The sequence below is a fragment of the Eleutherodactylus coqui genome, chromosome 7, assembly GCF_035609145.1.
Source record: "Eleutherodactylus coqui strain aEleCoq1 chromosome 7, aEleCoq1.hap1, whole genome shotgun sequence".
Taxonomy (NCBI): Eukaryota; Metazoa; Chordata; class Amphibia; order Anura; family Eleutherodactylidae; genus Eleutherodactylus; species Eleutherodactylus coqui.
This window is the reverse complement of record NC_089843.1, coordinates 54822622-54894710: the sequence shown is the minus strand read 5'-3', so window position 1 is coordinate 54894710 and position 72089 is coordinate 54822622. Positions and strand designations below refer to the sequence as shown.

Below are 72089 nucleotides of genomic sequence, written 5' to 3'. Positions count from 1 at the left end.
AGAGACAATGAGAGAGACAGACAAACAGAGAGAAAGAGACAGACAGAGCGATACCGAGACAGAAAGAGAGATTGACAGAAACAGAGAGAGACAGGGACAGACAATGAGAGAGACAGACAGACAAACAGAGAGACCTGTAGGCTTTTTTATATTAGATATCTGCTCCAAATACAAAGTGACACTCTGAATAATCACCTAACCAAGCAGATTTAGGAGTTCACAACCACCACTTTTGAAACATTTTATATTCGCGTAGCGAACATCCGGTCAATCTAATTCACTGAAATAAGCCTACAAGCTATATGAGCAGGACAAGTTGTTAACCCATTCAATGTAAGTCAGTTCTCAGACAGTAATCCAATCTTTATGTTTCTATTCCTCACTGTTTTAACCCCTTAGTGACCAAGCCTGTTTGCGCCTTAATGACCAGGCCAAATTTTGCAAATCTGACATGTGTCACTTTAGCATGGAAAAACACCAGAAAGGTTTTGCATATCCAAGCGATTCTGACATTGTTTTTTCGCCACATGTTGTACTTCATTTAGGCGGAAAAATTAGACCGATAGAATTTGTGTTTATTTATTAAAAGCGCCAAAATTGGGAACATTTTGAAAAAAAATCGTCATTTTTTCACATTTCCAACTGCAATATCTTAAATATGTGCAAACATAATATAGAAATTTTTGCTAAGATTTATATTTCCACCCGTTTACTTTATTTTGGGTGCACATTGGAAAAACTTTCTTTTTTTTTTTAACCATTTAGGAGACGTACAAATTTAACATTACTTTTTAGCATTTTGAGGAACACTTTGTTTTCCTACACCAAGCCAAGATTGGAAAGGCTCATGAGTGTCAGAATAATAGATACACCCACACATGACCCCATTTTAAAAACTACACCCCTTAGTATTTTGACCCCACAGTTTTTTTTCAGGAATTAATTCAATTTAGAGGAGAAAAAGTAAAATTTCATATTTTTGCAAATCTATCATTTTAAAGACATATTTTTTTCCTATAGTTTACATAAAAATGAGGATTTACACCCCAAAATGGATACCCCTGTTTCTCCCGTGTTCAGAAATATACCCATTGTGGCCCTAATGTTATATCTGAGTCCACAACGGGGGCCCAAAATGAAAGGAGTAGTCAGTGTCTTTCAAAACAGAAGTTTTGCTTGAAGTCCTTTTAGACCCCATAGCACACATGTAGAGTTCTTGAGCGCCCCAAACCATAGAAAACCCCCACAAATGACAGCATTTTGAAAACTAGACCCCTTAAGGAATTTATCTAGGGGTGTACTGCATATTTTGACCCCACAACTCCACAGTTTTTGAATGAATTCAAGCCAATCAGAAGGAAAAAATTGTGATTTTCGTTTTTTTGGCAATTCTGTCATTTTAAAAACAGCTTTTTTTTGTACAGCACACATATGAATGAAAACTTGCACCCAAAAATGGATCCCCCTGTTTGTCCCGTGTTCAGAGACATACCCATTGTGGCCCTAATCTTATATCTGGATGCACAACAGGGACCCAAAATGAAAGGAGTAGTCAGTGGCTTTCAGAACATAGATTTTGCTTGAAGTCCTTTTAGGCCCCATTGCCCAATTGTAGAGTTCTTGAGCACCCAAAACCATAGAGAACCCCCACAAATGACCCCATTTTGAAAACTAGACTCCTTATCGAATTTATCTAGGGGTGTACTGTGTATTTTGACCCCACAGTTTTTGAATAAATTCAAGCAAAGCAAAAGGAATAAATCAGGATTTTTGTTTTTTTGGCAATTCTGTCATTTTAAAAACAGCTTTTTTTGTACAGCACACATATGAAGGAAGACTTGCACCCCAAAATGGATACCCCTATTTGTGCTGTTTTCAGAGACATACCCATTGTGGCCCTAATCTTATATCTGGATGCACAACAGGGCCCAAAATGAAAGGAGTAGTCAGTGGCTTTCAGAACATACACTAGATTTTGCTTGAAGTCCTTTTAGGCCCCATTGCCCACTTGTAGAGTTCTTGAGCGCCCAAAACCATAGAGAACCCCCACAAATTACCCCATTTTCAAAACTAGACCCCTTAACGAATTTATCTAGGGGTGTACTGTGTATTTTAATCGTACAATTTTTGAATAGATGTAAGCGAAGCAGTAAGAAAAAATTACGATTTTCATTTTTTGGGCTAGTGCGTCAATTTAAAAACTGGTTTTTTTTGTACAGCACACATATAAATGAAGCATTTCACCCCAAAATGGATACCCCTGTTTGTCCCGTGTTCAGAAACATACCCATTGTGGCCCTAATAGACTTACAGGACACATGGCTAGGCCTACAATGAAAGGAATACCCGTTGGATTTCAGGGTACAACTGAATAAATTCCAGGCCCCATTGCCCACTTATAGAGCCATTGAGCGGCCAAAACTATAAAGAACCCCCTCAAATGACCCCATTTTGAAAACTAGACCCCTTAACAAATTCATCTAGGGGTGTACTGCGTATTTTGACCCCACAGTATTTGAATGAATCTAAGCAAAGCAGAAGGAAAAAGTTACGATTTTCAATTTTTTTGGCAATTTTTTAAATTTAAAAACAGTTTTTTTGTACAGTTTACATAGGAATGAAGACGTTCACCCCAAAATGGATCCCCCCATTTGTCCCGAGTTCAGAAACATACCCATTGTGGCCCTAATTTACTTACAGGACCCATGGCAAGGCCTATAAACGAGGGAACAACCGTTGGATTTCAGGGCACAACTGAATAAATTCCAGGCCCCATTGCTTATTTGTACGGAATAAAAATTGACTCCCTAAAAATCCCCCCCCCCCCACACACACACTCCGCGCCCTTTTTGGCGTTCGCAAATCTTAGATAAAAGTAATAATGGGAACTGTGTGGTATTTCCGAAGACAGGGGTAATTACGGAGGCTGGTTGGAATGGGCCCATGGGGCAATAAAACCGGTATCCCCCGCCTCCTCTCATGCTTTTTGGGGGTATTTCGTGACCTTAGTGGCGGGTATGGGGTGTGAAAAGTGGCGTTCCGTGAGTCTCCGTAAGCTTGATGAGGTGCGGCGGTCTCGCACAGAAGGCGCTCAACAAACTGCTCCTGGAACTGCGTGAAGGCGAACGTTCCCGGGGCTTCTTGTAAAATACGTATTACAGGTAGCGGTCTGAATAATGCCGGGCTCACGCAGCCGTAGGCGGAATCTGCTTGCGGAGGCCCGCAGCGGATCCCAGCTGTGAGCCCGGCTGTGACCCTGCATACAGTCATGTAATGTACTGCGCATAACTGCGTACTTACACGGGCGGTCATGCACAGTACACCTTTTTTTTGTTTGTATTTCCCGCACCGTCGCTTAGCGATGACGCGGATACCCGCAGCCCGTATACAACGTAGTTGCGTATGGGCAGCGGGTATATCCACGACCATGGAGCACAATGGGCTCTATGTTGCGGATATCCGCGGTAAAATAGAACCTGCTGCGTTCTCTTTTCTGCAAGTGGATTACACAATTCCGACCCGCTAATGTGAGCGGAATTGTGTAATCCAATGCGATTGATCTGCGTATTACCGCGGATCAGACGCATGCGGAATCCGTAATTCCTATCCAGTCATATGAGACCGACCTAAGGTAGATCGCTACCTTTTTATCACGTGACCAGCGACCGCTCAACGAGGCCACCTGTCACTGCTCCAGGCTCTCGGCAACCGTTGGTCGCTGGGAGCAAGGAGATTTTAAATTTCCTGAGCTCCCCGACTCCTGCGCATGTGTCCGGTATTTTGCCGGCGGTCACATATGCAGAATCCGGGTAAGTTCATGGATGAGGATCGCGTCGGGGTGCAAATACGGAGGCCTCTGGTAAAAAGTTTCATCTCCTCTCACCGATCGCATCGGTGAGGGGATATGCAACTTCAATTTTTTTTCAAACTTTTTTACGTGATCGCCATTATCCATTGTATAACGGTGAACACGTGATCAGGAACCGCTCACCGCGGCCCCCCATGAAATCTCCAGGCTCTTGGCTACGTTTTGTAGCCAGGAGCAGGGAGAATTTCAATTATCCTGGCAATCCACAGCTTTTGCGCATGCGTCCGCCATTTTGTTGACGGGCGTGTGCGCAGAAGCTGGGGTAAGGTCTGCGGATAAATCTGGGGGCCTTATGTGTGTACTTTCATCCTCCCTTATGGATATGATCCGTGAGGGAAGATGAAACGTACGCTTTTTAAACTTTTTAAGAACTTTTTTACACTTTTTTTTTAAACTTTACATGATCACTGTCATCCATTGGATGACAGTGATCATGTCCCCAGTGACATCCCTCTGCTCTTGGCTACACATGGCAGCCAGTAGCAAAGGGATTTTGAATTTCCCGGGGTTCGAGCCCCTCTGTGCGGTCCCCGGTAACACCTCCTGGTTCCCGGCTACCTTCAGGAGCCGGGAGCCAGGAGATTTTGAATTTGCCGGGGGCTCCCGGGCTTCTGTGCGTGCGCGTGACGTCATCGTCTGGCGCGCATGCACAGAAGAGTGGCGGTGGGTCCGGGAGGACCAGATCTCCGGGGGACACCGCCGACAAGCCAGGTAAGAATTTTCAGCTGCCCTGGTGGATCCGATCCATCAGAGCAGCTGAAACTTTAACTTTTTGGGCACTTTTATTTACTTTTTTGCGATCGGCGCTAGCCATTGGATAGCGCCGATCGCAATGCTGGGGGGGACTGCCCGCAGCCCGGGATGACAGCTCCATGCTGTCGGCAACCTGCGGACACCGACAGCATGGAGCTGTCACGTCCAGAGCCCGAGGGGCTTTATTCTCTGCAGGACACATGTTTTTACGTCCTCAGAGAATAAAGCCCACTTCGGGAGGACGTAAAAACACTATGGGCTGGTCGTTAAGGGGTTAAAGTATAAAAAAAATCATGCCCCTAGAAGTTGTTGTTTTGCTGCAAACTCGGCATGCAATAACATCTCAGGCAGATATACAAATGACGAGGGTTGTGGTGTGATTAGATGAACGGTCTTGTCACCTGAGAGCCTGGAAGTCCCCCCCCTTCCTCCCCCTGGCCTATAAAAGGCTTCCAGAGGCTCCTTGTGTGTAGTGGCCTCTTCTTCTGCTTATGTGGAGCTTGTTGACCACTAGACGCCTCTACGGCGCAGAGAAGAGATGTCACCCCGTTACCAGAGTCTTAGAGGGGCGCATTATTGGGATGTGAGAAGCTGGATGGTCGTATCAATGAATTGCCCCCGACCTGGGCCATTCTGATCAGACTGTTAGGGAGTGTTGGGAACAGTGGATGGTTGAGGGCACACAAGGCAACCGGGCTCAGGATGCCCTCAAAAGACCACCAGTAAAGAGGATCATCTGATCGTCCGCTATGTATGAGCATCTCCAGCTGTTTAGTAGTCTCCCATCGTTACAGGCCCCTGTGTCTGTTAGAACCATTTCCAGGTGCTTGGATGAAGGACATTTGATCTCATGGCACCCATTACGTGTACTGCCTTTCACACCCACTAACCATCGCCTCTATTTGCAGGGGTATCGTGAATATCGAGACTGGACTGCTACCAAGTGGAACCGGGTTGTTTTTAGGAACGAATCCTGGTTTGGTTTTGGCATGGACGACGGCCATGTTCATGTCTGGACACCTAGGGATGAGCGAGTCATTCCTGCCTTTGCTGTATAGCAGCACACTTCCCCTTGCTTGTGTGATGGTCTGGGGGCATCGTATACAACAGTTCGTCATCCCTAGCAGTGGTACGATGGACAATGACAGCTCAGTGATATGTTCAGGACATCCTGCAGCCACGTGTTCCTCTCATGGCGGCTTCCAAGAGGCATTTTCCAGCAGGATAATGCTCTGCCGCACACACAAGGGGGTCATAGTAATGTCTCCACAATATTGCCACACTTCCAAAGCTGCCCGGTCGCCAGATTTATCGCTAATAGAACATGTATGGGACCATCTAGGACACCAACTTTGACAGCCTACGAATTTTCATGATCTAGAGGCTCAGTTACAGTAAATGTGAACCAATATGCCGCAGGACAACATACAGAACCTGTATGCCTCCATGCTCCCCCCGTATCATATCTTGTATCCAAGCTAAAGGCTGTACAACAGGGTACTAGAGCCTTCATGCCCGCCCGTATCACATCTTGTATCCGAGCTAGAGGCGGTACAACAGGGTAATGCAGTCTCCATGCCAGCTCGTATCACATCTTGTATCCAAGCTAGAGGCGGTACAACAGGGTCCTAGAGCCTCCATGCTGGCAATTGTGGGCATGCGCTGCATTTAGCCTTAACTGAATGGACTTCTGACACATTTTTTAATGAAATTTAGATTGGATTTTTCCAACACGGATTTCTGACCTATATTCAATGGGAATTCTGTGTTGCTCTTTATACTATATTTATTTTTATGCTGTGGATTTGTAATCCACATTACAGAAAAAAAAAGAGGTGGCTTCTCCCTTCTTGATGAAGAGGCCATGCTTAATTTTCTCATTGAAGTCAATAAAAATCTAAAGACAAGTGCCAAATACATATCAAAATCTGTGAATACGTCATGAAAAACCCATCAGTTGACATGCAAATTCCTCCTCTGATTTTCCACCTTTTTAGACCAACATGTCAATGTACCCTAATTACTATTCCCCATATCAAGGGGGAGGCAACGCATTTCTGGAAATAAAGTGTTGCATAACAGTTACTTATCTCTCTTTTCTCTCATTCGAGCATATCTACTTGTTAGTATTTGTAATAAAAACCTATATTTTTGTAGTTCGATGTCCCCCTCGTATTTTGATCCTGGTTGCAACACCACCAACCGCGACACTTCAGCCATCTCTTCTCTGGCAAAGAACCAAGAGCACATCCCCCTCCATCTAGAAATGTCTTCCCGCTCCAGCGTAGCAGCCTGACATGTTTACTGCTTGTGTCAGTTGGAGTGCAGCGTATATAGGACATCAATACCGGCATGTGGATATATTATGGGTTAGATACTGGGAGAGATGCTGCGTCAGGTACAACGCAAAGAATTTGCATCGATTCAACTGCAAGTCTACTGGTTCTAAGAACGATCCTGTTAATGCAAAGTGATTTTCCTCATAAGCTATTTCACATTACAGAGTTCCCAGCCCCAGATACGAGGCAATCTTCCAACAAATCTGCAATAGACCGAAAGCTCTCCTATTATGGAGTAGTTATTGCTCTAACAAGCATCACCCACAAGTGTTCAGCCAACCCTAGAAACATCAATGTCTTCAAATGAATTGTTAATGGCCTCTGAAGATCTGAAGCAATGAGTTTTGAGGGGGTGTATGTGGCGAGGGAGGATTGGGGGTAAGACCAATATTGCTGATCAGAAGAAAACATGAATCGTCCTTTGTTCTCAGCCCTTTGGAACTGTGAAATGTTCGCAGTCAATTCTCTTTATACTGACTGAGTCTTATTAATGAATTACTGGGATGCAGAATACTGGGGTACACTAATGGCGTATCTACCATAGAGGTGGTCCAAGTGGCTACTATGTGAACCTTGGAAAGGGGTGGCAAAGCCAAGCCCAGCAATGTTAACTAAGCTTTACCTCTTTCCCCCTTGGCAAACAATGAAGAAAACTAAAAACTTCTGTTCTCTTTGCAAATTTTTTTCTGTTTCTTCGAATGTAAGACATCATTCCGCCCAAGTAAGGAAAGCAGAGAGGGGAACCAGTTAAGTGGAAAACCCCAAACTCCTTGTCATATTGTCACATACATGTACATAAAAGAAAGCTGTATATTACGGCACCACTGTGTATGTAATGGTGGATAAGAGGGCACAGAGGCTATGACCACCCCCTATCCTCAGGACATTCGATTGATTCACATCATTAACACCCCAATCACTAGGAAGTGGGGTTCTTTTGAACAGTAAGTGCCGCATCAGCATTCTGTTTGCTGATGGCAGAATTGTTCTTCTAAGCCATTATAAAATAATATGTTTATTTCTCACTGCGCATTACCACTGCCCACCTCGCTCACCTTTTTCTAGGGCCGTAAGCAGTCTTGTCCATGTGGCCACATGTGTGGTTTTAAATGTTTTTAAGGTTTCTTGTAAGGTGATGTGTTTTTGTACTACGTTTAATAAAGGTGGAATTATTATCATTTGAGTGCTGGCATGTATTTGCTTGCTTCCTACTCTCTCTGTGTTTACAGTCTTGTCCATGTGTTGCACATTAGGTCCTTTCTTCTGGCCTCAGCCCATAGGGTTGTTCTGTGCTTAAACCCTTGACTTAAAGGCCAGCGGGCACTCCACTAATCATTTCCCACCAACCATATAGCTGTATTAGGCATCCACACCCAAGGGTGGATGGCTAAGCAATTTGCTTCCACTCCTATTGTGACAAAGCCCCAGTTTGTGTGTTCTCCAGTTTAGATATTTGCTTCTTCCTGATTATGCTTGACTTCTTCTTCCTGATATCGGCTAAGTTGCTGCCTGCCATGACCTCTGGTAGTCTTCTGGATACGTCTGTGTTCACATCCTCCGCTTCCACACCATACCCCTTGTTGTAGCATCAGAAGCAACACCACTCAGTCTATTTCTACAAGTAACAGTTTAGCGAAGACCTGCTTGGAGGCGTCAAGAGTGAAAAAGGGGTTTCCCAACTGGTGCCTCCAATTATAGCCCAAAGCCCAATCAGTGTTTAGCAAGACTGATCAACATTTGTCTGCTTTACATAATTACCAACTTATAATTAGCCCAAATTCTAGTAATGCTTGAACTCTCCACAAGATAGAGTAGGCTTATTAGATGCCAATCTCTGGCTGGTAGACCTTCAATCCACCATAGAATGCAATGAAGGGAAGAAGGGTCAGAACTTCTTCTTCTGTAACACAAAAGACACAACTTTGATCATTTAATAGTAGTAGCAACACACTTCAGGCATAGGGCTAATATACTTATTAGAGGCCAGTGGCCAGCATTAGATATCCAGAAAGCCACTCTCAGCAATGAAAGACTGCAGGCGCACTGTGGATACCAAATTTACACCCTCCCCAATCATATTGGGGTTAGGCAGGGACAGTTTTAAATGGGTTACAAACTGGGTTATGACCCAGGGCTGTTGTTTCCCAGAGGGTCCTTGAACTTAGGAACCCCAGGAGCAAATTAAAACTACACTACATTATTTATTACTATACTGTGCTATTATTTGGGAATTGAATGTGGGAACTGTATGGCAGTATTATATGTGCTCCCTTCATTCTGATGTCACATGGGGGGGGGGGGGTGAAGCAACCCCTGCAATGACAGTCAGAGGGGGAAATGGGATCCCCGTTCTTGAGATCAGTAGGCATCTTAGTGGTGAGACCCCAACTGATCAGCAAGTTATTCCCTATCTGGTAGATAGAGAATAACTTGTGATCCTGGTACAACCCCTTTAAAGCAACATCAGGGTATATGCACACGGATGAGTTTCCTGCCCGATTTTTGGGTTGAAAAATTGGTCCAAGCATTGGACAGAAATAGCTCCCATTTGTTTGAATGGGTGTATGCACACAAACGTTTTTGGTTTTTTTGTTTGTTTTTTTTTTTTTAAATCGCAGCATGTCCTTTTCTTGTCCGATGTTTGGATGAGAATAGCACATGTCAATGTGCTGTGTTCAGCACATTGAACAGCACACAGCCGGCTGATGCGAGTTGCACCTGAGAATTTCAGACGCAACTTTTTTCTCGCCCGTGTGCATGTATCCTTATTTGCATATTGTATCCCTTATTAATGGGATATAATCAATAGATTAGCATGGGATGTCCATCACTGCCACATATTTGGAAACACGGACTGTATATGGCATTATTTTTACACTACCATACATGGTGGTATGATGCAGACTGAGATTATGAGAAAATCTGTGGGGCTCATTTTCTTGTTACATAGGGTCTCATTTGCTATAAAAATGGCCCTGGGAGGAGGCCCAAAGTGTGATCATGAGTTACCCCAACTGCCCATTCTCTTTATTATAGTATTCAATGTTTTTCCCTGCATTTTTGAATGAGACTTATATTTTATTTTCTCTTTCTGGATCAATTAAAGGCTGATCTGCAAAAGGAGAATCTAAACCCTCTGCCTTTTAAGACATTACGGCACCAGGATGATGAGTCTTATGGCTCGGTTTGCTGTGGATGGTTGTACATATGTTTGTGTTACATTCCCAGGACAAGTTCTGGGCTGTTGCGGTCACTGGAGTAACCATGTAATTTAACACTGCTGACAAGAAATGGCTCATGGGCCAAATAAAGCAGCCAGTGGACCCATTTATCAGCCTTGTCTATTATTTAAGATGCATTAAAGCTAAACTCAGGAACCAAAGCTGTTGTTATCCAGATAAAAGAGCCACAGACTGGGAAAAGAAATAAATCCATGCTGTGAACTAGATTTAACGCATGGATTAGTTTGGAAGACCAAAAATAATAATAGTATTGTTATCAACTGAACTTTCTTAAGATGTAGGTGCGATGGCAAGGGCTTGATCTACTTTGACTCCCTCAATCCTGCACTCATTGCAAGATGAAGCATAAATCACACCATAACATACCACAACATGCCCAAAAATACCCGCTGTCACCACTGACCGTATTATTGTAAGGCAGGTCAGATACTTACGTTTCAGTAATGTACTGAGGTACACAGGAATTCACTGTCCTCCAACAGTCAAAGTTAACAATCAGAGAGTATTTGCTCAATATACTAAGCAGGACTGAACTTATTCACGTTTTAAGCTTTAAAATAAATGGTACAATGCTTTATAAAAAGTTACAAAAAATATATGAAACGTATACCTGTTACATCCAAACTGGACGCGCAGAACAAACACAATGAAGCACGATCGTGCAAGTAATGAAACAAAACCAAAGCTCAAATATAAATGCTGTAGAGGCGACACAGTAGAGAAAAGAAAAGGAAACTAAAAGGGAAAAATCTATCCCTAAACAAAACCCATTGCCCAGAAGAAAGCAATACCCAGTCAGCAGGCCGATCACCCTGATAACAAGCAGACCCACACACGAACCTCGGCCACTACGAAGTCCCTACCAAGAAAACACAGAAAGAAAATAAGAACAGTGGCAAAGAATAACAACAATGGTACTTAGCTCCGCAGCAGTCCACAGAAAGGAACAGGAGCTCCAGCAACCGGCTGTACATCTCAGCCATCCCAGAGGGTACTAAAATTGACCAGCACTGCCGACAAGCCAGAGCCAGACTATAAAGGGCCAGACAACCAGAACCAGGTGAGACCTGTCATCACTCACCTGACACCCCACCCCTCAGAACCAGGAAAAGCAAAGACACAGCTAAAACCTGTCCCGGACTGAATGCAAGGGGGCAATACCAGAACAGCTGCAACAATACCAGACCTTTCAGTAATTAGATCAGGTAAGATCTTGGTGCAAGGAGACATGCTGAAGTACCTAGACAGTCCTGAAAAGTTTGATTGCACTCCTGTAGATAATGACAATGATCTTTTGTTAACGCCACACTTTTAACATATTCTAGCTATACCTCCATAACCCTCCTCAGGATCATGTGATAGGGGTGTGCTGATTAAATGCCCGATCACACAGTCTTGAAGTCAGATTTCTTATTTAGGTCATATTCTCCTGTAGGAAGCTACTAGGAAAAAATCCTGACCATTATTTCCAGAGCATATCTATCAGTATCAAACATGGAAGAAAAATTGTCACATACTACACCAATCATATGGCTGTTCATTGCTCTCCTCTTTGGCGCCATCTGTCTGCATCTCTGTAGAGGTTGTGTCATTTTGCTAGACTCTCTGCACTTTCTGCTGGATTCTTCGTCAGGACAAGCAAGTTTGGACAGCATGGTCTACTGTGGCAATATACTGGTTAACTCTCCTTGGTCATTGGTTTGTGTAGCCACAGTTGTTCCTAATGAACTCATTAACTACTTTATTTATGTCTTGGGACTTAAGTCAGGTCTTGCCTAAGTATCAATGCAGTTCTTCTTTGGTCTGATCACAACTCTACTACATTGGTTGCTACTGACACAGCTCTGCTACATTAAAAGTTACCAACCTTGCTCTGCTGCTTACTAGCCCAGCTCTCCAACATCAACCAGTTACCAGTTCGATTCTGCTATGTCATCCTATTCCCAACTCAGCTCCACTACTTACCAGCCAGGCTCTACTACATCAGCCAGTTACCTGTCCGGCTCTGCTATATCATCTTGTTATCAGCCTGACTATGCTACACCATCAAGCCTTGTCTAACTGTCTGTGCTGCTAGCAATACAGTGATCACCCATCTGATCGCGGTTCCAAGGATCCACAAAACAGCACCTGAGGTAGGTGTCGTTACAACATAACAGAAATACTAATAACTGGACCTGTTATTGAGTTCTGTGGTTCACTGAGATCCTTGCTCCTGGTACTCGGAGAACAAAAATAGGATTGGGGTTACTACACCTGAATGCTCCAGACCAGCAAACTGCCAAATGTTTTACTTTTATAGAGGTTGTCATACTTGCTAATGATCAATTCATACTTGATGATGATCAATTAATCAAGGGCATTTGATTAGCAGCATCTGGCTATTACTTAGCCTCTTAATTGCTGTGAAAGCAGTAAGGGTGAAGTCACACGAACGTATATCGGCTCGGTTTTCACGCCGAGCCCATATACGTTGTCCTCGTGTGCAGGGGGGGAGGATGGAAGAACCAGGAGCAGGAACTGAGCTCCCACCCCCCTCTCTGCCTTCTCTCCGCCCCTCTGCACTATTTGCAATGGGGAGAGGTGGGACAGGGGCGGGGCTAATTCTCGGAATTTAGCCCCGCCCGACTCCGCCTCTTCCCATTGCAAATAGTGCAGAGGAGTGGAAAGGAGGCGGAGAGGGGGGGCGGGAGCTTAGTTCCTGCTCCTGGCTCTTCCATCCTTCCTCCCCTGCACACGAGGACAACGTATATCGGCTCGGCGTAAAAAACCGAGCCGATATACGTTCGTGTGACTTCACCCTAAGGGTGTGCTTAAAATTTCACACACTGCTTCTGCATTCTGTTTTTGTTAAATAATTACACTGTACAATTTGTCATATTTGGTTGTTCATCTGAGGTTATACTTACCTAATTTTTAGACCTTATAACAGCTAGATATTTATGATGTCCTGATATGTAAAACCATAGAATTCAAAGACAGTGTACCTAATTTTTCTCATGACTGTAGATAGATGGATAGACAGACAGATAGAGAGGGCCTCGCTACCTACAGACAGTATTAATTCTCAGATATTATTTTCTTCAGATTAGAAATTTGTGTTGGTATGAAAAACAACTCAATTTCACGGATGGTGTAAAAACCATTTATCGTCTAATCCATTAAATCTGCTCTAATAAACTAGACAGAGTGGGTGCTCTATCATCAGTTTACAGCTATCAGTACACGGCGGAGTATTTCTGCAGCTCGCGGTTTCTAACGCAGTTCCTTATTTATTAGTGTTTTGCATTACAGGTTTATTTTGCTCTTGCCTATGGCCATTGTTATATTTCGAGTGGAAATTTTGTGTATTTTTGCTCTAGAGACCTATTTCTGAACATGTATGAGATCTACGATAAGTGTACTCCATCTACATTAAAGTTAATGTCCACCGTTAATTTGTTAGACATTTTTATACGGATTGGTGCTTTACTTTTCATATGTAGAGCCCCAAATCGCCTTCACACAGATAAAACTCCAGAGTGCTGCAGAATATAACAGTTTCAATACTTTTGTCGTATGATGTGGAGATGAGTTCTCGCTGAAGCATGCAAAGATGGATGTATTGAAAGATGGAATTGACAGAAAACCTTGCGCATGTTGCTCACGGACGAGACTCAGGTAATGAATTCTAAGTGCTATTACATTATCAAGCTGTGGAGCAGAATACATTCATTCATCTTCTACAGGAGACATGGGGACCATTCGGCGAGCTCCATCAATGAACTTTCTTCTGGTGGGAAGGAGCGAGAAACATCAATAGAATATGTCTTCTAGAGAAGTTGTCGGGTTTTGTACATTATCATCATAATAAATATACTGTCCCCCATTATTCACGCTTCGTCACCACTGACACCAAGTGGGACTTTGATAATTCATTAATACATAATCGCTTTCCTGCTTGCGCTCTGTGGAATGGAATTCTATGTGCTGAATGTAGACGTTTATTGTTCCCTGATACCTTATTCTGATAAAATAGCATTAAGTTTCCTCCTAAAACAATACAGTGGTCCCTCAACACGCGATATTAATTGGTTCTGGGACGATTAATGTATGTTGAAACTATTATATGTTAACTCTATGGAAAACTGGTAATTGGTTCCAAAGTCTCCAAAATGTCAACCAAAAGTACTACCAAAAGAAGACTAAGGAAAACTAAGCAAATATCTAATAGAGATAAAGCAAGTTCTTACATATAAAGGTCAGAAGGATCTGCTTGTAGATGTAAATCACTTTCTGTGGTGAGGACTGCAGCTTCTTCAGGGTCTTGTACACAGGGTACCCAAAATATAACATGGAGCCTCCCTTGTGTGGTGTACCTCAAGATGCAATATTCATTGGTTCTGGAATGACTAATGTATGTTGAAACTATTATATGTTAAGTAGTGATGAGCGAGCATACTCGCTAAGGGCAATTGCTCGAGCGAGCATTGCCCTTAGCGAGTACCTGCCCGCTCGAGAGAAAAGCTTTGGCTGCCGGCGCGGGTGACAGGTGAGTTGCGGCAGTGAGCAGGGGGAGCGGGGAGGGGAGAGAGGGAGAGATCTCCCCGCTCCCCCACTGCTCCCTGCCTGCCGCCGGCACCCAAACCTTTTCTCTCGAGCGGGCAGGTACTCGCTAAGGGCAATGCTCGCTCATCACTAATGTTAAAGGGGTTGTCCCGCGCCGAAACGGGTTTTTTTTTTTTTCAACCCCCCCCCCCCCCGTTCGGCGCGAGACAACCCCGATGCAGGGACGTACAGAAAGCTCACCGGAGCGCTTACCTTAATCCCCGCGCTCCGGTGACTTCTATACTTACCTGTGAAGATGGCCGCCGGGATCCTCTGCCTCCGTGGACCGCAGCTCTTCTGTGCGGTCCACTGCCGATTCCAGCCTCCTGATTGGCTGGAATCGGCACGTGACGGGGCGGAGCTACACGGAGCTACACGGAGCCCCATAGAGAACAGGAGAAGACCTGGACTGCGCAAGCGCGGCTAATTTGGCCATCGGAGGGCGAAAATTAGTCGGCACCATGGAGACGAGGACGCTAGCAACGGAGCAGGTAAGTATAAAACTTTTTATAACTTCTGTATGGCTCATAATTAATGCACAATGTATATTACAAAGTGCATTAATATGGCCATACAGAAGTGTATAGACCCACTTGCTGCCGCGGGACAACCCCTTTAAGTCTATAGAAAACTGGTAATTGGTTCCAAAGTCTCCAAAATGTCAAAAGTGCTTCCAAAATAAGACCAAGGAAAACTAAGCAAACAGCTAATATAGAGAATGCACATATATATATATATATATATATATATATATATATATATATACACACACATACAGTCAGAAAGAGCTACTGGAAGACGTAAATCACTTTCTGTGGTGAGGACAGCAGCTTCTTCAGGGTCATGTACACAGAGTACCAGAAATGGAACATGGAGCAGCTCATCCTGGTTCAGGTAAAGGACACTGCAGAACATGTGGTACCACACTCTACTGTAGCGAGGCGCTACTGGACAGCTAATCCATGCATGCCCTTCTATAATACAGGTTTTTTTTCAGATAAATAATTGTTTGGGTCTGTAACAGGGGTGCTGGGTATTGATGTTTTACTGATTTGGAAGTAATTTTTCTTGTTTTACTAGTAATGTTTTTCTATTAAAACAGGGCCAGTACTCTTGTGCAGAGGCACAGAATGCTGTAGATATGTGGAGCATTAACCCTTTCCAATCCACTGTCTGACATCTGAAGACATTATGATTTAATGCTGTGCAGCTCCGATGTTGGAAGACGTCCGTCGGGGTTCTCTTACTGTATATTGCCAGCCTCTCTGCTGTCGGAGTCTATCCAACGTGTCACCTCATGCAGTACTGGCTTTTGCCAACATATAGTGCCGTTGTATAACGGCAGAAAAAGAGTAAGCCCCCTAGGAAAACCAGGATACAAATTGGGTTGGAAAGGGTTAATATGTGGGCGTTGTTAGAGTATTTAGTTCAATTTGGATAATACTCAAAGTGCATCATAGCATTATCAATCAGGTTTGTCTAATTCTGTACGATGCACTGGAGAAGAACTAAGACACAACTCACAAGTGGTTGAGTCGCAGCTCAGAGCTCTTCTGAACTAACTTCCATTTTTTTATTATTTATAGACAAATGAAGAATAACAATAACCAATCAGTGTCTGACAACGCCCTATAAGTATCCAGTCATTAATTGGCAACATGGAGAGCATTTTTGTCAACGAATCCTCTTATAGGATAATATATGATGCATGCCTTTATTAATCTTATGAGCAAGTGAATATCTATAACCATATATAGTAGTGCCTTAACCCTGAAGATTTTCTACCCAGCAATTAGCCTCAGACGGGTCAAATATAGTTCTGTCTAGAGACTGTTCCTTTTTTTTCGACTGCTTTTATTCATAACGATTAACGTTTTAAAAAAAATTGCTGAAACGAACAAAAGTGAACGATAATCATTCGGTTTAAACAAGAACGAACGACTCAACGACGAATGAGAATTGTCCACTTTTTGTTCGTCATTCAGTTTCAGCCGTCATAAAAATCATCATTGGTTCGTTCACTTCTCGTTGCGCCTAAACACACCCCGCTCAGTGTATAACATAGGGAAGTGAAACCGTTAATGAGAAATGAACGATTCTCAACAATGATCTGCCTGTCTAAGCAGGCTGCACAATCGTGAATGGGCTGGTGGTGACGTCACCAACTCGTTCACTCGGGCAAATGAGAATCGTGCATTTCTCTTGTGTAAAAGGGCCATTAGTAAAATTGCAATAACCCAGAGGAATAATGTGTAAAACAATTTAGATAGATTACTTTTACAATGTGCATCCAAGAGAAGTAGTCAGCGAAGTGTGCAGAGTTGACAAGGAGAGAAGAATGAGCTCTTGTTATCCCACTAAGGTTGTGGCAGAGAACACTTTTTGCATTAGAAGCCATGTTGTACCATGAGGTCATTGCATCTTGAGGGATCAGTGTATTCTGATACTAATGAACCTCAGAATGAAGCAAAAGTTTGAATAATTCCCATTTATTCCAATAAAGAGTGATCATACAGGGGTCCCAAGGCAGAAGCTCAGAATGCACCATGCCAGATGTATTACACTACACTATTATTGAAGTTAATACCCAACATTCCAAAATACACATGTGTAGATGAAGAGCAGTTGCTGGGAATAGATGGTGGGGTTTCTCTAGACTTCAGAGGAGTGGAAATGGCTTGAGCAGGGACCAGCAGAGCTAGGCCCAGGTCTTTCAGAGTTACCAGAGTTTCCCAAATATTTAGGCGGTGGCACCAGTAAGCTGTCAGGGATCAAACCTGGGATCTCCTGTACTTTAGCCGGCAGCTCTCCCTGTTGAGCTATCCAGCCTTTGGGCAGTTCCCCTGCATACCTTTTGCCTTGTTCCCAGATCCTGCAAAACCAGTCCCTGTCAGAGACACTATATAAACGTGGTCCTGTCTATCTTCCAGTGCATGATTATTCTGCTCCACAACATTGATTGTTTAAGCTCCCTTCTGCCTGCTATTGTTACAAGACCTCCTGATACCGACTTCTGGCTTCCCATCTGACTACATTACCCGCCTCATCCATTAGTAGTGAAAACTGAGACTAGTCTCCAGACCTGCGGCTATTATACCTAAGGCTCCAACCCAGTGCCTGAAACCGCTACACGGGCCTTCATGGCTGGGATCAGGCTACGCCGAGTTGGGTTGAGTCCCTGCAGCAAATGTCCTTGCTCCTATTTCCAAATGCACAATGGTTTTTATGTACAATTATTTCAGCTCCTTATTTAGTGAGTTTCTGCCTCGTTCGAGCTATTGTGTTACGATGACATACAATTACACTTTACATTGCTGACATATAAACACAGCTGCTGTTTATCTCATCACATGCTATTCTCTGCATTTCAAGGAAAATCAAATGCAAATGGATAACAATTTTTATCCTTGTCTTTCAGTCTGACAGGCTGAGCCTTTTTCTATATCATTTCATTTTAAGGCTTTATTGAGTTTATAATGGAATAGAAATGGAAATGGAATGAGCAAAAACCAGACATCATTAGTGTAAATCCACACAGAGCAGATAGACTGCAGAAATTCTAAACCGCAAATCCAATGAAATCTGACAAATCCAATGACAAATTTGTAGCAAATGGTGCAAACTTTGGTGCAGATATTCGTTTGAAGACTAAAAATCAATCATTTAGAGTCCATAATTTCGAGCTTTTCTGCAAGTAATCTGCAGTAAAATCTATGACAATACATTATAGTGAGGGTTTTTTGCAGATTTTTACTTCTGCAATGTTGAAAATGCCTAGCAAATCAACATACTGTGGATTTAAAAGAAAATAGTTGATTGGCTGGGGTCTGCCACTTGGAACCCCAGTTGATCCGCTGATGGGGCGCCTGCTATCAGCACCACAATACACAGAGGTTGAGGCAAAAGCTGCTGTTCCGTAACCCTGTGTAAGGGCCGGCACTTGTAATTGCAGGCTGAGATCTCATTAAAATCAGTGGGAGCTGAGCCTGCAATTAGAAGTGCCGGCCACTACACAGGGTTCGGAACAGCAGCTTCTTCTCTGACCCCTGACAGCAGGCGCCAGATCATCTGATCAGCTGGGATTCTAAGTGGCAGATCCCAGCTGATCGACTATTGATGACCTGAGAATAGGTCATCAGTAGTACTTCCCTGGAAAAGCCCTTTAAAAATGTCCATGTGGAAAAACTCTGCAGCATGTTTTGTTAGAATTTTTAGCCACTTGCCTTGTACTGTATCTTGCTACCAGCTTCTCCAGTGCAGATCTAGTAGAAAAGCCCCAGTATTTCTGCCCGGTGTGAATTAACTGTTACGGAGAAATCCCATCATGACACATTGCGGCCACATTGTAACCTAGCCCACATTATAATCCTGTTCTACTATTCTCCCTCATGCCGTTTCTAATCCAGTTTATGTCCACCATCTAAGGCCTTATTTAGATTTGTGAAGTGAACAACGTTGATGACGTAGATTTGCATGCGGCTCTACACACAGTGTTCTAATGGGCCATCGGTTTGCAAATATGCTAGAAAATAGATCAGGTCCTATGTTTTTTACATCAATGGGTTGTATTCTCAGCGGATTGCGTGCATATATTTTACGCGCGTGAGAGCATTCGCAAATACGGTTGTGTGAAGAAGCACTGTAGCTAATCATTAGGACTAGCAAAGGAAATACTTTACCTGCCCTGCGTAGCTCAGGTTCGGACGCCGCTAATTATCACAGGCTCTGACCTCTGGCACTTCCTCCTGGCGTCTGCGCTGCATGTACAGAAAGTGCAGTAATACAGACATCAGGGGGAAGTGTCAGAGATCAGAGCCTGTGATACTCAGTGGTGTCCGAACCGGAGCTACGCAGGGCAGGTAAAGTATTTTATAGTGGGGTTGCTGCCTCATCGGAGGTATTGGGTACTGGGGACACTGTTACTACTGGGGGTCACTATTACTCCTAAAACCACTTGCGGGCACCCTTACCACTGGGGGCCACTATTACTACTGGGATCACTGGGGGCCACTATTACTACTGGGCACACTAAGAGGGGGGCCACTGCAGCTATCCATGTCCACTCTCCACTTCTTTATCTCGCCAAGGAAGTTTTAATTAGTATGAAATATTTTTATCCTAATTTCTATTGTCTAAAACTACGTGCATCTTATAGTCAGGTGCGTCCCATACTCTCAAAAATATGGTATAATGTTTTTAACTTGTGACAGGGGGTGCCACAAAAAGTTCCATACAGGGTGCCAACTAACTTATGGCCAGCACTGTCTGCAAAGCTCTATTGACTGTTATGGGTCGGTGTGCTAACCGCATGCAATCAGTTGCAAATACAGACAGCACATTAACATGAAAATTCCCTGTGTGAATAAGCTCTAAACTGTACATATCATTGTTTGCAAGCAACAGCTCCGCTAACTACATGTCTCATGATATGTAGTCCAAGTATCATATAGGTTATGTGGCCTGATCACAGCTAGCCATAACCTTTCCATGGGCCACTGTTTGTATCTCTCCTCCCTGAACGCCATATTTTCTCCTTAGGGAGAGCACCTAGAAAGTGATTGAGGAGACTTATAAGGCCATTCATGCTCCCCTGGGAAATATGCAAATAAGATGTTCCATCTCCCTTATTTGCTGATCTCCTCTCTGACTCACAGACTTGTTTAGCATTCTGTAGCTATGGGCCAATAACTTATATGGCAAGGCATTGATTCCTTTAACAGAACCTCATTAGGATGACATGAAGAAGACTTAAAAACTTTCATGTACTGGCAAATGCCCATATAAATAAAGAGATAGGACAGTTGTGTTGAGTCATTCTCCCAATGGCTGTAGGAAAATAAATTTATTTAGATATGGATAGACAGACACAGCGCAAAAGTTTAAAAAGGTAATACGCAAAAAATGCAAAAATGAATACAGTAAAAAAATCCTGTGAACTTTATTGAGAATTTCTCCCAGCCATAATGTCTCCTCGCACACATGCATGGTTCAGTGTCAGGATAGAGTTGTCACGTGTATTCGGAATTCATGAGATGAGCTGTGTGTTTAACACTTAGATTGCCAGAGAGAGCTGGCCTACACTGCGAAGCAATGCATTGCCAGACCCAAACCAGCATCAGAAGAGTTAAAAGGGTATCCCCCATCATAGTCAATCATGGCTGAAATGGGAATACCCATCTGCATGCCAGTGGCCGGGTTTTACGGAATCAGCCAAGTGTACCGCTTTACGCTGTTTCCATCCCTTTCATAGAAGTGAATGGGATTTGTGTAAACAGCATAGCATAACTAGTTACACTGTTTTCGTAACTCCTGATATGCGGAAACAGTGTAGCTCGCTGAGCTATGCTGTTTACGTAACTGCCATTTACTCCTATGGGAGTTACAGAAATAGCATAGAACAGGCTGTTTCCGTAAAACTGAGCCACCTCAGGCAGCAGAGAGCAGGAAGAGGTGATCTGAGATGGGTCGGGGTTGAGTTTTCAAGATAGGTGCGGGTCTCAGAGGTGGGACCTGCATCTATCAAACATTTATAGAATATCCTGTGGATATGCCATAAATGTCTGATATGGGAATATCCCCTTAAGTGGGATGTCCTGGTGAAATGTCGTTCATCTTCAGCTCAGCCCGTCCAGAGATATGCAGTCACACAGGGTTCTCCGCTCCACCTTGAGAAGAAGTGTCTCCGTCTAAATAAGAGAGTTAGAAGAAAGACGTCATGAGTTAGTGATCACTAGCTAGTATGGCAGGAATGAAACAAAATAATATTTCGCAATGTTCATGCTGGTTTTAGGGGTGGCAAACAGATGAATTGCTTGGGTTTCCATGTCTCAGGGAGTCCCTAAGGACAGGCACCCCAGGAAAAACATTCGACTCCACTGCCGGTTCCAGTAGTTGGGCAGGGTGAAAAATCCACCGAGTATTATTTATCACAGCATGGCGGTGTCATTTAGGGAATTCAGTATGACGTAGTAGTTTTATAACATTATTATATGACTGCTTTAAGGGAATATTATTTGGAACTATTATTATGGCTATATATGGAGGTATTACGTGGACACACCTAGAAAAAGTTGTCGTTTTGCTACAAATATACAAATCATGACAGTTGTGGGGTGATTGGATGAAAGGTCTTTCTACCTGGGAGCCTAAAAGTGGTTCTACCCTTGGCCTATGAAAAGGCTCTCGGAGGCTCCTTGTGTGTAGTGACCTCTTTTTCCATTTGTGTAGAGCTTGTTGACCACTAGACGCCTCTACGGCGCAGAGAAGAGATTTCACCCAGTTAACAGAGTTTGAGAGGAGCACATTATTGGGATGTGAGACGCTGGATGGTCGTATCGACGAATTGCCACCACCTGACCAGACTGTTAGAAGGTATTGGGATCACACAAGGCGACCGGGCTCTGGAAGCCCTTGACAGACCATGAGTAGAAAGGATTGGCTGATCATCCGAACACGAGCTGCTCCAACTATTTAATTGTCCATCCCTTTAAATGTTCAGCTTCCCGCTATAAATTCCCCTTTTGCTCTGATATTGTAATCCCTCACTTATAACAACATTACGATCGCACAGAAAAAGTTTCTTTAGATTCCGACAACTTCTTCTAGGTATTTGATTTTTTTTTTAACAGTGAGTATATGTAGACCGTGAACAGAAGCTTTATTGGGGCATTGAATGGTAGTAGTTATGAGCAAACTGTTGAAAAGTTTGTTTAGGTGAGTTCCTCTAATTTTGGGGGAAAAAAGATCAAGGCCATGCAGGTATATTTTAGGAAAATGCAGGCATTTTATTTTATATACTTAGGCTGAAATAAGATGAAGCAAATATCAGTCACTAGGGGGTTGATCCTCTAAAAAAAAACTGACGCTGAGAATGGATTGAAACACGTGATTTCATTGTGGTATCTTAAGTCAATAGGAAAAAATGGATTTAATGGATATACTAAAATCAAGGGGCCCCTAGCAAAGCCCTCTCTGAGAGCTCCACTAAATATACTGTATCTTTATAAAGTTAATGTTCACCATCCTGTTTTAGGTCTACAATTTTGTACTGATCAGTTCCATAAAATAGCTGCATAGGGGGAGCTCTGCTTTTCTTACTGTCTTCATGCAGCCACAACTAGGGGGAGCTAGTACTAAACTCAATGGGAGCTCTATGGGTTATGCAAGAAGTTCCCTCAGTGGAAGATGCAGGTAGCCGCTATGACTGTCTATGGGCAAGCAAGGGTAGTAGTATTTTAATGCTAGACCTCATCATAGTATGTGCTCCATAGTAGTCATGTGCCCCATTCAGTAGCGTGCTGCCAATTGCAGCAAACCACGTCTGCTATAGGGCCATGAGGCCAGGGCAAAATGGCACCACTCACCTTCCCAGCCAATGATTAACCAAAACTCATATTAGTGGCTGACGCCAGGCAGCTCCCCGCAGAGCAGAGTCCAACTCCTCCCCTGTCTCCTGCTCTAAATACAATAAAGTTCCTGGGAGACCAAATTCTAGCTTTTGAGGCCCGATGATCTCCATGTACCCCTCTGGCCCCACCCCCAATATTAATTTATAAACTTCTATATGTTGTTTTACACCTTAAAGAACAGACCTATTGATGGACCCTATTCATTTCTATGGGTTGGAAGTTGAGGTAAAAGGGTCCTAGATGTCACAGCCCACAGCTTTTTTACTTTTAGACAGCTGCACAGGTTTTGCTTTTGTCGTATGATACATACCCGAGAGTCCAGGTTGTAGGCTGTCTTTTTGAGGTCTTGCAGAGCTCTTTGCATAAATTCAAAAGCATGGCAATCCACACAGGGGCGACCTGGAAAAAATGAACGTTATGCCAATAAATTCTTCATAGTTGGATTTTCTAATTTATCCAGATATCATCCTGCACAAGTTTTATTTCTTTTTCATAGATCATGCACCAGTTATGCAGAGAGAAATATCCATCTTCTCCTCAACAGTGAAAAGCACAGAGCTGTAATTGAAATCTCCTGGGACCCAATCCAAAAATTAGTAATACAGGCCCCATATACAGTGTGCCATTTATCCTATTGGTGCCTTTCTATGGAGTATACTGAACCAGTGTTTGCAGTAGGTTAGATAATACCCTGTGCTGAGTTTTTTTGCCCTTTCCTCAGTCATAAGAAAAAAACTATATATAAATCATTGATAGACAGACTACCTGTATTCTGCTTGTGCAGAAAGCAGCAAGATAACAGTATATCCATACCAGAACAACTCAGTGAATAAATAAAGTACCAGAACCAAGTTTTTAACCTAAATACTGCAGTACCAAGCTCAGTACATAAATACAGCAGCAGAACCCAGCTTATAACATAAACACAACACCATAACCAAGCTGATAACATAAACACAGCAACGAAACCGAGCTCAGTACATAAATACAGCACCAGAACCAAGTTCACCACATAAATATAGCACCAGAAACAAGCTTATAACATAATACACCATGCAGAATCGACCTCAGTACATAGATTCAATAACAGAACCAAGCTCATAACATAAATACAGCACCAGAACCAAGCTCAGTACATGAATACAGCACCAGAACTAAGCTGACAACATAAATACAGCAACAAAACCGAGATCAGTACATAAATGCAGCACTAGGAGGAAGCTTATAACATAAATACAGCACCAGAACCAAGCTTGTCACAAAAATATAGCACCAGAAGCAAGCTTATAACATAATACACCAGCAGAACCAAACTCAGTGCATAGATTCAACAACAGAACCAAGCTCATAACATAAATACAGCACCGAAACCAAGCTCAGTACATAAATACAGCAACAGAACCAAGCTCAGTACATAAATACAGCAGCAGCAGCTTATAACATAATACACCAGGAGAACCAAGCTCAGTACATACATTCAATAACAGAACCAAGCTCATAACATAAATATAGCAGCAGTACCAAGTTTATAACATAAATACTCCACCAGAACCAACCTCAGTACATAGATTAAATACCAGAACAAAGCTCATAATATAAATATAACACCAGAACCAAGCTCATAGTATAAATACAGTTGCACAACTAAGCAAGTGGGTTGTGGGGGTGCCAATGGGCTGACAGTGGCACCTCAGAACAGCAGAGGGGAGGAGTCAGAGCCAGGAGGAGGATGATATATGTTGCTCCACACAGAGGAGGAAGATCATCTGACTAAACGGACCCAAGTGGGGTGATTGCCCCTAGCCTACATCCATCTGCTGACCCCCTGCTAGCTGTTGGCTGGCACCCTGTGCGACCACATGGGTCATATATAGATAAGGCTGTGGCTGGCCATGCCCTGAACCTTCCCATCTAGTTCCTCCTCCATGCTCATTCTATTTTCTGCTAAGTCAATTGACAAAAACGCAATGTTCTGCCAAAAAATCAGTAATGGACAGGGGCTTGTTGCAGGTTTTAAAACCTTTCACTTATTGTGTTGAAGTATTTTTAATGCAATTTAGCAAAAATACACAATTCTAGCTATGTCTGAATTTGACGCTAGGTCAAGGAACAAGCATTTTACGTTTTTTTTAACCTAAATAGATCCATAATTCTGTGTTGTTTTATTTTTATAGTAGGTCAGAGTCCCCTAGAAAATTATAGCTGCCTTCAGCCACCACTAGGGGGAGCTTACTGCACAGGTCTGTTGCATTTATTCTGAATACTGTACAGCAGTAAACTCCAGCTTTTCCCCTAGTGGTTACTGCAAGCAACTAGAATTTTGTCAACACACATTATTGACTTGGCAGGGAAAACATTTTCCAAAAGGGTGGGATCTTACGCCAGTCTTTAGCAGCAAGCCTCATAATAAATTAGATGCATCTTTGGCCAGTTCATGGACCAGAAAAGCAAATCAGCTGACACAGATTTGTGCTATAATTTACACTAGTCCTTGGCATAAATCATAGTAAATCTTTTGGGCTGCAAGAATCCATGCCGTTCCTGCTAAGCCCTTCCAGTTTTCCCTAAAGGTGTCCAATAGTGCATAAAAAAGAAATTTCTGCACAAATGCAGCGTGCGTATGCTGATTTTCATGGAGGCCTATTCACTGCATGCCCTACTCTCATCCGTGAAAATGGATGAGAATAGGAAATGCAGTGATTTTTTTCACTTGGACCAAATACTCCCATCTGAATGAGCCCGAAGGTGAAAACCAATTATACTGAACGAAACGTCACCATAGAGGTACAGTGGAACCTCTCCAAAAGAAGACCACCTCCTTATCCATTCTAGACTTCCTGATTTTCAGTTCTACCATATATTTTACATACAGGTCATCTTCTTTGAGAGGAACACCCCCTAGAAGATCAATTGGCAATGCAATTTCAAGTGGTCACCTCAAAAGAGGTCTCACTGTAGTCTAATAGCTGTTTCAAAACAAGTACCGTTCCTCCTAATCTATAGTATGCTTTTGAAAACTGGTCTCCAGGAAACCCCATGTCCCATGCAAGGCCATTGGAAGCATCATGAATTGAATATAGGCAATGGAAAAACGAGGGAGGCTAACTGCAGGTCTCCAACCTTATAGATGTTTCACACCAGTCACTACTTAGTGGAAAAGCAGCTTGTGTCAGCTCCACCATGATGTCCCCCACCTCAGGCCTCATGCCATAGAGCTCAGTACAGCACAAAAGTTTGTATACCTGCCAAACCTCAACCATGAAAAGGTGCCTCTCAAAGCTAATGGGATTCCCTTTAATTTGTGTTATAACTCACAAGAGTTATTCTCAAACACAACGATTTCTTTTTTGGCGGAGAGATATATCTCCAACTCACTGGAACCGCCATGAGCAGTAACATGGCACCGCAATATGCCGGCCTTTTGATGGCAAAACATGAAAGTGACTATCTGGCCTTCTCCATCAAACCATTTTCATGCTTCTTCTACATTAATGACATCATGATCATCTTGACCAACTCTGAAAAAGTATTAATAACATTAAAAGACACATTTCACCCCACCATAAACCTGACATTGAGCTGCTAAGATATAGAAATATAGACATTTTTGGACACCACCATGAAAATTTTTAAACAACTCAATGCAGACATCTCTGTACCGAAAACCAATTAAATCAGCCCACATGCCTCAAATGGGACAGCTTCCACCCTAAACACAATAAAATGTTCATTGTCTACAGCCAGACCTCCAGATACAACCAGATCTGTTCTAGCCCAACAGACAGAAATGAACATTTCTATCATCTTAAAGGGACATGTTTAAATCAGGGTTACATCCCACCTCAATTTGATGATCAGATCACCAGAGTCACCAGGATACCCCAAAATTAACTGCTCCAATACAGAGATTAAGGAGAAAACAATTGTGTACCTCCAGTGTTGACCTACAATCCAGTAAAGAAAACTGCAATGACACTCCATCACACCCAACACAACATTGACTGTCTGAAAACCATATTCTTAGACCCTCCCCTCCTATGTTTCAAGCAGTTTACCCTCCAAGACGTTTGTTAACCCTTTCCAATCCAGTTTGTATCCTGGTTTTCCTAGGGGGCTTACTCTTTTTCTGCTGTTATACAACAGCGCTATCTGCTGGCTAAAGCCAGTACTGCATGAGGTGACATGTTGGATAGGCTCCGACAGCAGAGCGGCAATATACAGTAAGAGAACCCCGACGGACGTCTTCCAACATCAGAGCTGTACAGCCTTAAATCACAATGTCTTCAGAGGTCAGACAGGGGATTGGAAAGGGTTAACCCTGTCCCAACTTTTGTGAGATGTGTTGCTGCCATCAATTTCTAGATGAGTTATTTTTTTTAGACCTTACACAACATTCCAACTTTTTTGGAATCGGAGTGATAATTTGTATGGAGCCATAAAAGGGCGCAGAAACAAATACCGTATATGAGTCTTTTACTGTTCTTCAGTAAGACTCCAATTTAATGCAAATACATATGGAGCGTTCTTCTGTCAGACTCCATGCAAATATAAAGGGAAAAATCATGTATGTTCCTTTCAATGCTGTGTATACAAAGCTGTTTGTGCATAGAACAGTGTATAGGGGAGTAATAGCTCTGTACACACATCACCTAATGGATGGTGGTATATATAGTCTTACATTCTGTGCCGTGCACAAAAGGCATTAATATTTTGCTCTTTTAAAAAGTGCCTTTTGTACATTGTTTCTACTTTAATTCCAGATCACGTACTAACTAACTCTAATACCCCAGGGTCACTTCTCTTACAGCAAATAATCCCTTACACGGCTGGAGACTGAACCTCTTATGCTCTAGACAGAGTCCTTCCACCCCTTAAACGTCTCTTCCAAAAACCTTGAAAATTGAATTATGTTAATATCACATCTAAGTGTCAGAAAGTTATAAAAAAGAACTATTTTTAAATGTTTCTAAGTCTTTTAACCCTTCTCTGCCCTCAGCTCAATGGTACAGGTTACTATGGAAGTGCTCCCTCTGCTTTGGACATTCGGTACTTGTTAGAAGAGTCCTTTGACAATAAGGTGATCACAAAATGTCCCTCTACTGGGACCCCAAGCAACCATCTCTAATCTGTGGGAAACCTTGTAGTAAGTGTTCAATTTCCCTGCAGTGCCCCCACAGGAGAAAGAGGGTATTACACAGTGTCCATTCATATCAATCTGTCAATCTGCTGCCTGTGTAATGCAGGTTAAGATGAGTCCTCCAGAGCAAGAAATGCTCTTCGTAGCCATTCTCTGCTAGGACCAAAAGATTTGAAGACACTTCTCTTATTAAAGGGCACCTGTCACCAGAAAAACTGGTATCTCAGCCGCCACCACATTGTTAAACAGCATCTGAATATCTTTACAAATGTTTGTGCGTTAATGCAAGTACATCTAGGCAAAATCCTACTTTATATCCAGCTAATGTGCCACCGCAAGTCAAAGAGATGGCGCCAGCACCAGCGCAAAGTGCTTACAATGCATGCAAATAATACTGCTGTATGGTCTTGCCATATTATTCTTTATCATACAATCAGTAAAGCATTGTCTGTTCAACGGAACTGGTGTAAAGCATTTCCATAATCGGCATCATATTCCACACCTGCAGCCTGTTACAGTAGCAAAATCAGGACAAGAGAAATTTATACTGCCTTGAGGATTGTCTACACTGGATACAACTGTAGCAAAAGTTGAGCTATAGGAAGTAGTGTATTAGAGCTGTACAAGTTTTCTGCAATATTTTTTTCAAGCAAGCAGAGTTCTTAACAAAATATTTGCAAGGGATGAAACATTATAATAAACACATAAAAGCACTAATGCAATAATTGAAATCTTGATGTAATAGCAGGTATAGAAGTGCATACTTTCTGGTGGAATGGTGGTGCCCGACAGCTCCTCTGCAAGGACGAGCTTGGTGAACGGCAGCCCTATCGTTATCATCAAGAGGAACATGGCATAGATCCTGGTTGTTGTGTTTCTATATGACATTGCGCGTTATCTGTGTTTCTAGTCCCCCTGCAAGGAAACAGAATGATTTATCTTGTTAAACACCCAGAGCAAGTGAATAAACACAGCTGCCACTTCTACAAAGCATGCGATTAATAATACAATGGCTGCCTGGGCTCCATTAATAATGAGAGTCTGGAAGATCATAGGTTGTGGCAGCAGATACACGAAAGTCCATGTTAAAATATCTCATTTTATTTGTAGGTCAAATGCGGAAATTACTAGAACGAATGTTTGCCACCTCCTGTCTCCTGAGCAGTTTAAAGGGGTTTTCTGGGAGTAAAAAAGTAATAATTTATGGACTGGGAATGGGCTAAGGTAAGAAAATAAGCACTGCAAACCCATTAAATGCCCCCCTCACCCCCCCGCACCCTCATCCCCGATCCAGCACAGCTCCCTCGATCACTCCTACTCCAGTCTCAGAAGCTCCTTCAGTGGTCATGTGCCATTTATAGTCACATGGCTGCCTCCGTTCATGACAGTATCACTGCTGAAGCCAGTGATTGGCTGGAGGGATCACGTAAACATAGCATGGCATGTGACTGCTGCAGGAGGTAGCCGGACTGGAGTGCTAGTGATCGGGGTGGCAGCGCTGGATTGGGGGTCGTTTCATACAATTTTTTATTTTGCTATTAAAAAGCCTTTTATTATCATAAAGGACAACCTCAGTAAGAGGTGAAAGTCCTTCTATCCTGAATGCTTATCTTGGATGAATCCTGGAGTATAAATACTGAGGGCTGCCAGGAACACATGTCACCACCTTCACTTCTGTATTATTAGTGGGTGAATACTCTGACCCTAAACACAGAGACATAGCTAGGTTTTCCTGCACCTGGTCAAAGATTCTTTTTAGTGCCGCCCTCTCCTTTGTGGCCCCTTAGTAATAGTGCTCTTTTTGTGCCCCCTCCCAATAGTAATAATAGTGCTACCTTTATAGCCCGAAGTAGTAATACAGTAGTTCTCCCCATGTGGTTCCCACAGTATTAGTGCTCCCACCCCGAAGTGTGAATTACATTATTGATGCTTTCAGCTCCTGGTCGCTCTCATCGCACTGCCAGGCTGGCACTGGATACATCTACAGTCCTTCTCTGTTAACTGTTCTTTGGTTCCTCCTGCTGTAAGGCAGGGGGCAGCGGAAGAGGAAAAAAATTGTACCCAGTGCCAGCTTGCAGTCCCAATGAGAGAGACCAAGCCAAGTTGTGCCCGAGGCACATGCCCCATCTGCCCCCTAGCTACATTCCTGCCTAATCATGACAGCAAGGACAACCAGTGTAGTCACTCACTGCCCGTGTTGTCAGATGCACCAGTTCAGAATTGTTCAAGTATATCTGGAAGTATAAAACTTCCATATTGATTCATCAGACAATCTATGGGGTTTGTTAATCAAAATCAAAATCATGGTATTTGTATAGCGCCAACTTATTCCGCAGCGCTTTCAGGTAATTATTACTTATTCCCCCCCCCCCCCCCACTCCAATGCAAAATGTCCCCCACCCAGAGGAAACATACACAAACATGGGAAGAACATATGCCATAAATGCTTATATTGCAGCACCTTGTCTGGCGCGGTTTCACACCAGCTAACCCCTCCTGACCCAGAAGTGTAGGACCTACTGCTCATTTGCTTCCAACCTGTCTCGCTCACCCTTGTGTCACGTTCTCACTCCACTATGTCCTGAAAATGCTGTAGCTATGGAGAAGGAAAAAAAGGCATAGAGAAAACCTGAGCCCCATAGCAGCTGCAGCTCATGGTCAGAATATCCTCGATTCCAGGGTCTGCAAATACGTGTTTTTAGCATAATTTAGATGTTTCAATGCAGACACTTTATCCAAGTCTGTTTCATATCAGACTGAGGATCAAAGAATGAAATTAATTTAATCCTGCACCAACGAGCCCACAAATCTGATAGTCCCTGCAGAACTGAGCAATAAATAGACCAGAAGCGGGAGACTGAGCGCGGAAAACGAATTAGAAGATTCCACTGATTAGAAGAGAATTGATAGGAAGATTAATTTATACATTGCACATTACATTTCACAGAGCGCTACTTTCTCCGTTCTTATGTCACCATAGATCCTGTAATCCTTAGTATTTTTACAACAAGGTACCATATGATCAGAATGCTATTAAAGTCTACATGTGTAGGTAAGGGTGTATATAATTTACTTATGCTATGTAACACCTTAACCCTTTAACCACCAGCCATTTTTCAGGTTTTTCATTTTCTTCTTTTCATCCTAACCTTTCAAGAGCCATAGCATTTTCCTTTTTCCACCCAAATAGCCATACGAGGGCTTTTTTTTGTTGCACAAGTTCTATTTTTAAATGGTATCATTTTACACATTTTTAAGTGGGGTGACAGGGAAAAAATGCAATTGTGTGGTAAAAGTTATATGTTAAAGGATATCTGAGTTTTCAACGTTTTCTAAAATTTACCAGGGTCTCCTTACCCTCTCATTTGCTGTTGTTTGCACCATGTTTAATATTTATAAGTTCTGATTTCAGGTGGTCTTCTCCACTTTACTACTGTCCTGCTGTTTGCTATCCACTATTAGGGTGGGTGCGTGTACAAGCCTACTATTCTGCCAGTAGTTCACTGTCCTGTACTTCCTTTTCCTTACTTTCCATGTTGCATTGCTCTGCTTGTGGTTCAATCAGCAGGTAGGCTGTATCTGAGTGCCCAACCCTCTGCTGCTTTAGGACAATTCAGGCATTCAGAAACATTTGGCCTCCGATACCATCTCTACTCTAATGACACCCAACTATACACCTCCTCTCGTGAGATCTCTGGACCATTCCTCCAAAATATCACCGACTGTCTGTCCGCTGTCTCTAACACTATGTCCTCCCTTTTTCTCAAACTAAACCTCTCAAAAACTGACCTTCTTGTCTTTCCACCTTCTAACCGACCTCCCCTCAACATCTCCATTCCAGTGTCTGGCACCATCATAACCCCCAGACGGCATGCCCAATGCCTTGGGGTCACACTGGACTCTGACCTCTCCATATCCAATCTCTGGCCCGAACATGCCACATGCACCTCAGAAATATTGCTAAAATACGTCCGTTCCTAACCACGGACACGCTAAAGACGCTCGTGGTTGCCCTCATCCACTCCCGCCTTGACTACTGCAACTCGCTACTCATCGGCCTCCCCTGCACTAGACTCGCTCCACTCCAATCCATACTAAAGGCAGCAGCTAGACTCATTTTTCTCTCCAGTCGTTATTCAGACGCCTCTGCATTATGCCAGTCGCTGCATTGGCTGCCCATCCACTGCAAAACTAAATTTAAACTCCTCTACCGCACTCACAAAGCTCTGCATGGCGCTGCGTCACCATACATCGCCTCCCTACTGTCAGTATACCACCCAGCCCGCTCACTCCGATCGGCTAACACTCAGACTAAACACCCCTGTAATACGAACCTCTCATGCTCGCCTACAGGACTTCACCAGAGCAGCACCCATCCTCTGGAATGCTCTACCCCAAGGCATCCGGACAATTCCCGATGCACGAAATTTCAGACGTGCCTTAAAAACGCACCTCTTCAGGGAGGCATACCAAATCTCCTGACCTAGTCCCTCGCCCCTCCCTATGGTGCTCCACCCTGTTTGCCTTCTGATAAATCCCCTGCACCTCCTGTACCACCCTCAACCCATTTGTGTCTAACCCAATGTACCTCACATTGTATTTGTTGCAATTGTTGTATTGTTTTGCATTTATCCATGCCTGAAAGCGCTGCGGAATAAGTTGGCGCTATACAAATAAAGATTATTATTATTATTATTATTATTATTTAGGCAAAATGGTTAGTAAACCCAATATAATGTGTGCATGTGGGAACATACACACACATGTGCTATAAGAGCAGGAGAGGCATAGATTGTGGAAATAGCAGACACTATAGATCTGTCAGCCTGTGAATGCAGGTATCATGTTGTGCTCCTTGGACCTGTGATTCTGTGGGTTTCCAGGAGCACTCAGCTGTAGGTTTGGTTGATTTGGCTGTCTGATGGTTGAGTTCTCCAGACAGCCAATCTTCATTAGTCTTGTGCATATATATACCAGCCCCTCTTACTAGAGGGTGCTGGTCATTTATCTGTTATCCCTTTCCTACTCAGAACTTGGTGTTTTGTGTTATGTATGCTGCTAGTTTGAGTTGCTTTCCGCACCTTCCCTGAATATGGTCATGTCACCTTATCTCCCCGTCTCTGTGTTATGCGAGACCCTTCTTACTTCCCTTTTATCAGTTGGGGCCTCCAAACATCTGATGGCCTGTGCATTGTTAGGTGGGTGATATTTGACACTGTTCTTTTACCATCAAATTGGTGTCTGACGCTCCTTGCCCTTTCATGATTCATGCATGAAGTTCTGAGTGGGGTTTCCTTCTGTCTGTAAGGTGAGCAGATTTCAGATGTGAACAATGACTTGTTCAGTGCATGTCTGAAGGTATGGACTACACTTGGTGTATACAATGCCTTGTTCTGTGTGGTGTTTCCTTTAGGTTGCAGTCACTTAGTGTGAACAGGATTGTATTCTGTGTATGTCTGTAAGTGTTGACTACACTAAGTGTGAACTGTCCTGCTCCGGTGTGTATGTTGCATTTCCATTGGCTGATGTTCTTGCCAGTTACCATCAAGGGCGAAGCAGCCCCCTAGGTTCTAACGTTGTAGGCAGCGTTTCATTTTTGTAGGTTTAGTTGTCTTGTTAGCATAGGGACTCACAAGACATTGAGGACCCTTGACGTGGGCTTGTAAGCTTACGTATTCTGGCCAAAATATAAACCAATACCTCATACTTATAGATATTTCCACCTGTCTGGTAGTTTAGTACATTGGTAAGTATTTAGTCATCTGTTGTCTGTGTGGTTGTTTGTTTGCACATTTGGTTTATGTTTGTTGTCCAATCATTTATGTATGCGCTACTCCCTTTTTACCTTTCCAAACCTTATTTACATTGCACTCGTTTAGGTCGTTGTTCCCATGGCCTGCACAGACGTAACAGCAAGGAGTGAACCTATGAAGATAGTCCCTCCCCCACAGCCCCTTCCCTACATCTTAACGTCCCTGTAACTACAGAAGCTCAATACATAACAACAGGAAGTGGATTACAGGCGGTCTGAAAGGAAGACACTTCAAACTTGATTTACAATGCTAAAGCAACCAAATTTTTAATGAAAGTGTATTACCAGATGATGAGCCACATAACACTATTAGGCCTTAGTCAGACGGGCTTTTTTTCGCGCGATTTGCGGATCGCATGACGGATGCGCATCCGCAAATCGCGTGACCAGTGCCCGAAAATCGCCCGAAAATCTGCTCCTAGCCGCGTTTCATTAGAAACGAGCTGGAGCTGTCCAGCGCATTGCATTCAATGGAGCCGACAATACAGCCCGCTCCATTGAAAGCAATGCGCTGCGGGCGAGTGTGGGATGAATTGTCGGGAAGGGCTTAAATATAAAAGCCCTTCCCTGTAATTCATCCAGAAAAGTGTTAAAATAAAAAATATATATATACTTACCTGCTCCCGGCAGCTGGAGTTCCGTGCGGCCGGCCTGCAGTGGGTGTGAAGGGGGTGTGAGTCAGACCTGCCCCCTGATTGGCGCTGAGCCAATCAGGGGGCAGGTCTGACTCACACCCCCTTCACACCCACTGCAGGCCGGCCGCACGGAACTCCGGCTGCCGGGAGCAGGTGAGTATATATATATTTTTTATTTTTACACTTTTCTGGATGAATTGCAGGGAAGGGCTTATATATTTAAGCCCTTCCTGACAATTCATCCCCCGCACGCTGGCAGCCCATTGCTTTCAATCGAGTCGGCTGTATTGCCGGCTCCATTGAATTCAATGGGCAAACATCGTTCTTCTCTGCCACAGCTGTTACAGCTGTGGCAGAGAAGAAGGATTTGTCTTCTATATGTTCTCAATGGGGTCGGCGCTGCTGCCGCCGGCCCCATTGAGCGCATATAGAGAAGAGAACAGGAATCGCAGATCGCAGGTAGGTGCGATCTGCGATTTCTGTTCTATAATTTATCGGACGAGCGCATAAAAAGCGCTCATGTGTCCGATACCATTGCAAAGCAATGGTTTTATAAAATCGCCGGACGCATGCGCAAATCGCGCGAAAAAACGCCCGTCTGACTAAGGCCTTAGAGGAGCAGAAGTTGTCTGAAAAGTTAGTGGCTCTACAGGTCAGTATGGTTATAATAATAATATGCCTATACATTTTTTTGTTTTACTACTTTTAAAGAAAAACTGTCACCTAGTGTTAGCCATATAAGCTAAGCTTGTGGGCTGAAAGTAGGTGACCCAATTTTATGTTTATACTTACCCTCCCCGTTGTTCACCCAGTATCAGTGCTGAAAGTCGCTGCTGAATGTATTAAGAGGTGTGCTACGGTAAGTAGTCCACCCAATTCTAATTTTAGAACGAGCGGACTACTCAGACACGCCGGTCAATGCATTCAGCAATGTCTTCCAGCACTGACAGCGAGGGAACGACGGGAAGGTAAGTATAAAAATTATATTCTTGAACAAGCTTAGCTTATATGTCTAAAAGTAGGTAAAACACTGCTTTTTAAAAATAATGAAAAAACCCTTTTATTACGAAAATGCTTTCTGTCACCATATTCTAAGACTCATGACTTTTTTTATTTTTCTGTCAATGGTGCTGTGTGGGGGAAGCTATAGATTTTATTGCTTTCATTTACATACAACTTTTTGATTAGTTTTTATTCAATTCTAATTGGGGAACAAGCTGACAAAAAAAAACATAACTCTGGCATTATATATATATATATTGTTTTTTACAGCATTCCTCATGTCAGATAGTTCAGACTTTTTCGGATGCATCAATACCAATTATGTCTATTTTTCACATTTTTTATATTTTAAAAGAAATTGACAACTTTTTACCTTTTTTTAGTGCCCTTGAACACGTGTTTGCTTGATTACGACTGTCACTTCAACCCATACCAGGCACAGCACTGTTCATTGTATAGTGGCTGTGCCTGGTATCATAGTTTTCAGGCCACATGATGAATGAACATGACATCTACATCATCCCTGTACTGTGACATAACTGTGTATATTATCCCTGTACTGTGACATCACTGTATGCATTATCCCTGTACTGTGATATCACTGTGTAAATTATCTCTTTACTGTGACATCACTGTGTACATTATCCCTGTACTGTGATATCGCTGTGTACATTATCCCTGTACTGTGATATCGCTGTCTACATCATCCCTGTACTGTGACATCACTGTGTGTATTATCCCTGTACTGTGACATCACTGTGTGTATTATCCCTGCACTGTGATATCACTGTGTGTATTATCCCTGCACTGTGACATCACTGTGCATTATCCCTGTACTGTGACATCACTGTGTACATAATCCCAGTACTGTGATATCACTGTCTACATAATCCTTGTACTGTAACATCACTGTGTGCATTATCCCTGTTTTTTATAAGGTCACTTTGAGTTTAAGGAATGCTGCCATCCAATAGATGGTGCTGTAGAGGTATTTTTCCATCTTTCTGATGTACATAATTATCCCTGTACTGTGACATCACTGTTGTGCATAATCCCTGTACTGTGATATCACTGTGTGCATTATCCTTGTACCTGGACATCACTGTGTGCAATATCCCTGTACTGTGACATCACTGTGTGCATTATCCCTGTACTGTGACATCACTGTGTGCATTATTCCTGTACTGTGGCATCAACTTGTGCATTATCCCAGTACTGTGATATCACTGTCTACATCATCCATGTACTGTGATATCATTGTGTACAACATCCCTGTACTGTGACATCACTGTGTGCATAATCCCTGTACTGTGATATCACTGTCTACATCATCCCTGTACTGTGATATCACTGTGTGCATCATCCCTGTACTGTGACATCACTGTGTGCATCATCCCTGTACTGTGACATCACTGTGTGCATCATTCTTGTACTGTGACATCACTGTGTGCATTTTCCCTGTACTGTGATATCACTGTGTGCATGCTCCCTGTACTGTGACATATCAACATCATCCCTGTACTGTGATATCACTGTGTACATTATCCCTGTACTGTGACATCACTGTGTGCATAATCCCTGTACTGTGACATCACTGTGTGCAAAATCCCTGTACTGTGATATCACTGTGTACATTATCCCTGTACTGTTACATCACTGTGTGCATTATCCTTGTACTGTGATATCACTCTGTGCCCATCCCTGCACTGTGACATAATTGTGTGCACTATCCCTGTATTGTGACATCACTGTTTGCATTATCCCTGTACTGTGATGTCACTGTGCATTTTATCCCTGTGCTGTGATATTACTGTGTGCATTATCCACTATCTCTGCACTGTGACATTACTGTGTGCATCATTCCTGTACTATGACATCACTGACTACATTATCTCTGTACTGTGACAGCGCTCTCTACATCATCTCTGTATTGTGACCTCTCTGTGTGCAGTATCCTTATGCTGTGTCATCACTGTGTGCATCATCCCTGTACTGTAATGTCACTGTGCACTTTATTTCTGTAATGTTATCCCTGTGCTATGACATCACTCTGTACTAGCCCAGGACTAGTGGAGTCCCTCCATAATGTTATATGTCTGTCTCATGCCATTGTCCAGTCCGTGTCTTATTTGTAGTATGCATTTGGTATGTGTATTGCACCTCTGCAGCACTGAATGAGTTAATGTCTGGGTTATGTCTGAGAAATGTATCATGTTGTAGGTCATGTGATTATGTGATATATAAGTGTTTGCAAGGATGCTAGGCTTGGCAGTTCAAGTTAGACTAGTTTATGCAAGAGAGTCTGAGAGTAATCAAAAAAGTCAGTCTAGGAGTGCGAGTGCAAGAAGTTCTGCTTTCAAGGTTGTAAGTGACCGCCGCAGACGTTTATCGGTCTGTGTGTGGAGAATGGAAGAAGCTGAGCAATTCCCTTCTGCTCGGCCTGGGCCTACCCTACCCAGGATGTGCCGCTGCTACCACTAAGCACTGAGAGAGAGAAAGAAGGACCACTGCTTGAGAGAGAAAAGGCACCAAAAGCGTGAGTGTTGACCAGTAGAGAGTTGGAGAAAGAGAGAGTCGCCGGGAGCGGGATCACGCAGATAACTGGAACTGTGGATTGTCCGGATTTCCACAAGAGTCCTCTATGTCATACCACTTTCTTTGCGTGTAATTGTGACAAACTACTATTGTAAATTGGGAACTGCCAAAGTTACAGTAAATGGACATTACCGACCGCTCTCGGTTTGTCCAGTAAGATTTCCCTGTGTGTGTGGACTAAGTTTTTTACTTCATCAAGATTCACCCCAGAGGACGGAACGGTGGTGCCACAAGTGACAAAGAACTTTAAGGTAACTCCTGGTTACTTTTCCCTGTGACCTTCCCCTGCAGTAACTTGGATGGGACCTGACCTACCCCCAGGGGAGGAGATGGTAGAGCCCTGTGACATAGTTATTCTCATCTACCCCACCATCTCCTCGGCTGTGGGCCCACTCCTCAGAGGCTGCAACTGTGTACATTATCCCTGCACTGTGACATCACTGTTAATATTATTCCTGTACTGTGACATGACTGTCTACATCATCCCTGTACTGTGACATCACTGTGTGCATTTTTCCTTTACTGTAACATCACGGTGTACATCATCCCTGTACTGTGACATCACTGAGTGTATTATCTGTGTACTATGACATCACTGTGCACTATTGCTGTATTGTAACATCACTGTGTGCATCATCCATGTACTGTGAGATCGATGTGCATTAAGAAGGCCAAAATAATCATTCATAAGCTTTTAATGACCTGAACTGGCTGAAAGGGTGGTAATGTTGAAGAGGAGCGCTGTTCCAAGTTTTGTTATATGGCCCCATTAATTGTTATGAGATAGATATTGGAGAAAGAGATAGATATAAGATAGATAGATACCGTAGATAGATAGATATGAGAAAGATAGATATATAGATAAATAGATATGAGATAGATAGATAGATATGAGATAGATAGATAGATAGATATGAAATAGATAGATATGAGATAGATAGATAGATAGATAGATATGAGATATATAGACAGCTATGAGATCGATAGATAGATAAATAGATATGAGATAGATAGATAGATAGATAGATATGAGATAGATAGATATGAGATAGATAGATATGAGATAGATAGATAGATAGATATGAGATAGATAGATAGATAGAGAGATGAGATAGATTCATATTAAATAGATAGATATGAGATAGATAGATATGAGATCGATGGATAGATAGATATGAGATAGATAGATAAATAGATATGAGAGATGGATAGATAAATATGAGATGGATAGATATGAGATCGATGGATAGATATGAGATAGATAGATTGATAGATGGAAAGATATGAGATCGATGGATAGATAGATGGACAGAGAGATAGATAGATATGAGATAGATGGATGGATGGATGGATAGATAGATATGAGATAGATAGATATGAGATAGATAGATAGATAGATAGATAGATAATCATCCCCTTCTCACAGTCCAGATACTAATCTTACAGCTCTGCACACCAAACATGGAAATCTTGAAACTGCAGGTAAAAATAACTAAGACGCACCCGCGCTGCTCATTACTTATCAATGAAGTGGAATGTACCCCATCCGCCGTGCGGCTCATGAAGTGCTCTGTACCCACTGCAGAAAACACCGAGTTGGCTTTCTGCAGTGTTGAGCGTCGTTTCATCAGTCAACGCAGAGCATCGCTCATTAACCCTGTAGCGACTGTCACGGCCTAAACCATAACAATGACCTATATACTTGTAAGTCTTTACATAATACATGAGATGAAAGGGGGGAAAAAAAATCACATTTCATAAAAGATGCAGCAGAGCCGAGTTTGTAAGGTGGAACACAGCTGAGTTTGTCATGGTAATATCACAATGCGTTATCACTGCTTTCCCATAGGGTTGGCAAACTAAAAAAAACAATTCACCTTAATTGTCAAATGACAAATCCAGCTCTGCTACATCTGCCTATATATAATTGCTAATTGCATCATCCTCTTCTTTTGCAGTTACCGTCAGCTCTGGTTCATTGTAATCCCCTATAGGTACATTATAGATTTAGCTAACCGTGAATTCTAAGCAGGTAGTGCTGCATGCAAACCCTAATGATACGTGCAATGTATGGCGTCGGCAGCGATGGGTGGTTGTCGGCATGCATTGTACCTTTCCCCTGATTTTCTTTTGTCTTCTGGGTATCAGAAATGGCTGCTCCGATCTGCTAGCAGCTCAGCATTTGTGAGCAAGTGCCTGTGTGCGCAGTGAATTAGGTGATGCTTGTTACCATGGTGACCCGTCATAGCAACCGAGCAGTCTCCGCAATGGTACTCCTAAGGCGACTGACATGATGAAGGGTAAAGGGTGGTGGGTGTTGCAAATTTATATTCATGCATTAAATATGTTTCTCGTAAATAGGGACGGAAAATAAGATGAGAGCATCTGATCTCTTGTACAAAGTCGGCAATTAGCAAAATTACCGGTTATTGCCGTAGGAAAGTGATCGGAAGATGCGTACGTCTATAAGGTTCACCCTTGGATTTTAGGAATACGTAGATAAAGCATATTTCTTCTAGTTCTATCTTTCAGCTAAAATCACTGATGCCCGTTGCTACCACTAAGGGGGCAATTGACAGTCATATATAGCTCGCCCCCTATTGGTGGCAACAGGCGGATCACATTTTTGCAAGAATGTGTGTTGGATCTTAGAAGGTGTGACCGTGATAAAATAGCGGTCGTGACCCCCAGGGCAATCAGAATTTGAGAGACTTGGGGATCTATGGAAACTCCACCCCAGACTGTTTTCAGATTCCAGGTGCAATGATCATAGACTCATAGAATGGTAGAGTTGGAAGGGACCTCCAGGGTCATCGGGTCCAACCCCCTGCTCAGTGCAGGATTCACTAAATCATCCCAGACAGATATTTGTCCAGCCTTTGGTTGACGACTTCCTTTGAAGGAGAACTCACCACCTCCCGTGGCAACCTGTTCCACTTATTGATCACCCTCACTGTCAGAAAGTTTTTTCTAATCCCATTGCTTCTAGTCTTTGTGCAAATGAGAATAGGGCTGATTCCTCTGCACTGTGACAGCCCTTCAGATAGTTGTAGACAGCTATTAAGTCTCCTCTCAGCCGTCCTTTGCAAGCTATACATTTCCAGAACTTTTAACCGTTCCTCATAGGACATGATTTGCAGACCTCTCACCATCTTGGTAACTCTTCTCTGAACTTCCTCCAGTTTGTCTGTCTTTTTTAAAGTGGGGTGCCCAGAACTGGACACAGTATTCCAGATGAGGTCTGACTAAGGAAGAGTAGAGGGATATTTACCTCATGTGATTTAGACTCTATGCTTCTCTTAAAAGATCCATTAATACATTCCAGAATTGTGTTTGCCTTTTTTGCTGCTACATCACACTGTTGACTCATGCTCAGTCTATGATCTATCAGTATACCAGTCTTTTTCACATGTGCTGCTGCTTAGCCCAATTCCTCCCATTTTGTATGTACTTTTGTAATTTTTTTTGTCCAGATATAGGACTTTGCATTTCTCCTTGTTAAATACCCTTCTGTTAGTTGCTGCTCACTGTTCAAGCTTGTCTAGATGTTTTTGAATCCTCTCTGTCTGTTCTTTAGTGTTAGCTACCTATCCTAACTTGGATTGCAGCCATTTATGATCACTCTTTGAGTACGATCACTCAGCCAGTTGTGAATCCACCTAACAGTTGCCTTGTCAATCCTGTATTTGGTCATTTTTTTGCCATTGGGGCTCAGTCACATGGGCGCATCGGCGCCCGTGTGACTGCATGTAGCAGACGGCCGTACCTGAAGACGGACGTCTCTCTGCAGCACCGGAGGAAAGAACATGTGACCGGCTTCATTGCCGGTCATGTGTTCTTTCATCAGCGCTGCACAGAGACGTCCGTCCTCAGGTACGGCTGTCTTCTGTCAGTCACACGGGCGCATCGGCGCCGGTTTACAGGTGCCGATGCGCCCGCGTTACTGAGCCCTCAGGATGGTATGAGATACTTTGTCAAATGCTTTACTAAAGTCAAGATATACTATATCTACCTCATTCCATCAGCTAGAAAAATGTAAGAGTGATCACATTTGCAATGGTGTTTAAAGGGGTATTCTGGGAAGTAAGACTTTTTCAAAGCTTTCACTCATCCGCTTTGTACTTGGCTATCTTTGTTTTCGCCATTCAACTAAATGGAAAATTAGGAATCCTACTTGCCCCTAGCACAAATAGTCACATGTATTATCTTGCTTGTGACGCACTTGTGTCATCAAAATGCTGCAATTTTGCGCAACTGGCAAAAAATGCAACTTTTTGAAGGTTTATGCCGGCCTCGGCTTTGCGTTAGGCATTAGACATGCAGATTTACTATAATTCACACCAGAGACTAGCGTAAATTATAGTTGAAATTTACATCAGTTCATAGTTGGCGTAGATTTCAGATTTGGCGCATGGACATGCTGACAGATGTGACAAATGTTTTAAGAAGCTTGTGCCTCTTAACGCAATTCACACTAGCACAAACTTTACTTAGATTACTTGAACCAATCTTTTCTACTACAGGGATGGGAAGGAGGTAAGCTCGCCTTTTTGATGCCTGAGAGATGTATGAACCACCATCTGCCATAGTGAGACGATTTTAACTTCTGAGCTACTGCAACTCTGCTATGCTGTAATACAATTTTCTGCATTGCTTTAGCTATAGTGTATATTTGCACCATTCTTTATACATCCTCCTCATAGTATTATCCATTGTTCCCCCAGTGCTAGTCATCAGGCAAATGTCAGCTGTCTATCCATGGCAGCCAGAACACTGAATAGGTCTGTTGAGTCACACTAATACTGTATGTTTTCCAAGACAAGTTACATAATGAGGAAAAGTGAACATCAGACAAGAGCTGATTATGAATATGATGCTACACAACCAGTCCGGCTACAGGACCCACAGGCATTGAGTGCTCAGTATGTCTTGTGGACCCCCCAATGAGTTTGAGAGCTATGGAATCCCATTTACCATTGTCACTGCTATCTGCCTATCCTAGGCAAGAGTTAGGGGTGTTTGACGTGTGCAGGGTGCATCACCTGTCACTACTGAAGGAGGTGTCACAGGTTCATAGGCTAGACACCCAGACCTTGCACCCCTACGTCTGCACTCAGTCCCCAAATCTATGTAGGGCAGCACCACAAAATGCAACTACATTCCCAAGCTTATTGATTGTGCAGTGGTATATGGACCTGCATGATTCTATTATTTGGGTACTATAAAGTAGACCAAGATAGGAGAGGGTAAAAACTATTTATTTCATCATGCTATTACTTAGTAGGGTCTCCTCTGGCCCTAATGACATCTGATACTCTCCATGGTATACTTTCTACTAAAGTCTGATACACTTTAGCTGGTATTTCCCTCCATTCAGCCTGCAAACATATTGAAAGCTCTCTCAAAGAAGATGGATGATGTTCATATTACCTGACTTAATGCTCCAGTTCATCTCAAAGTTGCTCAGTAGGGTTCAGGTTGGGACTCTGTGCAGTCAGTCCAATTGTGGAACATTCATATCCTTAAACTAATGTAAACCAGTGTTGGATTTGTCACAAGGCGCACTGTCTTGTTGGAAGTATGGCTGACCATTCCTACAGTATTACCACATTGTCAGCAGCACATTATTGTCTAGAGCAGCGATTCCCAAACTGGGCTCCGTGAGTGACAGTCAGGGGCTCTAACCAAGGGTCTCCGTGGTGGCAAACCTATGGCACACGTGCCGATGGCTGCTCACCACTGTAGTGATTACAGCTGGGTTGCTGCGGCTCCCCGCCAGTAATCATGCAGTGACGCTGATCCCTGTGCACACTCTGACGTCAGTGTGCACCTGGGATCCTCCTCCCCTAAGTCCTCACCGCCTTGGTTTTGCATGAGAGGACAAGGGAGGAAACATTCCAGGATCACACACTGACGTCAATGTGCACCAGGGCTCAGCGCCGAGAAGAGGAGGAGCAGCGCTGACTACAAGGAGGAGGGAAGTATATGGGTTGGGGGGCTATTATTACTGGGGCTACTGTAGGGTTAATATTTCTGAGGGGTTTAATATTACTAATGGGGTTAATATTACTAGAGTTTAATATTATTACTGCGAGGTTAATACTACTGACGTTAATATTATTACTCTGGCTACTGAGGGGTTAATATTACTGAGAGGGTTAATGTTATTATTGTGGCTACTGTGGGGTCGCTATTAGTCCTGGGGCTGCAATAGGGTGCCGCTATTACTACTGGGGCCATAATAGGGCCACCGATTACTACTGGGGCCACAATAGGGGTCACCTATTACTACTAGGGCCACAATTTGGGTCGCTATTACTACAGGGGCTGCAATAGGGGTCACCTATTACTACTGGGGCCGCAATAGGGGTCGCTATTACTACTGGGGCTGCAATAAGGTGTCGCTAATAGTACTTGGGCCACAATAGGGCTCACCTATAACTACTGAGGCCACAATAGGGGTAACCTATTACTACTGGGGCCTCAATAGGGGTCGCTATTACTACTGGGGCCGCAATAAGACGTTGCTATTACTACTGGGGCCACAATAGGGGTCACCTATTACTACTGGGGCCACAATTTGGGTCACTATTACTACCAGGGCTGCAATAGGGGTCACCTATTACTACTGGGGCCAATATAGGGGACACAATTACTACTGAGGCCACTGTGGGGGACACTATTACTACTCGGGCTGCAATAGGGGTCACCTATTACTACTTGGGGCCGCAATAGGGGTCGCTATTACTACTGGGGCCGCAATAGGGGTCACCTATTACTACTGGGGCCGCAATAGGGGTCGCTATTACTACTGGGGCCGCAATAGGGGTCACCTATTACTACTTCGGGCCGCAATAGGGGTCACCTATTACTACTGGGGCCACAATAGGGGTTGCTATTACTATTGGGGCCAATATAGGGGACGCTATTACTACAAGGGCCACCAATATAGGGGTCACTATTACTACACAGGGTGGATTTGCTGCAGAATTTACAGTAGCAGCAAGCTGGATGAGATTTTGAAAATCTCATCCACACGCTGTGGAACAAAATCTGCACAAAACCCATGTGGATATTGAATTGAGGTGCGGGATTTAATTCCTCAGCATGTTAATTTTAAATATAATGCATATCAGTAGCCCAACCAGCTCTTCAGTGTTACTCCCTGTATTTTTTATAACGATGAACTAAAAATTCATATGTCATGATAAGCCATGCCCCTAACCCCCCCCTGACCACACTTTGGGGCTTCACAAGAAACTTTTGTTTTAAAAAGGGCTCCATAGCAGAAAAAGTTGGGGAACCACTGGTCTAGAATATCAGAGTACACCTCTTATGTTCATGGTTCTTGTCAATACAACCAATAGACCGAGACCATGCCACATAAAACATCCCCAGACCATAACGGACCCTCCGCAGTACTTACTTTTGGCACAACACACTCTGGCAAAAGGTGTTCACCTGGTGACCTCCCCACCCAGGTATGTCAATCTGATTTGAGTCGTCACTCTACAGAGCATTCCTCCATTGCTTAACTGACCAATGATGATCCTCCTTGTAGATGAGCTGGTGCATCTTGTCTGAGAGAAATCATCAGATATTTTCAGGATGAATGGAGGGAAATACCAGCTGAAGTGTATCAGACATTAGTAGAAAGTATTCTACGAAGATTATCCAATGTCATTAGGGCCAAAGGAGGCCCAATAAGTATTATAACATATGTAAATAAATACTAATTTTGATTCTTGCTCAGGTGTCCAGTTGCTTTTAATAGGATAGTGTATGAAAATAAGTTTTCCAAGTTTAACAACCCCCTATTGATGGTCAGCAATATTACTCCTGGACCTTTAAATAAATAGACCTTTATCATGTGCATTTTATTATTGCAGGGGAGTAGCTCGGAGCCATTGAAGAAGCCAACTAGCCACTATGCTGACCGACGCGATTTGACCACGTGAAAACTCGTGTGGTATTAAAATTGCGGCATGTCCTATTTCTGTGCGGGCCTAACAGAGGCTCGCAGAGAAACGTCACCGCTGATGCGCTGGCTCTGCTCTGTACATGCACGGCTGTGCGCCAGCCGGCACATTGCAGAGTGGAGAGAGAAGACGCCGGACAGGTAAGCGGGAGGTCAATGCCGGGGCAAGAGTCGCCTCCCGCTGCGCGAATCTCTCAGTCAGAATCGGACCCGGCCATGGGTATGAGGCCTTAGGAAGAGAAATGACATGAAGACAGACAGCAATGGACTCCAAACTAAATACATAGTGAAAATGTGAATTTAATCCAAGTCTCATGAATCTTTCAAACTTAACAACAGAATGAAAGTGTAATTGTGATAGATTATAAAATATGTAATATTTAGCAGTTGTGATTGTACAACATTTAACAAAATTACCTCAGTTAAACACATCTTCAACATTCATAAAATATGGAAGAGCTGCCTGCTTGAAATGCCAGAAAGTGTCATTTTGTATAATCAGAATGTCACACGTCTCCATGCATACAGTTATACTAAGGTTCAGATTGCTTTGATGGAGACAACTTTCCCAGCTCCTTCTCTGTAACATAGTAACATAGTAACATAGTATGTAAGGCCGAATTATGAGGGTTAAAATTCTAAGTGCAGCACCAATCCGGCCCACCCCACTTGCCCCGTTGCCGGCCGTAAGAAGAGACACCACACACTGGAGTCTGGTCTAGCTCCTCACACGGGAGAAAAAACTGCGCCCTTTATTACAGATTACGTGAGATCTTATACCCTCTGCCCTCTCACCACTAGGGGGTGATGGGCTCATAACCATATATGGGCAGTCCAGATTTGCGGACTGAGACAGTGAAAATTATGTACATGGTTGAACATCTTGATATGGGCTTCTGGGAAAACAGCCAAGTACATGCGTCCTTGCGTCTGGTTCGGTATCTTCTCTGAATTTCTAGAACATCTTCTTGCAAAGCCTTGGGATATCTGATGTAAGGCGACATTTAAGTTTTTTCTCATTTGGAATTGAATAAAACTTGCATATAGGTATAAAAGCATAAAAAACACATATGGCAATATATATATATACCCTCACAAACCCCCCTAAAAAACTTAATATGGAGATCAAGCATCAGACTTTGCACTCTTCCTCGGTCGTCTCTCCCTTGCGTCAGGGTTTCTCCACTGCCCGTAAGTCCCTACTCCTAAAAGGGAGGGATCCCTACCTCACCTCAGAAGGAGGCCATGGATTCCCTGGGCTTATTTCCGGGCCTCCATACCCTCTATCTGTACAAGTTAACACCCCACAGGGTGTGCCCTCGCCGGAACCTAAGGTCTTCTGCACTTTCCCTAGGCAAATGGGAAGTCCACTGACAGTCCATCTTATGAGACTGAGGCAGACGCAGTACTAGTCCATCTCTCCATTCTTCTGGTAACGTATCTGGTTGTCATTATCGGAACTGGCTCTTCATCTTTTTCAAACAAGGGAAATTTTGGTCACATTATCCAGTCCCTTACTCATACTCTTTGATCAAAGGGATAATACACATACAGAAAATTACATACCCCACCTCTTTCTGCTAAAACCATATCCACGGCCACTCTATTTTGGAACGCCATGGATGCAGTGGGCCCTAACTAGTCAATTAACCCTTGTAAAGCATCTCTGGTGTAGTTTACAAACCTCTGCTGATTGTAAAAGATATAATTCATCCAATCTACATTATTATTAACAGTGACAATAGCAAATAAGGACTCAAAACTTGCTTTAACCTGATCTCTAGAATTAAATTCATCTCGCACCCCCCTTGGCACTCCTATTGTATCTATGTGTACATGTGGATCAAAGTTACCACCTGGAGCGTCAACTTCTCTCTCAGCACGATGCGGTGTTGGATTCTCACCCTCAGTGTAGGATTCATATTGCACATTTGATTGTATTAATTTGTTCTGAAACAGGGGGCTAGTGTACAGTAGTCAAAGGTGTGTGTTAGAGGAATTGTACCACATTATAGCATGTAAAGGATATGCAGGATCATTAGTTCTTTCAGTGCGAAGTGTGGATCCAAGTGGGCTTTCCTTCAAGCTTGACTGCAGTTGGGTGAACAACATCTGGTAAGGACATTCAAACCGGGTTTCTCTCTCAAACTTTTTCACATAGACCCTGTCACCTGGTTTCAGATAGTGACACTCATCTGTAGGACCTGGGATAAAAGCAGAGACTACAGAATGCATTATTGACGATTCCTTGGAGAGGCTCATGACAAAATTAACAAGAAAATCATTCACCAAACTCTGATACTGTGGCATGTATCCTCCTAAGAAAAAGAAAAACTAATGGAAAACACTCAATTCAAAATTTACCCATTTCCTTCATTGCCTTTTGTATCTACTTTCCCCTACTCCGCGGACGGTAGGGTGTGTGAAAAGCCTAGAAAATACCCAAAGCAGACATGATGTATTGCATTATTTCACCTGTTACATTTGTACCTTTGTTTGACTCAATCACTTCCGGTACCCCATATCTGCGGATTACCTCATTCATGAGCTTCTGTGCGATTACCTGCTTATTTACTTTGGTAACAGGGTAGGTCTCCAACCTGAAAAGAAAAACAACAAGCACATATTCATGCTTCCCAACAAGTAGGAGCTGAGTGTAGCCAATTTGCAATCCCTGAAATGGGTAGAGTGGTCTAGGCAAGTGTGATGTGGCAAATTTACTTCTGCCCTGTTGCTTTACGGCAAAGATCATGCAAAACTGGACAAATGATGCAGCAGCTACAGAAAACCAAGGAGCCACCCGTCCTTGTTCAAGCATAGACATCATTACTGCTTTGAGAGGTGCGTCTTTCCGTGCGTCAGCTGGGCCATTATGAGGCACAGGGACTATGGTAAGCAAGTTCTGTTGACTGTTCACCATACGCCGTCCCTTTTTAGTCCATTTGTCTTTTTCTTAACTGTAAAGTCTTTAGCATATCAAAGTCCAATGTTTTTATCAAAGTTCAAGTTCAAATCAAAGTCCAAAATTATTATCAAAGTCCAAGTTGTTATCAAAGTCCAAGTGTAGTCAAAGTCCAAAATTATTGTCAAATTCTTCTTTTCTTCTTTCTTCCACGGCTTGAGGGCCGCTGCTTTTGCTGTGTGGTCTGTGATGGCGTTGCCTCTCGCTTCTTTGGTGTAGGAATTGGTGTGAGCTTTCCACCTTGTCAGGTAGAAGTAGGGTCTCCATGAGACTGCACCGCTGCAACATTCTTAATTGGCTGTCCTGCTGAGGTAAAAAACTGTCTGGCCTTCCCTGTTGGGCCGTAATCATGAGCTATGCCAAATGCATACCGGGAGTCAGTGTAAATGTTTGCCGTCTTACCTGTGGCCACTCCACACGCCTCCGTGAGGGCTTTTAGATCCGCTTCTTGTACTGCGACATGCGGAGACATTCTGCTTTTAGGACATCATGTTGTGTAACCACCGTATATCCAGTGTGGAGTTGTCAATCACCCTGGGTACCATCTATAAAAAACAACTCAAAATATGCATTATTAACAAGGGCTTTCAGTAACTTTTTTAAAACTTACATTTTCTTGTTGCATCAATGCTAGACAATCAGGCTGGTATTCTATTTCAAAAAGATCAGAATCTTGTTGCAAAAAATTTAAAAAATGGCTTGCAAAAAATTTAAAAATGGCTGATTTGCAATACCTAAAATGGCTGATTTGCAATACCTAAAATGGCTGACTTGCAATACCTAAAATGGCTGACTTGCAATACCTAAATCACCTATGCCTTCTCCTCCCCCCCTTTAAACCAGGGTACTCAATTGGAACAATAGTAGCCGGGTTTAAGTTATTACAACATTGTAAAAAGATTTGATGGATGCAGATAAGGCCTGTAAGATGTTAGCACCTATAACAGAAACATGAGTTACACCGGGGAAGAATAATCTACAAAACATCTATTAATATTTGAAATGTGATATCCCTTTAAGTGAATTCATTATTAGTCTGTTCCTGCCTGCAGTCTTATCAAATCTGAGACAGGAGAAAAAAAAAACAAAACAAAAAATTTTTACTAGCTGCTCAAAATTCTCCCCCCTCCCTTGTGCAGGAGGGATGAAACATTACTACGTACTATTACATCATCTAGCTCCACCCCTTCGATATTGGCTCATTGCGTCTGTCTTCTCAGAACCATTTCAGCTTAACAGTCCACACGTCCACATCTCAACCAAGCAAAGTCCAATGCATGGGGAGGACTGTTATCCCCAGTCAATTATCCACATCACACATTCCACCACAGCTCAAACACGGGTCACTAACTCACATCCATCCATGCTCTCAAGTTTGCTCTGTCACCCCCCTTGAAGGTGTACCAGTACACACAGATGCACGGACAAAAAAAAGTTTGACAAACATACATACATCAGCTGAAAAACACAGAGGTGAGTGCTATTATTTTATAAATTACATGATTCTAGTGAGATGAGATTGTGAATGAACGCTATCTTTGACAAATTATGTGAAAAAAGTTTTGCTGAGTGACTGAAATATTCTATATTTCTTATCTACTGAAGCTATTATATGCTGTATTAAACGCTGAAGTGTTTTAGAATCTCTGGGTATTTTTCAACCCCCCTTGTGACCCTGAGCTCAGAGTGAATCTGAAAGCCCCCACCTTTTCAAAACAAATCTCTTATCTCTCCGCGACTATGAAACACATACTGAAATAAGTTTTAGCTTAAACTATTGAAAAAACATTTGAAATCATAATTAACACATATGCTGGGACCTTGCAACATTCATTTTCAACCCCTGTATAAGTAAGAATATATATTAGAAATTACTATATTTCCCTGCCTACTAAGACAGTATAACTAATTAAATTCATTTCAATTCATTGCAAGCAAGCCAAGATATTAAAGGAGATGTCCCGAGGCAGCAAGTGGGTCTATACACTTCTGTATGGCCATAATAATGCACTTTGTAATGTACATTGTGCATTAATTATGAGCCATACAGAAGTTATAAAAAGTTTTATACTTACCTGCTCCGTTGCTAGCGTCCTCGTCTCCATGGTGCCGACTAATTTTCGCCCTCCGATGGCCAAATTAGCCGCGCTTGCGCAGTCCGGGTCTTCTCCTCTTCTCTATGGGGCTCCGTGTAGCTCCGTGTAGCTCCGCCCCGTCACGTGCCGATTCCAGCCAATCAGGAGGCTGGAATCGGCAATGGACCGCACAGAAGCCCTGCGGTCCATGAAGACAGAGGATCCCGGCGGCCATCTTCAGCAGGTGAGTATGAAGACGCCGGACCGCCGGGATTCAGGTAAGCGCTGTGCGGGTGGTTTTTTTAACCCCTGCATCGGGGTTGTCTCGCGCCGAACGGGGGGGGGGGTTTAAAAAAAAAAAAAACCCGTTTCGGCGCGGGACATCTCCTTTAATCAAGGATGTTATTACATTTTCTCTCTCGCTGTTATCTTCCTGACCTTGGAAGGCTACACAGAGACTCGCAGCTATATGTCAACAAAACTCTTCTCCCATAAAAGCAATCTCAGCTAACTATTTGCACTACAGTATATATATATATATATATATATATATATATATATATATATATATATATACACACACACATATACCCACCTAGTATGGATTATACATATTATCTATTATCTATCTTGTATTATACACATTTTTTTCCTTTCTTTACCAACCAATCACGTGCATTGTAACTTACTTATCGACTTTGCCTGCTCCTTCAGCACTTTTCTCCCCTACCTAACTGCCAATGTAACCTTTAATAGACACTCTCCTGACGCCCTCTTGATCACTTACTGTACTTTTCAACATTTCACTTACGGATACTTTCTTAAACAAATAATGTGTATATACCTAACTTACTCTGACTATCTATCTCTCTCTGCTTCTAGCAAACCTTGATCTTCCAAGGCACCTCTGGGTCCTAAAGACCTCCTCCCAGACACCATTTTGTAATCTGCCGTAGGGTCGGTGTCACACATTTTCATTAGAGTTTTCTTACATTTTACAGATTCATCCACACGGCGGCAGCCCTTGAGGGGCTCTATCTTCTTTAATAAGATCTTACGCATATTAGAACATCAACAATAATAAAAATAACATGCTCCATAGAATGCATCCCTCTTAATTTTCAAATTGTCAGCCCCTTATATACCGGCAGAACAACCGAGGGTCCCTTCTCCTTATGGAACCAGCCCCCATAAAATGCATTTCTCTGAAATCAAATCGCTAGCCCCATATATAAGGCAAACCGACCGAGAGTCCCTTTTTTCTATGAGACTTATCTCACAAAATGCATCCCTCTCTGCTAAACCATTAACAACTAACTAAACTAACCTGAGGGTCCCTTCTCTTGTGAGATCAAATGAAAAGTAAGAGAAAAAAATTCTGCAGATACACCAAACAATCAAACAATCTCCACTATCGCTAAAACGCTACGGACTTCAAAGTACAAATAGACTACAGACTAGTTTCTGGGTGAGCCATTGGTGCGCATATCACGGTCAGTGGTCCATGACGGCAAACCCGGAGCCCACACGAGTTACCGTGTAGAACTCTTAACCCAACCCGTCCGGTCACAAACCACAGATAGTCAGTCCTGCTGCAAGACTCGCAGTGTAAAACACAACATAAATATATGTTTGTCTTACCTGGCGTTCTAAGTGAGTTGATCAGGCTCGGTTTGCAGCAGGACGGTTTCTCAGTAGCGTGGATCCGGGTGAATTGCGCTGTAAGCTCCGATTTTACCGCCCCACGTTGGGCGCCATTTATGAGGGTTAAAATTCTAAGTGCAGCACCAATCCGGCCCACCCCACTTGCCCCGTTGCCGGCCGTAAGAAGAGACACCACACACAGGAGTCTGGTCTAGCTCCTCACACGGGAGAAAAAACTGCGCCCTTTATTACAGATTACATGAGATCTTATACCCTCTGCCCTCTCACCACTAGGGGGTGATGGGCTCATAACCATATATGGGCAGTCCGGATTTGCGGACTGAGACAGTGAAAATTATGTACATGGTTGAACATCTTGATATGGGCTTCTGGGAAAACAGCCAAGTACATGCGTCCTTGCGTCTGGTTCGGTATCTTCTCTGAATTTCTAGAACATCTTCTTGCAAAGCCTTGGGATATCTGATGTAAGGCGACATTTAAGTTTTTTCTCATTTGGAATTGAATAAAACTTGCATATAGGTATAAAAACATAAAAAACACATATGGCAATATATATATATACCCTCACAGAATGAAGACATTGTCCATCTAGTCCAGCCTGTCTATCCTACTGTGTTGATCCAGAGGAAGGCAAAAAACCCCCAAGGCCAGAAGCCAATTAGCCCTTTTGGGGGAAAAATTCCTTCCCGACTCCCTAATGGCAATCAGACTGTTCCCTGGATCAACCCCTAATAGTTCCTACCTGCCTGTATACCAGGATTGACACTTAACCTAATATTTATATCCTGTAATATCCTTCTTCTCCAGAAAGACATCAAGTCCCCTTTTAAACTCCTCTATCGATTTTGCCATCACCACTTCCTCCGGTAGAGAGTTCCACAGTCTAACTGCTCTTACAGTAAAGAACCCCTTTCTGTGTTGGTGATGAAACCTACTTTCCTCTAATCGTAGCGGATGTCCTCTTGTTACCTTTGTGGTCCTGGGTGTAAACAGATCACGGGAGAGATCCATGTGTTGTCCCCTCATGTACTTATACATAGTTATTTGGTCGCCTCTTAACCTTCTTTTTTCTAGAGTAAATAGTCCCAATTTGGATAGCCTCTCTGGGTATTCCAGTCCCGTCATTCCATGTATTAGTTTAGTTGCCCTTCTTTGAACCCCTTTAAGCACTGTGACATCTTTTCTGAGCACCGGTGACCAGAACTGTGCGCAGTATTCCATGTGAGGCCTGACAAGGGCCTTATATATTGGAAGAATAATGTTCTCGTTCCTCGCCCCTATTCCTCTTTTAATGCATCCCAAGACTTTATTTTCTTTTGCAGCAGATGACTGGCATTGGTTGCTCCAGTTAAATCTACAATCCTCTAGTACCCCCAGGTCTTTTTCCATATCACTTTTCCCTAGCGGTACCCTAATATTGAACCCTGTGGCACCCCACTAGCAATGGTGGCCCAATCAGAGTATGAACCATTTATTACTACCCTCTGCTTTCTATCTCTGAGTCAGTTCCTTACCCAGTTACACACGTTTTCAGCCAATCCGAGCTGTCTCATTTTATACATCAACCTATTATGCGGCACGGTGTCAAATGCTTTAGAGAAGTTCAGATATACGAGATCAATAGACTCCGTCCCAGGTCCAGACTAGAGCTTACTTCATCGTAGAAGCTGATCAGATTGGTCTGACATGATTGACCCCTCATGAACCCATGCAGATGAGGAGTTAGGCTGTTGTTTTTACTTGAGGTATTCTAGGATGGCGTCTCTCAGAAACCCCTCAAATATTTTTCCAATTATTGAAGTGAGACTTACCTAGTGGGAAAACTTTACGGAGACATTATTACCTAATGGGGGGCATAAAGGGGGTGCTATTACCTTCATGGGGCACTATTATCTAATAGGGACACAAATAGGGCTCCATTACCTTATGGGGACAAAATTATCTACTGAGGACACAAAAAGGGCACTATTACCTTGCATTGGCAAACAAGGAGGGGACTTTTTTTTAAGACAAGTTTCCATATATGTTAGTTTCCATGACAACCCCTTTTTTTCCCCACAAATGGTGGCTAAAGGTTATTGATAGCATTACTGTAATATCCCTGTTGGTCTTGCGTGGATTTTCCCGGATGTCTAGTGTGGTTTAGCGATTAACAAAATGCTATATAATATTTTAATCATGTAGTTTATTATTAAAGTATATGGTTTATAAAGGTGAAGGGGTTAGGGCTAGGGGTAGACGACAACTTTGACCATGACATGAGTTGCGCAATCTAAAATTACTGTGCAGCCTGCCAACCATGCATGTTCATTGAGGTCAATAGGGTTGTGGTGCGAGAGGAAAGTTGTCACTACTGTGGCTTACAGAGCACAAAAATTCCACCGGATTTGTGGATTGAGGGTGTAGCAGCTAGCAAGTCACACCGTGACCCTTGAAATAGCAAGGCTGCATACAAATCTTCGGTTGCATGGCCAAAGTCAAGGTATAGTCATATGGTGATGTTCTAGGCCAGATATAATGGACCTATAATTTAATTGTATTTAATACCTATAGGTCCAGAATTCCTGTAGGGGTGAAAGTCCTAGTTTTCTGATATAGATCACATAGAGGTAGCTCTCCGCATAAAGATTTTTACAGCTCCCCAAAAATTCATTAGTAAATCAGTATGCAGGGGATTGTATACATTACATTGTATTTCCTGAGGGCACAGTAATGTTCAAAGATTATAAGCCTGCATGAAATATAAGTAATGGTGCTCCTGATAACAAGCATATGAAATGCTCATATTGTATGCATGACGACCTCTTCTCTTCTCTTCAATGCAAATTGCTAATTTCCAGAAATCGTGCTGGAAAATATATTTGGTGGATATTTCATTGTGCTGCACTAATTGGGAATACTTGTTCAGTAGAACTGCACAGAATCTGGGGGGTGGGGAGGAGATATTATCTCTCTCTACAGCATCTATCAATAATACATTTCCTGGAAATAGGCTTATTGATGGATTCACTAATTGCAAGTTTAGCACCAATGGCTGTCAGAGTGAAACATTAAAGGTTCATTGTTATTGGACCACATCGGTACCGATCTGATGACCTCATTGCCAGATGCCAAATTGGTAGATATGGAAGCCCATGATGAGAAGATTGCTAGCAGTATTTATACTGCTAACATGAAGCACTTCGTGTTATAGCAGGACTCCTCTCATGAGAACCCAAGAGAATTCTGTTTAACTGAAGACATTACAAGTTCTTATATAGAAAGACAGAGGGCGTTATCATACAAAGGTTACTATTACAAAGATTATTGATCGTAAGACTTATTGACATCTGCTGAGAAAAACAGTTGCAAAGGTCTTAAGGCTCGCCTAGATAAGGAAATAGCTGCAGTCATGGTATTGTTATCTGATTATAATCTATTTCTGCCAATTTTGTATGTCTTTACGTTACTGTCTTTCTGTTGACTTCCATTATTTTATAATCCTTAATTCCATCTCTACACAGCATAGGTTTAGTTTCTATATAAGGGTCAATAGTCCACATACAATAAGAAATACACACAGTCTGAAACTTAACAGTTTATGTGCTATGACATCATCTATATAGGATGAGATTATTTCCAGTTACCCAGATGTGGACATTGGTAAATTACGTCTCATCTATGCCCCGGAAGATCATCAGTGTAGAGTAAACAAGAACACGATTTTCCAAAATTCTGTTGTGATTCATTTCATTACAGCAGTTGGAGCTCCGTTTTTCCGATACAGAGCTGAAAACCCCCTGCATAGACACAGAGTTAAATGCTAATATTCTGGCTGCCTGCAGACGCCACTATAGGGAGTTTAAGAACTTTACTGCATACTGCGCTATTATTGAGTTCAATCGACGCTTCCTCTAATTATGTCTGCAGACTGCCAGCCTATTATCTTTATTCCTCTACATCTATAGAGGCGATTTGGTGCTCTGTATCTGAAAAACAAAGCTCCAAGTCCGATATAAAGATATATTAACCCTTTAGTGACCAGTAGAGATGAGCGAGCATACTCGCTAAGGGCAATTACTCGATCGAGCATTGCCCTTAGCAAGTACCTGCCCGCTCGGGAGCAAAGATTCTGCTGCCGGCGGCGGGCAGGGAGCGGCGGGGGAGAGCAGGGAGGAACGGAGGGGGGATCTCTCTCTGCCCCCCGCTCCCCCCTGCTGACTGCTGCAACTCACCTGTCACCTGCGCCGGCAGCTGAACTATTTCTTCCGAGCGGGGAGATACTCGCTAAGGACAATGCTCGATCGAGTAATTGTCCTTAGCGAGTATGCTCGCTCATCTCTAGTGACCAGCCTATTTTGTGCCTTAGGGACTGAGCGATTTTCATAGTTGCACTGCAAGAGTCATAACTCATACATATAGCCATATTAGGGCCTGTTTTTTTTTGGGGGGGGGGGGGGGAGAAGGGGGGCATTGTATTTTTTAATGGCACCACTCTGCGGTACATACCGTATAATGTGTTGCAGAACTTTTATTAAATGCTTTTGGCGGTGATGGAATTGTATTCTGATGGATCTGCGTGGGAGGTGGAGTCGGCTCACTCAGTCCATGTAAAAGTCCAAGTAACTTTATTTTCTTGAATATTCAGCAATAACAGTGGAAACACAGCAGCCACTGGCAGCACTTACATAAACACTTGTCCATCAAGGCACTAACTAATCAGTAGTTTTCTCACTCACTACAATTCAGTGGCCTAGCGCCACTACACATACCCAATTGGGTGTCAGTCTGGAGGCATCCTTTCCCGTGAGATGTCAGGCTTTAAGCCTCCTCTTAGCTGCCTTCTCAGGGAGTAGCTCCAGCTTTCTCTCAGAGCCTGGCCTGGCTCTAGCTTTCAGAAGCAGCACTACATCGGCTTGTTGGGGAGCAGTGCTATATATTGCGTGCTGTATATATACTACAATCCCAATGTGGATGACGAGTTGCAATGTGAGAACCTGCTTTTTTTACCTAGACTAAGACTATAATTAAAACAGGGACATCTTTCCATCGTTCTGCAGGTACAATGGGACTACGTTACGCTGCCTTCATATCTGGGCAGGGTTTCCAATTTCCTGATTCAGAGAGCAGGAAAGGGTAGTCCCCTGGACGAATAAGTCAAACTGAACAGCACTGAATGGACCACATTGACTATAATAGGGTCTGTCAGTTTCCGTTTAGCTGCCCAACATTTTATAGGAAGATAAAGTGCTGTATGCAGCCCTATTTCTTCTAGTATTTTGTGCTGGATCTGTGACGGACCCTCGAACCAGAGGTTCCAACGCCGATGTAAAGGCAGCTTTATAGTGCATTATTCCATATGACATATTATGTATCGGCTCCTATAGCAATGCAATGTAAGTAGGAGGCCATATCATCAGGAAAAGATGAGGATCTCACAAGTGACCTGTATGTGCCATTTATAGGGTGCGATAGCAGATAGGCTTCACACAGAAACAGGCTTAGCAAATGGTTAGAGTCATTTTATAACGACTCAGAAATCTGGGTTAAAAGCCTCTAGATACTTGTCCTACAAGCTCACTGACTAGCTAAATGGAAGGATCTCGTCTTGAAACACATTACAAAGGGAGTCCACCAAAGCCCATACTATGGGAAAATACATGGCCATACTGATAAACTGCACACATTCAGAAGACTTTATAGAGCATGACATCTAATTGCCAGGAGCCCACTTGGCATTGAGAGCCTTTGCATGAATACGTTCATTCGTCCAAACCGAAATTAACACTTGCCTCACATGCTCCTGTGCTGCAATACAATCTCAGTAACAACCTACTGGTGTCTTCTTGTGTAGCAGAGGGGCTTTTGGGCCCCCCATTCCCCCCCAGGCACCACAGACATGTGCAACTGCTATTTCTGTCCTCCTATTATACATCTAATATCACCTATTCAAATGAATGCTCTTTAATCAAGCCATACAGATGAACCAGCGATCATCTAAAGAGGAAGCGAACAGGGAGCCTATGGGGGTGAATGATTGTACTAGTGATCGTTCATCCCCATAAGCCAATACTCTATCCATGTAAAAGAAAATGAAATGAGCGCCAATCAACATGCATATTGGTTGCTCGGTACATCGGGTCGAGAACTTGGTGTTACGGCACTCTGCCCCCCGAGCGCCAGTTGGGGTGCCCTGATCTCCTGCACCCCACTGTCCCTGCCTACTTGCCTCGGCCCTGGCTAACCCCAGGCGGACAACTGGGCGGCAGTCCCTGCGCTGGCTAGGGACCTGGCGACTACCTGGATGGAACTACTAACAGGGGACAGAGTGCCGACAGAAGAGGCAGGTGTAACAGACCAACAAAACTACTAGGTGAATACAGGCTGGAGGTGTAGCTCACAGGCAAACGGAAGGATACTGACAAGCAACTAGGACAGACTAGAATAGACCTGACTAGAGGTTAGCAGAACCAATAACTGGCAGTGAGTTCAGGTCACTGCCAGCCTTTTAACTAAAAGCCTCCGCCCGGGGCGGAGAGTGGGAGGAGCCGACTCTCCCACTGTTGCATAAGGGAGGTGGATGAGAGCGGGCGGCGCCCTACGGGCGGACACGCCCACGCCGCAGCACGCTGGCTGCTCCACGCCGCCAGGAGATCCCTGACAGCACAGCTCCGGGACGCCGAAGCCGAGCTCGAAGCGGCGCGCGCCGGCCGCGGGACCCAGCGCCGCCCTGCATGGTAACATTACCCCCCCTCTGACGGGGGACCTCCGGGCCCCCGGAAACTCGACCAGGCTTATCTGGAAAACGACGGTGGAACCGCCGTACCAACACGGGAGCATGAACATCACATGCGGCCACCCAGGAATGATCTTCTGGTGGAAAACCCTTCCAGGCCACCAAGTATTGTAGGATTCCTCGACACCGACGAGAGTCCAGTATCTCCTGGACCTCGTATTCGACTTCATCCCGGACCAGGGTGGGCGGAGGGGGACCGGAGGTGGGTATCACCGAAGGGACAAAAGGTTTCAGCAGCGACTTATGGAATACCCTGTGAACCCTCCATGTGGTTGGCAACCCCAGCTCGTAGGCGAGTGGGTTCACCACCCGTGTGATGGCAAACGGCCCCACGTAACGTGGCGCCAGCTTCAAGGACGGGACCCGCAATTTGAGATTTTTAGAAGACAGGTATACCTTCTGTCCCACCCTGTAAGGTTCAGACACAGACAGACTCTTCCCACTGCGCAACTGCATACGGGCCCCCGCTGCCTCCAAGTTTCTCTGCACCTCTTTCCATACTCCCCGAAGCGTATCTGTGGCGTCATCCGCTGCCGGACAGAGCGACGGAGTAGGGATTGCTGTAAGGAAGCGAGGATGCTGACCGTATACACTAAAAAATGGAGACACCCCAGTAGAAGAACAAAGGCGGTTGTTTAGTGCAAACTCTGCCAACGGCAGGAACTCTGCCCACTGGTAAGCCTTTTCACTGGCAAACAACCGTAAATATTGCACTAAGTCTTGGTTCTTCCGCTCAGTCTGACCATTAGTCTGCGGGTGGAACGCTGACGAGAAGGAAAGCGACGTTCCCAGGTTTCTGCAGAAGGCACGCCAAAACTGCGACACAAACTGAACCCCGCGATCAGATACAATATTTTGGGGAACCCCATGTAGGCGAATTATTTCCTTTACAAAAATCGTGGCAAATTCTTTTGCCGAGGGTAGCTTTTTTAACGCCACAAAATGTGCCATCTTTGAGAACCGGTCGACCACCACTAAGATAGTGGTGCATTTCTGGGATTCTGGTAGGTCAGTGATGAAATCTACTGATAAGTGAGACCAGGGACTGGAAGGAACCGGTAGTGGTCTCAGAGGACCCTCCGGAGGACGCCGCCGACTCTTATTGCGAGCACAGACCGAGCAACCCCTCACAAAGTTGCGGATCTCCTGAGACATGCCTGGCCACCAGAAGTATCGGGAGCAAAGCTCCAGGGTCCCCTGGAACCCTGGATGCCCGGCGAGAGCCGACGAGTGGGACTCATCCATGACTCTAGGGCGTAGGGTCTCTGGCACAAACCATCTGCCCTCCGGCACCCCTGACGGAGCGTCCTGCTGAGCATCCTGTAGTTGAGGGACGAAGTTAGACTCTAACACTGCCACCACCACGCCGGGGGCTAAGATATTCTCGGGAGTCATGGTCCCACTGTCTGGTACCCCGAAACTCCGTGACAGAGCATCCGCCTTCACGTTCTTCTCTCCGGGGATATATGTCACGACGAAGTTAAACCTGGCGAAGAACAACGCCCACCTGGCTTGACGAGCAGTGAGTCTTTTCGCATTGGCGAGATATACCAGATTCTTGTGATCAGTATATACGGTAATTGGGTGTCTAGCACCCTCAAGATGGTGTCGCCACTCTTCCAGAGCCCATTTGATAGCCAACAATTCACGGTTACCCACGTCGTAGTTGCGCTCTGCTGAATTGAACTTTCGCGAAAAGAACGCACATGGGCTATAGCCAGACCTCCCACTGACTTCCTGCGACAATACTGCTCCTGTCCCCACTTCCGACGCGTCTACCTCAATAAAAAAGGGTAGTCGTGCGTCTGGCTGTATTAGCACCGGGGCAGTCGTGAATGCCTTTTTTAGACGGCTAAAGGCCTCAAGGGCTGCAGGCGACCACTTACCCAAGTCAGCCCCCTTCTTAGTCAGGTCGGTCAGAGGTTGAGCAATAACTGAGTAATTTCTAATGAATTTGCGGTAGAAATTTGCAAAACCTAAGAACCGCTGGAGAGCCTTGAGGTTGTCGGGTCTGACCCATTGGGAGATTGCTGCTACTTTATCAGACTCCATCTGAATCTCTGTGGGGGAAATTACATAACCAAGGAAGAATACTTGTTTAGAGCCAAATGTACATTTCTCTAATTTGACAAAAAGTTGATACTCGCGCAAACGGGTCAGGAGCAACCTCAGGTGCCGCACATGTGAATCCCAGTCAGGTGAGTACACCAGGATGTCGTCCAGATAAATGACCAGAAATACCCCCAGGAAGTCGTGGAAGACTGCGTTCATAAAACCCTGAAACACAGCGGGGGCATTACAGAGTCCAAAAGGCATGACCAGACATTCAAAATGTCCTAACGGGGTGTTGAACGCTGTCTTCCATTCATCTCCCTCTCTGATGCGAATTAGATTGTAAGCCCCCCTTAAGTCCAGTTTGGAGAACCAGTGAGCCCCTACCACCTGATTCAACAAGTCAGGAATTAGGGGCAAGGAGCACTGGTTCTTCACAGTGATTTTATTCAAGGCCCGATAATCCACACAAGGCCTTAGTGTCCCGTCCTTCTCTACAAAGAAGAGACCTGCCCCGGCAGGGGACCTGGACGGCTGGATATGTCGGTTGGCCAGAGCTTCTGAGACATAGGACTTGAGGGCTTCATGCTCACGACCTGACAGATTGAAAATGGCTCCCTTAGGGATGGGACCGTCGGGAATCAGGTCGATACCACAGTCCCACTCCCTATGAGGGGGCAGAGCCTTAGACAGTCGTTTGGAGAATACATCCTGAAAGTCTGACAAATACTCCGGAATGAGCACCGTATCTGCGGAGCACACAGCTATGGTAGACAGGTGATTGTGACACGATGACCCCCAATGAGTCAATTCCCGGGTGGACCAATCAAATTGGGGGTTGTGCAGTGCCAACCAGGGCATACCAAGCACCACATCAACCGACATTTTTTCCATAACCAAGAAAGACAGTTCTTCCGAGTGGAGGACCCCCACCGTGAACTGTAATCTTGGGGTCCTCCATCGTACCAAGCCTGTAGAGAGAGGGGTAGCATCAATGCTGGTAAAATGAATTGGCGTCTTCAACGCCACAAATTCCGCCATCAGAGAACGGACAAAACCCAGACTTATCAAGTTAGCGGCTGCTCCGGAATCAATAAACGCCCGCCCTGATCGGGAAAAATCCCCGAATCTAACATGACACGGTACCAAAAGTTTAGGAAGTACCTGAAGTCCTAGGCGATCCTCCCTGCAATCGCCTAGGACTCGGAGTTTTCCGCCGGTTCCGGCTGCGGGCGTTGAGACCTCAGTGGGCAGGTTATCACCCGATGTCCAGCTTTCCCGCAGTAGAGGCAGAGACGATGCAACAAACGGATCCGGCGTCGCTCTTTGGGGTCCAGCGGGTCCACCTCCATCGGCTCGGGCGCAGAGACTGGTAAGGAGGAGGAGGGACCAGGGCCACTGACCTCCCTGACTCTACGGGTCTGCCTGTCCTGCTCCCTAGACCTGAGCCTCCTATCTGCTCTCACCGCTAGCTCCATAGCCTCCCTTAAGGACCCGGGAACGGGATGGGAAATTAACAGGTCTTTAACTGCGTCCGAGAGGCTCTGCAGAAAAACGTCCTTCAGCGCGCTATCGTTCCATGTCGTATCCCCCGCATAGCGTCTGAAGTTGGAGCAATAATCCTCCACACACGACAACCCCTGCCGCAGCGCCAACAACCGTGAAACCGCCAACCCCGCTCGGTCCGGTTCGTCGAAGATACCCCCGAGTTCCTGAAAAAAGGAGTCCACGGACTGCAGGCAGGAGGAACCCTCGGGGATGGAGAAAGCCCATGTCTGTGCCGAGCCCCGCAGCAGGGACATTATCAGCCCGACCCTCTGAGCCTCCGACCCGGAAGAACGGGGACGCATGCGAAAAAACAGGCGACACGCCTGTCGGAAAACAAAAAACTTGTTCCTCTCCCCAGAAAACACCTCGGGAAGAGGGCACTTGGGTTCGGGGCTGGTTGAGGCGTCCGACCCCTGCGACACCCCCCGCTGCTCCTGGGCCACCATGCGGGCGGATAAATCCTGGATCACAGGCACCAGGGCCTGCAGCTGGTTCGTGAGGGAACTGATCGCCTCCATGACAAAAACGGTTTTAAAGGGCCAGTTATTATGTTACGGCACTCTGCCCCCCGAGCGCCAGTTGGGGTGCCCTGATCTCCTGCACCCCACTGTCCCTGCCTACTTGCCTCGGCCCTGGCTAACCCCAGGCGGACAACTGGGCGGCAGTCCCTGCGCTGGCTAGGGACCTGGCGACTACCTGGATGGAACTACTAACAGGGGACAGAGTGCCGACAGAAGAGGCAGATGTAACAGACCAACAAAACTACTAGGTGAATACAGGCTGGAGGTGTAGCTCACAGGCAAACGGAAGGATACTGACAAGCAACTAGGACAGACTAGAATAGACCTGACTAGAGGCTAGCAGAACCAATAACTGGCAGTGAGTTCAGGTCACTGCCAGCCTTTTAACTAAAAGCCTCCGCCCGGGGCGGAGAGTGGGAGGAGCCGACTCTCCCACTGTTGCATAAGGGAGGTGGATGAGAGCGGGCGGCGCCCTACGGGCGGACACGCCCACGCCGCAGCACGCTGGCTGCTCCACGCCGCCGGGAGATCCCTGACAGCACAGCTCCGGGACGCCGAAGCCGAGCTCGAAGCGGCGCGCGCCGGCCGCGGGACCCAGCGCCGCCCTGCATGGTAACATTTGGCTCATATAAAAGGACTCTTAGGCTCTGTTCACATCCGCATTATGGCTTGTGCTTGTAATTGAAGCCGTAGTAAAGTGTCATAACAGTGGCAGATACCAACAGTGATCAACGAACCCCATTGATTTACAATGGGGTCTGTCAGTCAAGAGTAGAACTGCATGCAGTGTGAGCAATGCAGGACAGAGCAATCTAATGTTGAAGACTCTCATTCATGGGTGCAATTCCAATGGGACTCATGTACAAGACTCTCCAACCTCAGTAACTTGAAGGTCTTGTACAGAACGTCTGCTATTGATGACTCATCCACAGGATATGTCATCAGTAGTTGATGAGTGGAGATCGGCCGCCTGATCGGCAAATAGTGTTGGAAGCAGAGAGTGCTGTCTGCATTGTAGTGGCCGACCTTGGTACTGCATTAAATTCAATAGGAGCTGTGCCTGTGCCAAAGTCGATAGTGGACCCTCCATAATGTTATATGTCTGCCTCATGTCAATACCTTAGTGCAGCACAAAATATCACCCCAACAGCACCAAATACCATAGTGCAGCACAAAATATCACCCCAACAGCGCCAAACAACTACTACAGTGCAGCATAAAGTATCATCTCCAAGATACCAGAGGATTATCACAGCACAGCACAAACAGCAGCTGCATTTTACAACACCTCTGACACACTGCCGGCGACAGACTTTTATGTCCCCCCTCAGTGATGAGTATAAAAAAATACATCACCTGACTCCTTGTGATCTCGCCTAACAGCACCATAAATTACTTTATGGACTTTAGGCAGGCAACAGGTTCCCTTTAAAGTGGTATTTCAGTTTTTCGGATAAGGGGATAACTAGCTACAAAAGTCACACTGCGCATGTCCATGTGTGTGTGATACGCGGGCATGCGCAGTGCCATACGCAGCCACACAACAGCGACACTTTCCTCCATATTTGGTGGACATGTCTGTTGATTGTGGAGGTCTCAGTCGCTGCCTACGAGGTCACCCTGTCTCCCAGAAAAAAATGTAATAAAAAGTGAACGAAAATTTATATGTACTCCAGAAATGAATAAATAGAAACTACAGGACGTCCCACAAAAAACAAACCCTCGCACAACTATGTCGATGAAAAAATAAAAAAGTTATGGCGGCAGAAAATAATTAAAAAAAAATTAAAGTAATGCAGCCCTAAAAAAAAAATTATATACATTTTGCATTGTAGTAATCGGACTGACCCGCAGAATACAGTGATCGGGTCATTTTTGTTGCAGTGTGTATGCCATAGAAACAAGACGCACCCAAAGATAGTGGAATTGCCACAAAAAACAAGCCCTCAGATAGCAACGTCGATTGATAAATAAAAGGGTTATGATTTTTTAAAAGGGAGGAGGAAAAAATGAAAATGAGAAGAAAAAAAAAGGGCCGCGTCCTTAAGGGGTTTACGTTCAGGGCGTACAGTTAGGTCCTTCAGGTTTGTGGTACGTATGGAGGGGGATCGCTGGTCTGAATAAAGAAAAAAATTGCATGGTCCCATTGACATGTGACTCCATTGTATTTAGGGTCCATCGAATGAGGAGGCTCAAATCTCCCCCCTGGGTCCTTCTCTTTGGATCCATTTACGTTTTTTCTCTATTGCCAGTAGCATGGGCTCAGCTTGTACACTACACTCCGTGCAGCTCTACAGACGTTGGCGACATCCTACCAATCAATACTGATAGTACAGTCATTGGTGGAGACATGACCATGTACAATTTGTCCACAACACGTCTTGAACTTTCCTTGAGATCCAGCCTGGAGATTGTATGGAGCTTGCACCATTAAAAGCAAAATGCAAGTTCAGCAAATCTCAAGCTGCTAAGTAACTGGATATTGATCTTCCTGATGCAGCAGCTCCTATTAAACAAGAGCCGTAGTTAAATGTCCCATCTGCTGGGGTAATTTATGATAGCAAATAATAGTAGAAGAGGCCATTTAATAACTGTCTGTGTGATGGCGCTCGCTGACTGCGATGCGGCCGCCATCTTTGTACTGATGGTTTCATCACTTATCACATTACATTATTTCTAGCACAGAACATTGAATTACGGCTGACATTGGAATCTAGTTGGGATGAATAATTCAATACTTTTACAAATCCAGGCTAATGGCGACCAGCTGCGATCGCAGCGCCACGAATGAGATACAAACAGCGAAAATTAATAATTTGAAAACCACAGGCACCATACGTGGAAGCGGTCTTAGGTTGCATGCAGCCATCGCCACATGTGATCATACCCTTAGGGCTCCTTCACACTGGCGAGTGGGATATTGCTGTGGGAAGATCACGGCAACATCGGATATGTGCTCAGCGATGCTTTTTCCTGGAAAATAAGCTTGCATTGCATCGCTGTCGTTTCCGATTCTCTTGCGCAATAGCTGACAATAGGAGCTTCTAACGTTAAAGACGTATCGCAAGAACATCGCACGTTCGTGTGTTGCGATGCAATTGGAGGTTCCATAGAGAATCATTTCGGGGGCAAGAAGGAAAAAAAACGCAAAACACAGATAGGGCATTGATTTCAATCGGTTCAATCTCATAAGCGCGTTTTGCGCACGCATTTCATGTGTGTGCAAAAAAGTAGGACCTGCTCTACCTTTCTGTGTTTTGTGCAGCCAAAGTCCTATAGAAATCTATGGGAGTTGCACAAATACGCAAGGGGAAGGATGTGACACTGCGCAAAATACAGGAAAAGTAGACCGCTGTCCCTTATTAGGCTTTGATAGCCATTCAATTCCACGCAAAATGACAGTAATATACAGACACGTGCACCAATCCCTGATTCTAGCCCTTTCCAGACCTCATTTATGTGCAAACACGCTACGCAACGGTGAACATATTTGCGCAAACGGTTGTGTGAAGCTACCCTAAAGCCAGATTTGTTTTTTTCGAAATGGGCGTTGCATATTTGCTTGGGCGTATTTCACTTTACTTTTTGCACAGGAATTCGTGTGCAATTTCGTGCGCAAAAAAAAAAACACGTACTGTTGCCTTCTGCCATTGAAATGCCTAATAGTTTCATGAGTTCAAAATGTTCTCTCTCCCTGCACAAATGTGCAGTAAAGTACAGCAAGCAATTTATTTTTTTGCGCAACTGAATTACGCACGCCAAATATGTGCATGTGAGTGAAATCAGTGGGTTCTATTTTCTCAGCTGTACTTTACTCACACTTTTCAGGTATAACATTTTCTTTCCAAGAGTTCATTCCTTTTTTGCACCTTTGGTTTCACACGCTTACTAGGAGACCCTTTTCCCTCTGCACTCCAGACGTCCTCAGTCCCAGTTATCTGATAGATCGTCCGTGGGGTTTGCACTCCTGACGCAGTGAAAGCATTCACTCAAGCTTCCCTTCTCTCTCAGGCTCCTTTAAATCACTTTCTTTCTTTTTGTGGTAGTAGGAGAACCATTACTCTATGCCTCAGCCTCACTCTGGGACATCCACCTTCTCCAACTATATTCTCTCAACTCAACTCCCTTTTTCCTAAGCCCCGACCCCTTAACACCCAAGACTTACAACCATGTCATTCATGTAGTTAAAGGGGCACACACACACATAGGATTCACTCATAACAGCATATGTCAACACTACATCTTCGGGCCACTACAGCTTCCCCCTACTTGAAGGAAGCTGACCCCGGTGCTCTCTAAAAATAGAGAACTGTGGCTGAGATGGAAGTCCCCCAGAGCACTAACCTCCTGCCCCAGGATTACAACTACTCAGTAAAGAGAGTCTATACTAACTCCAGTGAAAAACAGGTTGTACCCTTTAGCGAAACACTAACCCAGACGGGTGAGAACATGGCAGAACCACAACTCTACACTCCCTTTTGATTTACTCAGCAGAGCATTAAACCCATTCCAGGTTCTTCCAGAATGGCACTTCCAGTGTTAGACTTTATTTTATGACAGTCAATTTTTTTTATTGTAGCGGAACTTGAGATACTTCAGCATAAACTATGGGGCCCATACATTATTCTTCTCCCCAAAGCCTGAAACCCAATTGTACACTGTTGCCAAAATTAAGACAGAGAAAGGTGTCTGGTTAGGACTAATACAGGTGCAAGTAGTATGAACTTCGCTCTTCCTTTTTTTTCTTTTTTAGGACAGAAATGGGGAGGGGCGTGTGCTCTAAAGACATTGAGTTTTTTTTTTATTAAACAACAGTCTCACTTTCAAATTTACTTCTGCTCCACACGCACATCTCCGGCTTAGACTATAACACTCCTTTCAAACTCAACTCCTGCGCAATAGCTTCTAAACGTTACAAATGACTCTTTTCAAACACATTTTTCTCTTTTGCCGTAAACACCAAACACGTGTCACACTCAAGTATTTATACCGCGACAGGTATTATTACATAACTTTAACTGGATTATGCACAATACGGCATACCTATTTGGCAACAAAACATTTTTTCACAAAAAAGAAAATTTTAGCTTTTGAGTCCCACATTATCACAAGGCACACTTGAAATATATAAAAAAAAAACACAAAGCAAAAGAAAGGGCCAGAGTACCTGCTAAATAAGCAGTACAACGGTAAACACACAAAAAACACAGGGTCCAAATATCCTTTTCTGATCTTCTTAAACCTATTCCACCCTTTTAGTCCTCAACGAAAACGTGGGTTTCTCTGCATCAGAGTCTGTTGAGAAACCGGTGGGTGTTGCACCACTCCCCCAAGACCTAATCGCAATGGAGGAACCTTACGACGGCTCGGGACTCTACAGACCCCTTACTTCCTGGTCCTCCGCAGTCTCTTCCTCTCTTTCCTCCTTAGTCCTTACATCGCAGAACACAAATGCAAAATTTTGGTCGCCATATTCATTGATGAAAGGCCGTAGGAGTACCGGAATGGCCTGACGGGCTTCACAATTGTCCCTGTGTGACAAAATCCAAGGAGGATAAGCAAACATTGAAGCTCACTCAAAGGAAACAAAAGTATGTACATTCTGAGCCTTTGTGATGGGTTGAGTTTTCTCCGTTTCCTCCGGGGCAGGCTCAATCAACTCTCCCTTCCTCTCTGCCTCTTCCACAGCAGTCGGGGTGGACCCTTTCTCACTAAAGGTCTCTTGCAGCATTTCAGCCAAAATTGGAGCTCCTCTGGAGGATCGCTTTTAAAGCCCCCTCTCGCACTCTCTGATCCCAGCTGGGCACAACAATAGCATAGAGGGCAGGCTCCACATCAGTTGGATTTAAGTCCTCAGAGGGTCCCGCAGGCACTGAAAGGAGCTTGCTGAAAGATAACAATGAATGACTCGTTAACGAAAACTCCACAATGTCTGTACAGTTAGACCCGACGATTCTCGCTAAATAGACTGCTTTGAGCGAGAATCGTTGGGTCTAAATGGGCCTTTACCAGGAGAAAGAGAGAACCGACAGATAACTTGGACTGAGGTTTAGTATTGCCCCAGGAATCCTCCCTAATCCAGCACAAATTCTGGATTGTGTTTTTCTTCTTAAGACTGTTGTATTGCGGTTTGCCTTGGAAAGAGTCAAGTAAACGGGCAGAACCAAAGGTTCCCGGTTCCTGTTCAGAAAAGTAGACTCTGTGCGTGGAGTACTTTATTTCTCTGGATTTATCTCAGAGAGATCCACCATAGAGGACGGAACGTTGGTGTCACGTGTGACAAACTGGACTACAGGTAACCACGGTTGCCATTTCGTGAACTCCCCCAGCAGTAACGGGGTCGGGTCCCGAGCTACCCCTAGGGAAGTAGAGCCCCATGACAAGGTATTTCTTTACCCCACTGTCTCCTTGGCTGAGGGCCTGCTCCTCGGACACTGCACCAGAACAATGAAGGGAATCCTCACAGGGATTCCCTTCATTGTTCTAGCGTTCCCCGCTGCTAAAATCCCTCACCCTCCCTTTTTTTGACGGTGGGGGACATCTGTCATTGTTTAGCAGTTTTCGGCACTGTTACACTCCCACCCTCTCCCTTTGCCGGCCGGCTCCATAGACTCTCTGCAGCACATCTACCCATGTGAACTGGGAATGAGCTTGCCAACAGCAATGATAATCTACGGGGGGACGAACTATCATATGTAGGATTATTCATCCCCCGTACAATCTGAATCAGCCTGTGTAAAAGGCCAAGTGAACAAGCGCCATTCCCTCTGATCAGTGCTTATTAAAAAAAAAGGCTGGGAATCAGCCCATCTAAAAAGGCCCTTAATATGATTAATATAGCAAAAATATACCAAATTGCTACCACAGAAAGAATTCATCCAAGCTGTCCCAGAAGGCGCAGTGAGTTGTAGATCGCTCCTATTCAGCATAGCACTCTGGTTCCTGAGATGGCTCCTTCTATCTTCACTATATGGGTGCTAAGTGTTTCTAATCTGGCACTGCATGGCGGTAATAGCTGGGGATAGTACAACAGTAGAATTTGGTTGCTCTTTGCTAGTTAGTATTTGGATGTTGTATGGCAGTATTATTGGGACACTATATGGCGGCATTATTGGGTACTATATAGCAGTGGTATTTGTCCATTGAATAGCAGTGTTATGTGGGCACTATATGTTGAAGTATTTGGACACTATCATAGTATTATTTGGCCAGTACATAACACTATCATTTGGAAACTGCATGGCGCTATTATATAGGCACTGTATTGCAGTAGTACATTCTCTAAGGAAAAATGATTTATACTGTTACTTTGGAGCTATAGAGCAGTTCTACACTGACATGCCAAAAGTCATGGGATAGCAGTATGTAAATGGATTATGAAGTAGTATTACCTCAGGTGATGGTTTGGGAACATCCACACCTGTATAAGTTGTGAGATGTTATCTTGCAAACGAGGTTGAACACCGGCCAGCATGCTCAGGGCAAGGCGATGTGAATTATTGGAGCGAAAGAGGAGTGCCAGACAGATGGGACATTGCATTTCCGAAGTTGTGCAGGCATTTAACATTCCTGAATCCACAGTGTCACGCGTGTACCGGGAATACGTCATTGAAGTCATTATGACCCAAAGTAGACAGAGCAGCCCCTTCGCGAGTGTGTAAAGATCACACCCTGCGGTGTATGACTAGAATTGTGCGTGTGAACGGACAAGCAACTCTGGCAGAAGTCACATCCACAATCAGTGCAGAAATCTCCACACACATATCCTGCGGGTCAGTGCACCCTTCTATATCTTCCATGGGATATGGGAGCAGAGGACCCACCAGAGCACCTTTATTAACATCACGACACTGGACCAATTGGCAGGTATAAGCGTACCTTTGGGGCTTATTCACATGACTGTATTTACGCAGGTATTTAGTCGTGTGAAAAAAAAAAAAATAATTAAAAAATCACACCATCCGAACCATTGAATTTCAATGTATTCATTCAAAAGAACAATTTTTGGCCTCATTAAAAAAAAAATTGCAGCAGGAAAAATAGCACATACACGACCGTATAGGTCCCTGGTCACATGATCACCGTTATCCAATGAATAACGGTAATCATGTAAGAGTTTAAAAAAAAGTTAAAGT

General features: G+C 44.0%; 1 protein-coding gene across 1 annotated transcript; it reads right to left on the bottom strand.

The window, feature by feature from the left end:
- Nucleotides 1-20611: 20611 nt before the first annotated feature.
- On the bottom strand, nucleotides 20612-40579 carry NICOL1 (NELL2 interacting cell ontogeny regulator 1). The gene is made up of 4 exons (XM_066573038.1): nucleotides 40491-40579; nucleotides 29099-29249; nucleotides 23508-23596; nucleotides 20612-21475 (listed from the first exon to the last, which is right to left on the bottom strand). Exons 2-4 carry the CDS (start codon nucleotides 29220-29222, stop codon nucleotides 21404-21406), a joined length of 285 nt encoding a protein of 94 aa, XP_066429135.1. The 5' UTR covers nucleotides 29223-29249; nucleotides 40491-40579; the 3' UTR covers nucleotides 20612-21403.
- Nucleotides 40580-72089: the final 31510 nt, after the last annotated feature.

Bases quoted from the DNA above. Each gene is read 5' to 3' on its own strand.
- NICOL1 (XM_066573038.1), bottom strand. From the start codon at position 29,222: ATGTCATATAGAAACACAACAACCAGGATCTATGCCATGTTCCTCTTG. The intron at 23,597-29,098 runs GTATGCACTTCT...CATTTTTTCCAG, and splicing joins CACCACCATTCCACCAGAAA to GTCGCCCCTGTGTGGATTGC. The intron at 21,476-23,507 runs GTATGTATCATA...TCTCTTATTTAG, and splicing joins CCTACAACCTGGACTCTCGG to ACGGAGACACTTCTTCTCAA.